Source organism: Lactuca sativa, chromosome 5, assembly GCF_002870075.4.
Source record: "Lactuca sativa cultivar Salinas chromosome 5, Lsat_Salinas_v11, whole genome shotgun sequence".
Taxonomy (NCBI): domain Eukaryota; kingdom Viridiplantae; phylum Streptophyta; class Magnoliopsida; order Asterales; family Asteraceae; genus Lactuca; species Lactuca sativa.
This window is the reverse complement of record NC_056627.2, coordinates 315,615,441-315,687,529: the sequence shown is the minus strand read 5'-3', so window position 1 is coordinate 315,687,529 and position 72,089 is coordinate 315,615,441. Positions and strand designations below refer to the sequence as shown.

Genomic DNA, 72,089 nt, shown 5'->3' with positions numbered 1-72,089 from the left:
CTATCACTCATCCTCTCTGCATGAGGATCGCTCCCAGTCATATGATGGATGCATCACAGAATACCACAAAATCCTCAACTCCTTCCGGGAGAGTCAAGACTGGAGCCTCGCATAGTCGCTGTCCGAGGGTCTCAAACACCCTCTGCTGCTCGGGGCCCCACTGTAAATCCACCCCCTTCCTCGTCAGATGAGTGAGGGATACTGCAATCTTGGAGAAATCCTGTATGAATATTTGGTAGTACCCTACCAATCCCAAGAAGCTCCTGATATCCGAGGGAGATTTCGGAACCTCCCACTGCATTACAGCCTCGATTTTGGCTGGATCGACCAAAATCCCCTCCTGGTTAACGAGGTGTCCAAGGAACTGAACCTTTCGTAACCAAAACTTGCACTTTGAGAACTTGGCATAAAGCCGCTCTCGTCTCAAAACTCCCAATAGCTCCTGTAGATGCTCATCATGCTGCTCTCGGATCTTGGAGTACACCAAGATGTTGTCTATGAACACGATGACCGAACGATCGAACATCGATCTGCAGACTCGATTCAATAGATCAATAAATACTGCCGGCGCATTGGTGGGCCCAAAAGGCATCACCGCGAACTCGTAATGTCCATAACGAGTCTGGAACGCGGTCTTCTCCACGTCCTCCTTTCTACCCTTGACCTGATGGTACCCGGACCTCAGGTCTATCTTGGAGAACCAAGATGCTCCCTGCAACTGATCAAAAAGATCATCTATCATCGTGAGAGGATAAACGGTTCTTCACCGTCAACTTGTTCAACTCCCAGTAGTCAATGCACATCCGATGTGAACCATCATTTGTCTTGAAGAAGTGAATCGGCGCTCCCCACGGAGAACTACTCGGACGAATGAACTGCTTGCCTAGTAGTCCCTACAGTTGTGATGACGACTCATGCATCTCTGGTGGTGCCAACCTGTACGGCGCCTTGGCGATAGTGGCCGCACTTGGCACTAGGTCGATCCTAAACTCGACATGTCTCTACGGAGGCACTCCAGGTAACTCCTCCGGGAACACGTCAGCAAACTCCCTGACCACTGGAACCTCTGATACTGAAACCCGATCCGTGACCCACGTATCCACCACATACGCTAGATAACCCGCACACCCGTGATGAATGTACTGCCGAGCTGTGACACTCCCGAACCAAACGATGGAAACATTCGGGGGCTTTATGTAACTTCATTCTCATGGTATCATCACAGTGTATATAATTGAAACATAACATCATCATCACCACACATAGAATATTACAGCTGTCATTGGTTTACATCGAGTATTGTATTTCAATATTACATTCCAAAATATGATGAAACAAAACATAATAAAATATCCCTAAATTCCTTTCTCCTAACCTGCTCAACGGTTTCTTGAGAGTACAAGTTAATTTAAAAGGTCAACATAAAAATGTTGGTGAGTTCATAAGCATTTTTGAGAAAATGATTTGTATTACTTTGTAAACACTAGAAAATCTGATATTTTTTGAAAAAAAAAACCATTTGATATGTTTGTGTCTAATCTTGTATTAATGCATGTGTGTTAATGTTTGCTAGAATGTAAAAAAAAAGGTATGAAGGGAATAACCAAGAGAATATAAAGAGAATGACCCCAGACAACCTGATGATGTCTGCGAAAGAGAATGTTGGTATCTCAAACTTCGAGGTTGAGTACCAGCGTGAGTATGTTACCGAGTAACCATAAGAGAAAAGAGAATGGTTCCCTGTAAAATTTATAACGTTAATTTCTCTAAGTGATTCGTTATAACCATACTAGATAATGACAATTTCGCCTTTCATGGCATTGTTGGACGTCGACGGAATAGAAGAAGGTTTTTGTCACCCTAGACTGGTCTAGTTAGCTGTAGCGAACAACTCAGGTGTTGGGTGTCATCCCTGTATAGATCTATACACAAACCCCCACTCTCCCTCCAAGAGACTCTGGTTATAACTACAGGCTATGATCGTACACTCAATAGGTGTCAACCGACACGTCTCACTAGATCCTTAATCGAATTTACGCGAAAAGAAACATATAAGGTACATTTTATGTCCGATGGACATGTAAGTGGACAACTAAGGCCCACTAAGCATGTAATTTACCTCTATGCTCAAAAGGAATGGGATTATATATGTTCCAGGCCTAATATATGTGTAAAAGGACAACTAAGGCCCACTTAACATGTATATTGTTTATAGGCCCAATAAGCACGCAAGGAGCATCCAAGGTCCGCCGCACCGGCCAACAGTCCACCTGGTCCACCCTCCGAGTCTAGCCATATACATCGAGTCTGCAGTGTGATTGGTCCGCCCGCACCGGGCCTTCAATCCACCTGGTCCACTCTCTAAGTCTACAGTATGACTGGTCCGCCCGCACCGGGCCTTCAGTCGGCCTAGTCCACTCTCCGAGCCTCGGCACGTCTGGTCCGCCCTCATGGGGCCTACAGCCTATCCGGACCGCTCGCTGGGCCTTCGGGACAACCGGTGCGCCCTGGGTATCTTGGCCTATAGCACAAAGCGAGACCGGCCTCAACTCAACTCCAGTCCAAACAACCATGTGCACATAAACATACAATCATATAACAATTCACAATCAACAAACCGATCAAACAGATCACATAGCATATCATCATCCTAACCAGGATACCGACCTAACCGATCACTAGCATAGCACCACCCTACATAACAGGATACCGACCTCAACCAGGTGTCTAACACATACCATCCTAACTACCAGGATGCAAACATATCAAAGCAATAACATAACAAAAAATACCCGGATCTCAATCCGAAAAAGGGCCGGCCTTGGTACCTTAGACCCCGTTGATATAGTGAGGATAACTCACCTCGCAACTGCCGACCGAATAGATAAACCCGAGCTGCTCCGACCACTGATAAGATCTCCACCACTCGCCAACCACCGAAACACTGAGCTCAAAACAATAACCAACAATTACCAAAATGCCATTGGAATCAACTGGTCAACCCTTGGTCAAAGTCAAAGTCAACCCCTGACTGACTCTACTCGCCGAGTCAACCCGATGACTCACCGAGTCCCCATGCACAGCACTTCCCCAATCCGCGACTCAACTCACCGAGTCACCCCGAGACTCGTCGAGTCCACAACTCTGAGTCCTTTCACACTTGACTCACCGAGTCATCCCTCGACTCACCAATTCACAACTCAACCAAAAGAGAGGTTAGGGCCTCACAACCAGACTCGCCGAGTCCAAGAACAGACTCGCCGAGTCCAAGGCTATCTGCAACCAACTCGCCGAGTTGTTCTTCCAACTCGCCGAGTTCCTGCCCATATTCAACCAACTCGCCGAGTTGTTCTTCCAACTCGCCGAGTTCCAGCCTATCTTCAAGCAACTCGCCGAGTACACCCTTGTGACTCGCCGAGTACCCCTAGATCTGAAACCACACAGAGGCTTTCCAAGCCATGCAGAAGCTTTAAACCATAGATCTACTCTTTTACAATCCATCCATCACGTAAAGTGGCAAACTTTACGTGAATCCAAAGAGATCTAGGCATTTAACACTCTAGGGCTAGGGTTTGGGACAAGGTAGCTTCACCAATCACTCATCAATAGGGACTTTATGACATATAAGACCATCCGAAGCTTAGATCTGAAGTAGCATCCTCAGATCCAATCTTCTATCTCAAATTAGATGTCATATCAACCACCACACATGAACCCATGAAGAAAATAGCTTAAGGAAATGGTTCCTTACCCCTAGAATGATCCCAACCAACTATAGATTCCTGATCTCCCCAAGCTTCCTGATACAAGCCTCCAATCTTCAAGCTTAAAGCACCAAATATCCTTCTCCAAGCTCTAATTCACTCAACAATGGGGTCTCCTCATGAATTTAGGGCTTCTGGAACTCAAGGAATGATAAGGAGGCTGGGGAGAAGATATGATGTTCTTTATATAGGGCTCAACCTTTGAAATTAGGGTTTTCTCCACTCAGCACCAACTCGCTGAGTCCTCCCATGCTACTCGCCGAGTTGGTCACTTAACATGCGACTAGAGTTGCGACCCTACTCGCCGAGTCCATTCGTGGACTCGCCGAGTTGCCTTTTCCCATTCACTCTTTTAGCCCTTCAACTCTACTCTTGATATTCCGGGATGTTACAATTCTCCCCCACTTACATTAGGCTTTGTCCTCGAAGCCTGCGGCAATTCAACTCCAGAACTACTCCCGTAATGCACCACCTGCCATTAACCAGACCAGGCTCCTTAACGCACAACCATCGAAACCAAAAACTCACTTTCTCCTTTCTTGCGGTGTCCTAACCACCGAATTCCCGATTCGAGTCCAACTTTATCCACTCCATGCTGATAGAATGACACATTCTTCAGTCTCAGAGCAACTCCCATGAGTTCTCCTCTTGCAATCGCATGCACATGTTGATCTAGCTCTAGCACCCTCGGGTTGGGAAAACCCGTCACACAGACGACATCTCCAAACACCCCCCGGATGAATTACCACTACATACACAATTCCTTGATCAAATCAAACTGGAATCCAAGACTCCATCCCTGCATCCCTTCCGAGCCTCTTGGTTCTACACCCTCGGAATTCCTTCCGCGACTTCGGCAGACATCCAATCTAGATGCGATTCCATACCACTGCCGCAACACGCTACTCAATGACCATAATTGGATCACTCCAATCATAACTCTGCACTGCTGCTTTCACTTCCATGAATTTACACTCCCCCCCTTTGGAGCTACATTCCTTTCTCTTTCCTTACCAAGGAAATCCACTTGGCCGCCCTGTCACTACGACAAGTGCCACAGTGCTCGCCCAACGCTACACCATTCCCTTATAGCATAACCACTATCCATGCAACACACATGCTCTGAATCTGATCGCAAGGACTCTCGAGCCCATGCGCCATCTCCACTAATCAAGATCAATACCCGGGGCTAGACCTTCTAATGCTAACACAACGCAACATACTCAAACCATTTCCTCGCACCGATCTAACAATACCTGCAGAGTCTTCAGCATGACTGGACCGCCTTACCAGGCCTTCAGCCAATCTGGACCACTCTCAGAACCTTCAGCCAATCTGGACCGCCCTCTAGGGCCTTCTGTCTGGTTGGACCGTTCTCCGAGCCTTCAGCCTGAATGGTACGCCTACCGGCCTTCAGTCTATCCGGACCGCTCAACTAGCATCCATCATTCCGAGTTACCTCTCCGGGAATTCCTCCCATGCATACTGTTCTAGCCCTCAAAGGGCTCCGAACTCTATCTCCATCATACATACTCAATCCCGGCCTAATCCCAGGCCCTCCTCAATCACATTCCCTAGGTCTGTATCCCGCCCCGCACGACTGCCACTTACTCATATCGGCCTATACTCTTGACTGACAGAACCACTGCTGAATCCCAAGCAGTTAAATAACCTCTCATGCTCATCGATCTTCCGGAGAATTTTCCAATTCTCCCCCACTTAGGGCACTGACTATCAACCACCGGTCGCCATCACCGACCTCCCTCAATAACCCTACACAACACAAACACTCACACGTGAACTGCGTACCGCAAGCACAAACAACCTTCACAAAATCACACATCAACACTGATCATCCCGAATTTGAAAGAAACTCGACCTGCAGCTAACCACTCCTCAGAATGCAGATGCTACCTAGCCTTCAAACCAGACGCCAGATTTCCACTTAAAACCCCCATGAATGATAACCAACGAAATTCCCAATGCTAACCCAACCATACTATGAGACCAACAGATAAACAATACTCCACAATAATCACAAGATAAACAATACATCAAGAAAGAAACATACCCCGCAGCTGCATCCGGCACTGCTCTGGCCTCCTCTGCTGCAAGCTGAAAAGCACGACCCCGAGCCCTTGGGGGCTCCGCTCCACCCTGACCTCCACCTATGATCCTCAAAGTGGCCGGTGCTGGAGCCTGCACCGGTCCTGCAGCAAGCTGCGGACAGTTGACCCTCAAGTGCCCAACCTAATGACAATGATAACAAATCCTCAAATCCCGAACCGGCGCTGACTGTCGACAATCCCTCGCATAGTGCCCCTCCTTTCCGCACTTGCGGCATGCACCACCGGACCTACAAACTCCGGTGTGACCCCTCCCACACTTTCCACAAGTGTGGCTGCTCTGATCTCCCACCCTAGAATCAACGGTCTTGGACCCTTTCGGCGCTGGCTGCGACTGCACCGGAGCCTGCCTCAGCTCACGCAACTGCAACTCAATCTCTAACTCGCGCCGCCTGGCGGCCTCCTGCAACTCCAACAAAGTCTCGCACCTCTGTGTAGACACGAACTATTTGATATCCCTCTTGAGCATACTCAGGTATCGGGACATCTGAGCCTGCTACGAAGCAAACATAGGGCAAAACACTGCCCTCTCAGTGAACATCCTGGTGATTTCAGTCACCGACTCCGAACCCTGCTTCATCTCCAGGAACTCCTGAGCCAATCTCTCTCTCTCTCAACCCGAGGAACATAACAAGTGCTGAACATCTCTCTGAACTGATCCCATGAAACTGCAGCCCTCTACGCATCCGAATACGACCCCGTGGTCAATCTCCACCAATCCTTCGCCCCGAGCCTCAAAAGGTTCAGAGCACATCTCACCCTCTGATCGGCAGGGCATGAACACGTGAAGAAACATCCCTCCACGTCCGATAACCATCTCATAGCAACAATCGGATCCTGAACTCCATCAAAGGTGGGAGGCTTCGTATTATCGAAGTCCCGATACTGAAAACCCCGACCAAATCCTCCCATTGCCGCTGCTACAGCCGCGGTAGCTGCCGCGGTAGCCGTCTCTGTGAGAGTTGCATAGCGCTCATCAAAATACTCAATCATGGCGGTCTTGATCGACCCAAACAGTTCCGACAACTCAGCCCGGAACAACGCATCAACCTCATCATGCAGGATCTCGTGAATCCTCGCATCCAACTCGCACGAGCTCATCTGACCAATAACCTCGGGCGGTACTGACCCACCCAGAACTCCCTCTCCTTCTCCCGATCCTGACCCGGATCCACTCCCAGCATGCCTCGGAATCTCCATACTGAAAAACACCACAAAATCTCAGACACTTCCCACAACCCGGGAACCAACTCTCAACCCAACCCTAGAGGTCATGGTTTCCCTGATACGCGTATGGGTCCTATGCTTTCAGTAGAACGGGCCCATACTACCTTCCACACCTACCCATGTTTGTATGAAGTACTACCACAACAACCTAGTGAAAGACATACAAAACAAGCGCTCAACCCTCACTACTAGAGGAACACTAGAAATCTCCCACAAGGAAACCCTAGGCTAACAGGCATCATAAATCAGGCAACATATCATGAAATCATGAAGATCCCTAGCCTAGCACTAGCATGCTGTTCTATCAAAGCTTAAAAACAAATATCATGTATGGTATTTTGGGGTTACTTACTGGCTCCGGCTGATCGTACCTCCGCGTCCTCCTTCACTTATTTTGAAAACCATTTTAAATTCTCTTTTGAAAACCCTCCTCAATTTGAGACTGGAGTCACACGAGTGTTCCTCCAATTCACTCAAACCAAGGCTCTGATACCAACTTGTAACGACCGAAAAATTCCAACCAATTTAAACTTTTCAAAAATACCTCGATTTCATTAGATTATTACAAAAAGGTTTTCAATACAGTTTATTTAGAGTATTCCCAGAATCACATCACATATAAACATGAGGAGCGGTGTAACACTCGTGTTTCTAGCCTAGGCATTTATATTGATTTGATAGTCTAGGTTAACATTTGTAACTCATTTTGAAGAAATGAAAAGGAGTTATGTGAATATTATGTGAATTATGTGTTTTATGCTTAATTATTAGGGCTTAATTAATTAAGAATAAAAATAAGCGTCAAAATTAAAGTGTGAGATAAGCCCGATATCTTTACATAAAGTTGTAGTGGTCGAAACAAGGATTTCGGGGATATAAAGAATACCAAAATCCGAGTTATAACGAAGAAGTTATGACCTGTCGAAGTTTCGCGACAAAACCGGCACGGTGCTGAATGTCGTAAAAAGTGAGTTTTTGATAAACTACTTTTTAGCCTTAGTAATCTAAATGAAAGTCGTAGTATTCGTTAAACCGAGAAGTTCGATAAAAAGAACGCCTAAATCTGACTTCGTATGAGGAAGTTATGATTTTTCGAAGTTTCAGCGTAGCAGTAGACAGCTAAAAACTCGGATTTTAGATCGAGCGATTTTTAGCCAACACAACCTAAACGAGAATTGAAGGTCTCGTCATTAGGAGCACAACGGTAAAAAGTCTGACGAAAACGGACGTCGGATGAAGAAGTTATGAATTTTTAACGGATTTCCTGTCCCGGTCTATTAAAAATAATAATATAAAATTTAAAGTCAAAATTAGCCAACGAAGTCTAAACGGAAGTTGTAGATCGTAATTTTAGCTACACGTGCATATAAAGAACGTCAAAAACGGAGCTCGTATGCGAAAGTTATGGAATTTAGAAGTTTTGGCGAGAAAACCGAGAAATTTCGCATAGTCACACTTTGCCACGTCACCCTCACCTCGCATGTGACACGTGTCCTGCTGAGTCACCAAAGCTGCTGAGTCACCAGGCTGCTGAGTCACGAAGCCACCTGGCGAGGCGTGTCATGTCCTTCCGAGTCCGAGCTGCGGTCCAATCTGCTGACTACACGTAGAAGCCTCGGTGGCGAGCCTCGCATCCGACGCGTGTGTAGTGACTCATGAGTCCGAACCCTCGCAGGCGCCACGAACCCCCTACTTCGGACCCTAGACCTCGGTCCAATCACAAGCCGCCAGAGAGCCCTTCGCACGCGCAGCCCTCATGCGAGCCTCCCCCTCTGCGAGCCTTCTCAGCCGTCGGATCAGAAGCCTCCTGGCCGTCCGATCAGAAGCTTCCCCCTATAAATAGGAGGGTGCGAGACCTCCCGGGTATTTTTGGAATTTTGCCATATTTAGCCCCTAAACCCATATTTTCTTCATATTAACATCCCGCAAAGCCCCGATATCGATTGTAAATCCCGGAATACCCCACGAACTGCCCTAGAAGCCCGAAAAATTTATCTTTTCGGTTTCGAAGCCCGACTTTTACAAAACCCGGTTTCTCAATAAAACTCCCGGTTTTATTAGAAACGATCGTTTTAGGAAACGAATTGCTGCCCGATTATCATCAAATCATGTTAGTGTATAGTCACTTTCATTTTACACATAGATATGAAGTATTTACCTTATAATACGTGCTATGTGTAAATATATTAATTATTTATTTGAGGTGATTGTTGTGTTGATGTTTTATACAAGTTTTAAACTGTATAAGTATTTTTATCTACAAATATGTTGGGTAGAACATGGGTAGATTGTGATGTGTGATAAAATAAAATTGATGAAAGGCCTCGATGTGTTTTGAGATCCAGTCATCTAGCGGAGTTTGGATGACGACCACGAACTTTGTAGACAGTCCAGTGGGAAACATTAGCAGGTCCACAACATGTATGTGTTAATGAACTAAGAGTGTTCATTCACTGTACTCCATCCCCCTCATGGTTGCCTTTAGGACATGTATGGCTGAGGAAACCCCTTGGCAGTAGTGTCCATCCCGATGATATTCTTTAGGCTAGGTCCCTTGTGACAAGTGTTTAGGGACATAAAGTGAGGATAACGGGAACGGGTAATCAGGGTTATTGTTGATTGATGAACTTAGTAAGTTTAATATTATTGTGGGTTGAAAACCCTATATGCTCACCAGGCTCCCAAGCCTGACCCACTCAACTTTTTATGTTACAGGTAGTGGACCCCGAGTATAGTCGGAGGACAACGAGAGATTTTTGGATTATAGGCCAGTAGTTGTAAATAACTGTTAAAAGGCTTATAATGTCTTGTTTATGCTTTTGGATCTGTATCGGAACATGACATCCCGAGGTTTTGATATATATATGGAAAACATATACCTTCTTAATGAAGGGTTTTGATAAACTTTTATCATATTTTGTTTGGGGACCAATTCCGCAACATCTTTTAAAAAGATTTCTCTGATTTTATTTTAAAAAGCATAAAGTAAATCGCTCTTTTCTGGCCGAGAAATTAGGGGATGTCACAGTTGGTATCAGAGCATTAGTTTAAGCGAACTAAGAAATTGTAGAATTTCTAAGACTTGAACTTAGAATGCTAAGTGATGATTGTGAGATGAGTGTCTACCATATTTTAGACACGAGCACTAGTTTATTTTAGGGAAGATGCCTAAAATGCCCTTATGTGCTAAATGCTATGTGTTTGCCATGTGTGCCATTATTTGTTCGGATCTATGGTCTGTTGCCAACCGGATCTGGAAACCTTATGTGTGTAGGATTCTAAGCGTATGAATACGAGATTAGAACTAACATGTAAACGTTTTGGAGTGATAAGGGAATTGACATGTCTAACAAGGATAAAGACCTAAATTCGCCTTATTCGTTATATAGATTGTAATGGCCATAACTCGTAGTGGAGCTGCAAATGCAAATGGAAACAGGGATCAACAGCCTCAACCTCAAGTAGTTAAGCAAGTACCTGTTGCAGGAGCTGCACCTGAGCCAATGACGATGGCTGGGGTACAAGCAATGATGCAAATGATGTTAGATCGCCAAATGGAGGAGACAAGGCGATTACTACAACAACATAGGGAAGAGACTACGATGCCTGTTGAACAGCTCGTATTGAATGAAGGGCAATCAGTAGGAGGGAACTACAGTGGGACTCTTGGTCAAGCCAATCCACCGATAGTTAGACAAAACAACCAGGATGGAGGAGTTGATGGACGCGGATGCAAATACAAAGATTTCATGGCATCCAAACCGTCGTGTCTATCTGGGAGTCCGACACCGGTGGAAGTCATGAATTGGATCTCCGAAATGGAGACGATGTTTGAAAGTTGTGAGTGCAGCAACAAACAAAAGACCGCACTTTCAATTCCTCTGTTAAAGTCTGGTGTGTTGAGCTGGTGGAAGTTACTAGCTGATTCGATGCCCAAGGGTGAAGCTAGTAAGATGTCTTAGGAAGAATTTGTGGTCCAACTGAAATTGCAGTACTGTTCTGAGCAGGATCTTCTGGAAATCAACAATGAGTTTCAGAATTTAAAGAAAGGAAAGATGAGCGTTACTGAATACGCTGCTAGTTTTATGGAAAAGATGAAGCTAGTTCCTCATCTAGTTCCAACTGAACTCTCTAAGGTCAACAAGTTTGCCCTCGGATTACCAGCGGACTTTGGTCCGATGGTTAAGCAAGCAACCACTTTGAAAGCCGCCATCTGGGCTGCTAAGAATGTCGAGGTTCAGATCAAGGAGAAGGGTCTGGAGAGGCAGAAGTTGGTGAAAAGAGAAAATTTGAAGGAACTTCGGGTTCCAACAAGAAAAGCAAATTTTCTAAGTCCAAGAAGTTTGGAGGAGGAGGAGGTGAAGTGAAATGGTGTGAGAAGTGCAAGAGAAAGCACTCTGGGAGATGTAGTGAGGAGGTGACTTGCTTCAAATGTGGAAATACTGGGCATTATGCCAATGTGTGTCCGTCCGACAAGAGGGTATGTTTTGAGTGCCATGAAGTAGGGCATGTTCTTAAAGACTGTCCAAAGAGGAAGGATGCCGCAAAGCCCAATCTACCACCAAAGCCGAAGGCGAGAGCCTTTCAGATGACCCTCGAAGCTGCAAAAGAAGAAGTCGATGTCGCTTCAGGTACCTTTCTCGTAAACGAATTGCTTGCCCAAATTTTGTTTGATTCTGGAGCCAATTACTCCTTTATATCGCATGAATTTGGTAGAAAGCTAGCTTTGCCTGTAGATAGGCTAGTTAATGCCTTATTAGTTGAGATTGATAGTGGCAAGTTTGTACCTGTTAGCCATCGTATGAAAAACATCCTCATTGACTTGGATGGGAATAAGTTCCAAGAGGAATTATTGCCTATCGAGTTAAATGGATTCGACATAGTTTTAGGAATGGATTGGCTTAGCGCCAATGATGCAGAAATACTATGTAGAAATAAGATAGTAAAAGTAAACCCGCCAGGGAAAGAGTCGTTTATGGTGTACGGAGACAAACGCAGAGTAAACTCTGGAATCATTTCCCTAATGAAAGCCAGAAAGTGTTTGGCCAAGGGATGTACATCATATCTAGCGTTCGTGATCGATGCCAAGATGGAAAAGAAGGAGGTGCAGAATATTCCGGTGGTGTGCGATTATCCGGAAGTCTTTCTCGAAGATCTTCCCGGATTGCCCCCTGATCGACAAGTAGAATTTCGTATCGACTTGTTACCAGGAACGACGCCGATAGCGAAAGCACCTTATCGATCAGCGCCAACCGAAATGAAAGAACTTATGACACAACTTCAGGAGTTATTGGACAAAGGTTTCATTCGACCTAGTTCATCACCCTGGGGAGCCCCTGTGTTATTTGTAAAGAAGAAAGACGGAAGCATGAGAATGTGCATCGATTACAGAGAGCTGAACAAAGTGACGATAAAGAACAAGTACCCGTTGCCAAGGATCGATGACTTGTTCGACCAGTTGCAGGGTTCGAGCTATTTTTCGAAGATCGATCTTAGGTCGGGATACCATCAACTAAAGGTGAGAGAGCAAGTTATCAAAAAGACTGCTTTTAGAACGAGATATGGACACTATGAATTTTTGGTTATGTCGTTCGGACTAACCAATGCCCCAGCAGCTTTCATGGATTTGATGAATAGGGTTTGTAAACCATTCTTAGATAAATCCGTGATAGTATTCATAGACGATATCTTGATTTATTCAAAAAGCAAGCAGGAGCATGAAAAGCATCTGCGTGAAGTGCTTGAAGTCCTGAAAAAGGAGAAGCTGTATGCAAAGTTCTCCAAGTGTGAATTTTGGATTCAAGAAGTCCAATTTTTAGGTCATGTGGTTAACCAAGAAGGAATAATGGTTGACCCAGCAAAGATTGCAGCTGTAATGAAGTGGGAACAACCAAAAAGTCCTACGGAGATTCGAAGCTTTTTAGGATTAGCTGGATATTACCGAAGGTTTATCCAAGGCTTTTCTTCGATTGCTACTCCATTAACAGCTTTGACCCACAAAGGAGCCAATTATGCTTGGAATGAGAAGCATAAGGAAGCCTTTGAGAAGTTGAAGAAGAGATTGTGTGAAGCACCGATTCTTTCATTGTCTGAAGGAGTTGATGACTTTGCAGTTTATAGCGATGCATCCGGAGTTGAGTTAGGTTGTGTTCTGACCCAAAGGGATAAAGTGATCGCGTATGCATCGAGGCAACTGAAGGAACATGAAAAGAACTACCCCACTCATGATTTGGAGTTGGCAGTGGTAGTATTTGCCTTGAAGATATGGAGGCATTATCTTTATGGCACCAAGTGTAAACTTTTCACTGATCATAAGAGTCTCCAATATCTCTTTAATCAGAAGGAATTGAATATGAGGCAACGACGCTGGCTAGAGTTACTCAAGGACTACGACTGTGAGATACTTTACCACCCTGGTAAAGCAAATGTTGTTGCCGATGCTCTCAGTCGGAAGGTAAACCTTGAAAAGAAAAGGCCAAGAGTGTTGAGAATTGAAGTTGTCTCGACAATTGTGGAAAGTATAAAGAAAGCAGAGGAAGCTTTAGAGAAAAATGACCGAAAGGAAGAACGTTTAGGCAAAAAGTTAGTGTTCGGTACAAACAACCAAGGGTTGAAGGTATTTCAAGATAGAACTTGGGTACCTAAGACGGGCGGAATAAGAGATCTTCTGATGGAAGAAGCTCACAAGACCATGTGCTCGATTCATCCCGACAGTACGAAAATGTATAAGGATCTAAAACCCTATTATTGGTGGCCGACGATGAAGCTCGATGTTGCTAAGTACGTGGCCGAGTGTGTAACTTGTGCTAGGGTTAAGGCACAACATCAGAAACCGTATGGGAGTTTAGAACCTTTACCCGTACCCATGGGTAAATGGGAAGACATCACCATGGATTTTGTGACTAAACTGCCTAGAACAAGGAACGGTCACGACATGATTTGGGTGGTCGTTGATCGCTTCACTAAGAGTGCGCATTTCATAGTAGCCAAAGAGAAGTGGTCTATGGATAAACTTGCGAATTCTTATGTGAAGGAAATTGTGAGGCTTCATGGTGTTCCGTTAACGATTATGTCCGATCGTGACAGCCGTTTTACCTCAAGGTTTTGGAGGAGTCTACAAGAGGAATTGGGTACCAAGTTGTGTTTGAGTACAGCTTACCATCCGCAAACCGATGGTCAGAGCGAGCGAACGATTCAAACATTGGAGGATATGCTGAGAGCATGTACCCTAGAATTCCAAGGTAACTGGGATGAACACTTACCTTTAGTAGAATTCTCCTATAATAATATTTTCCACTCAAGCATTAAGATGGCACCTTATCATGCTTTGTATGGGGAGAAGTGTCGAACGCCATCATGTTGGCTGGAAGTTGGGGAAAAGCATTTTATGGGACCTGAAATAGTCCATGAGACTGCTGAAAAGTTGAAAGTGATAAGGGAAAGGATGTTAGCTGCTCAAGATCGACAAAAGAGTTATGCTGACAAGAAAAGACAACCGATATCCTTCGATGTTGGAGATTCGGTTTTACTTAAAGTCTCGCCGTGGAAGGGACTTATAAGATTTGGTAAGAGAGGGAAGTTGAGTCCAAGGTTTATTGGACCATTTAAAGTTCTTCAGAGAATCGGGAATCAAGCTTACAAGCTAGAGTTACCGGAAGAACTAGAGGGTATTCATAACACCTTTCATGTGTGTTATTTGAAAAAGTTCACAGGAGATGTGCCCGACATAATTCCGATTTCTGAGTTGAGGTTGGATGAAAACAAGAGGTTGATCGAAGAACCTGAGGCAATCGTTGACCGTAAGACTATGAAGTTACGACGCAAGATGGTCGATTTAGTGCTTGTGCGCTGGAAACATACGAATGGACCAAATCTCACTTGGGAAACGGAGAGTGACATGATGAGTCGCTAGCCGCATTTGTTTGGTTATATATGATTCCGGGGACGGAATCATCCTAAGGGGGAGAGAATTGTAACACTCGTGTTTCTAGCCTAGGCATTTATATTGAGTTGATAGTCTAGGTTAACCTTTGTAACTCATTTTGAAGAAATGAAAAGGAGTTATGTGAATATTATGTGAATTATGTGTTTTATGCTTAATTATTAGGGCTTAATTAATTAAGAATAAAAATAAGCGTCAAAATTAAAGTGTGAGATAAGCCCGATATCTTTACATAAAGTTGTATTGGTCGAAACAAGGATTTCGGGGATATAAAGAATACCAAAATCCGAGTTATAACGAAGAAGTTATGACCTGTCGAAGTTTCGCGACAAAACCGGCACGGTGCTGAATGTCGTAAAAAGTGAGTTTTTGATAAACTACTTTTTAGCCTTAGTAATCTAAACGAAAGTCGTAGTATTCGTTAAACCGAGAAGTTCGATAAAAAGAACGCCCAAATCTGACTTCGTATGAGGAAGTTATGATTTTTCGAAGTTTCAGCGTAGCAGTAGACAGCTAAAAACTCGAATTTTAGATCGAGCGATTTTTAGCCAACACAACCTAAACGAGAATTGAAGGTCTCGTCATTAGGAGCACAACGGTAAAAAGTCTGACGAAAACGGACGTCGGATGAAGAAGTTATGAATTTTTAACGGATTTCCTGTCCCGGTCTGTTAAAAATAATAATATAAAATTTAAAGTCAAAATTAGCCAACGAAGTCTAAACGGAAGTTGTAGATCGTAATTTTAGCTACACGTGCATATAAAGAACGTCAAAAACGGAGCTCGTATGCGAAAGTTATGGAATTTAGAAGTTTTGGCGAGAAAACCGAGAAATTTCGCATAGTCACACTTTGCCACGTCACCCTCGCCTCGCATGTGACACGTGTCCTGCTGAGTCACCAGGCTGCTGAGTCACGAAGCCACCTGGCGAGGCGTGTCATGTCCTTCCGAGTCCGAGCTGCGGTCCAATCTGCTGACTACACGTAGAAGCCTCGGTGGCGAGCCTCGCATCCGACGCGTGTGTAGTGACTCATGAGTCCGAACCCTCACAGGCGCCACGAACCCCCTACTTCGGACCCTAGACCTCGGTCCAATCACAAGCCGCCAGAGAGCCCTTCGCACGCGCAACCCTCATGCGAGCCTCCCCCTCTGCGAGCCTTCTCAGCCGTCGGATCAGAAGCCTCCTGGCCGTCCGATCAGAAGCTTCCCCCTATAAATAGGAGGGTGCGAGACCTCCCGGGTATTTTTGGAATTTTGTCATATTTAGCCCCTAAACCCATATTTTCTTCATATTAACATCCCGCAAAGCCCCGATATCGATTGTAAAGCCCGAAATACCCCACGAAGTGCCCGAGAAGCCCGAAAAATTTATCTTTTCGGTTTCGAAGCCCGACTTTTACAAAGCCCGGTTTCTCAATAAAACTCCCGGTTTTATTAGAAATGATCGTTTTAGGAAACGAATTGCTGCCCGATTATCATCAAATCATGTGAGTGTATAGTCACTTTCATTTTACACATAGATATGAAGTATTTACCTTATAATACGTGCTATGTGTAAATATATTAATTATTTATTTGAGGTGATTGTTGTGCTGATGTTTTATACAAGTTTTAAACTGTATAAGTATTTTTATCTACAAATATGTTGGGTAGAACATGGGTAGATTGTGATGTGTGATAAAATAAAATTGATGAAAGGCCTCGATGTGTTTTGAGATCCAGTCATCTAGCGGAGTTTGGATGACGACCACGGACTTTCTAGACAGTCCAGTGGGAAACATTAGCAGGTCCACAACCTGTATGTGTTAATGAACTAAGAGTGTTCATTCACTGTACTCCATCCCCCTCATGGTTGCCTTTAGGACATGTATGGCTGAGGAAACCCCTTGGCAGTAGTGTCCATCCCGATGGTATTCTTTAGGCTAGGTCCCTTGTGACAAGTGTTTAGGGACATAAAGTGAGGATAACGGGAACGGGTAATCAGGGTTATTGTTGATTGATGAACTTAGTAAGTTTAATATTATTGTGGGTTGAAAACCCTATATGCTCACCAGGCTCCCAAGCCTGACCCACTCAACTTTTTATGTTACAGGTAGTGGACCCCGAGCATAGTCGGAGGACAACGAGAGATTTTTGGATTATAGGCCAGTAGTTGTAAATAACTGTTAAAAGGCTTATAATGTCTTGTTTATGCTTTTGGATCTGTATCGACCACTAATAAGATCTCCACCACTCGCCAACCACCGAAACACTGAACTCAAAACAATAACCAACAATTACCAAAATGCCCCTGGAATCAACTGGTCAGCCCTTGGTCAAAGTCAAAGTCAACCCCTGACTGACTCTACTCGCCGAGTCAACCCGATGACTCGCCGAGTCCTCATGCACAGCACTTCCCCAATCCGTGACTCAACTCGCCGAGTCTACAACTCTGAGTCCTTTCACACTTGACTCACCTAGTCATCCCTCGACTCACCGATTCACAGCTCAACCAGAAGAGAGGTTAGGGCCTCACGACCAGACTCGCCGAGTCCAAGGCTATCTGCAACCAACTCACTGAGTTGTTCTTCCAACTCGCCGAGTTCCTGCCCATATTCAACCAACTCGCCGAGTTCCAGCCTATCTTCAAGCAACTCGCCGAGTACACCCTTGTGACTCGCCGAGTACCCCTAGATCTGAAACCACACAGAGGCTTTCCAAGCCATGCAGAAGCTCTAAACCATATATCTACTCTTTAACAATCCATCCATCATGTAAAGTAGCAAACTTTACGTGAATCCAAAGAGATCTAGGCATTTAACACCCTAGGGCTAGGGTTTGGGACAAGGTAGCTTCACCAATCACTCATCAATAGGGACTTTATGACATATAAGACCATCCCAAGCTTAGATCTGAAGCAGCATCCTCATATCCATGCTTCTATCTCAAATTAGATGTCATATCAACCACCACACATGAACCCATGAAGAAAATAGCTTAAGGAAATGGTTCCTTACCCCTAGAATGAGCCTAACCAACTGTAGATTTCGGATCTCCCCAAGCTTCCTGGTACAAGCCTCCAATCTTCAAGCTTAAAGCACCAAATATCCTTCTCCAAGCGCTAATTCACTCAACAATGGGGTCTCCTCACAAATTTAGGGCTTCTGGAACTCAAGGAATGATAAGGAGGCTGGGGAGAAGATATGATGTTCTTTATATAGGGCTCAAGTGCTCAACCTTCGAAATTAGGGTTTTCTCCACTCAGCACCAACTCGCCGAGTCCACCCATGCTACTCGCCGAGTTGATCACTTAACACGCGACTAGAGTCGCGACCCTACTCGCCGAGTCCACTCGTGGACTCGCCGAGTTGCCCTTTCCCATTTACTCTTTTAGCCCTTCAACTCTACTCTTGATATTTCGGGATGTTACACCATTTTAGGCCCCTTTTAAGGACAAAACTTGCATTTAAGGCTAGTTTTTGTAAAAGTAACAATTTTAACTCCCTTTTGTCAAAAAATCATTTTTGGCTTGATTTTTATGAAAATGTGCATTCGTGGCCCATTTGTAAATAATTTTATCTTCTTGGCCCAAGTTATAACAAATTTATATTTTTAGTTTTTCTCAGCAAAAATTTACATTTTTGACACAACTATGTTGAAAATGACACTTAAGCCCACAAGAGCCCAAAAAGTTACAAATTTTGGCCCAAGGCCGTGAGAAGCCCAAATAAGGCCCAATTATGAAATTTTTTACATTTTTATTCCTTTTAGGGTCTCAAATGTTGTAACTAACCATGTTTATCAAAAATAATCTTTTTTTTTAACCCCTACTAACCGTGAGTTGCATAAATATACCCATTTTTGGTCATTTTGTCACTTTTGGCCCTCTTATGCAATTTTTCTTAGTTTTAGGTAACTTGTAAGTATTTTAAAACCATTTCCTCGTAAGATAAGTTGAAATGAGTGTTATGTTATACAAATAGCATCATCTTTTAGTAGATCTTTAAGTTCATGGAGTTTATAACACGTAATCACATATATGACATGAAAAACACACAAAATCATGCATATATACATAGATCTACATGAAACAACTTGTATTCCTCCCCAAAACATAGTAAAAACCGAAAATATGGGTATGAACTCACTTTGGGTTGTTGTTTTCGGTCTTGGATGAAGATTGAGAAGGATCTCGGCCCTAGAAGTCTTCTTGAGAGGAGATCTTCGAGTTCTAAGAAGTTTTTAAGAGTATGATCATGAAAACATGTGTTCATGAGGATGGATCTATCATAAAATGAAATAAATCACTTTGAGTTTACATGATCTTACCTAAGTATGAAGCTTGAAGAGATTTTCCTTGAGACACACACAAGTCCACACGAATTCTAGGAAGTATAGAGGAGGTTTCTTTGAGTGTTCTTAGAGAGAAATGTTTGAGTGGATTTGAGATTAAAATGAAGGTGGTGGTGGGTTGTTTGCGTCAAGAATGTAACACCGTAAATTTCAAAACAATTTTTCACATTTTTTTTAAAACATATTTCCATTTATCAATATGCTAGATTAGTCCATGCCCACAATGACGCAGACATCTCCCATCGCAATCGGGACCAGGTCAATCAGAAACTCAACGCCGAAGATCTCGAGTACACATCCTCGGATCACATCAATGGCATACACCGCTCTCTCGTCAACTATGGAAACTCGCAAAGGTCGACTCAACGCCTCTCGACCGATACTAATATGCTGACTAAAGGCTAACGACATAAAAGACCGACTCGCACCCGAGTCAAATAACACCAAAGTAGGTACAGAACTCACAAGAAATGTACCTACACATATCATAATATAATCATAACACCACAAATTCAAAATAAATAAATGAAAGAATACATACCAGCCACAACATCTGGCGTTGCGCGGACCTCCTCCGCTATCAACTAGAAGGCTCTCCCGCGAGCCTTTGGCGCCTCGGCCTTCACTGGCCGACTCTCTGCAGCTCGAACGGCAGCAAGGGCAGATCCCTGCGATGCCCCCTGGGATGACCCCCGCAACTGTGGACACTCGGACTTCCAGTGTCCGGTCTGGTTGCAATGAAAATAGACTGCAAACCCCTTGGGGCAATCCTTGGCCATGTGCCCCTCCTTGCCACACTTGTAGCAATACCCTGCTCTGCAAACTCCCTCATGACCCTTTCCGCACTTGCCACAAGTGCGGCCCTTCTTGTTCCCTGATCTCGAATTGGTGGGCTTGGCCCGCTTGGCTGCTAGCTGGGATTGATCTGGTCGCCGATCCCTCCCCTGAGACTCCGCCTCCTCTCTAACCTGAGTCTCCAGCTCTATCTCCCTCTTTCGAGCATTTTCCTGGAGCTCGGCCAATGTCCGGTATGATGATTTCACCACGAACTCTCGTATATCCCTCCTCAGAATACTCAGATACCGACTCATACGTGCCTGCTCGGTAGACATGTGCTCAAGGCAGAACATCGCCCTCTCATGAAACATCTTGGTGATCACAGTAACAGACTCAGTACCCTGCTTAAGGGTCAGAAACTCCTGGGCCAATCGCTAGGGGTGTAAACGAGCCGAGCTAAGCCCGAGCCTGACCAAGCTCGAGCTCGGCTCGTTTAATTTTGAGGAAGCTCGAGCTTGAGCTCGATTTGAGCCTTAAAGTGAAGCGCGAGCTCTGAACAATTTAGTGGGCTCGCGAGCTTAATCGAGCCTAAACGACCCTCTATGTATATATATATATATATATATATATATATATATATGTGTATATATATATATATATATATATATATATATATATATAGGCTCGTTTAAGCTCGTTTAGGCTCGCGAGCACATTAATAGAAGCTCGGCTCGAGCTCGTTTAATAAACGAGCCTCATATTTAGGCTCGAGCTCGGCTCAGGCTCGTTTAATTTGATCTTGAGTCAAGCTTTTAACGACTCGATCTCGAGTAGCTCGGCTCACTTACACCCCTACCAATCGCTCCTTCTCCACCGGGGGAACGTACTCATCACAGAACATGGCGGTGAACCTCTCCCAGGTCACCGCAGCAAGATCAGCAGGCGAATAGTGCACTGTAACAAACTTCCACCAGTCCTTCGCTCCCAAGCGAAGCCGGTTCAGCGCGAACCGAACCCTCAGATGCTCCGGACATGAACACGTATAGAAGCATCCTTTAATATCAAAAACCCATCTCATCGCAGCAATTAGATCCTGCGTCCCATCAAACCCTGGTGGCTTCGTGTTGCTGAACTCTCAGAACAACAACACATCACTACCCTGAGGTCTGGCAGCAACAACAGCTGTGGTAGCTGCAGCGGCTACAGCCTTAGTAACCGCTGCGTATCTCTCATCAAAAGTCTCAATCAGCATGGTCTTAATATCCCGAACATCTCTGGAATCTCTATGCGGATGGCAACAGCCACCTCCTCATGAATCAACCTACGGATCTCCTCATCACTGACACCACTGCTCTCAGGTGTGTGGCGTGTCCCAACCATGATGTCTCTCTGAAATACAACACAAAATATCAGAGACTCGCTCGAGCGTATACACACTCGATATCCCATTCCTACTCGATCCCTGGTACCCTAAGGATTCTTACTTGGGCTGCGCACTGATCTGGTGTCTTTAGTAGTACGGGCCCAATACTACCGTCCACACTGCATCAATATTCACCCCAATTCCTCCTCTTTGGATCCCAAATCCCAAGTACTCTACTCTCACTATGCATAGTCTACTCTCTAGCAGATCCCTCATAGCTCCTCGCTGCAATCTACTCACTCTCAAGCATCTCCTAGCAGCAAAACCCCTAGGCTAAGGCATCACAAATCAGGCCACTCTAGTCCTAATAAGAATACCTAGCCTACTCTAGCATGCATAACATGTTATTTCATATCTCATAACACATAATATAAGGTTATTTGGGAAAATCACCGTTCGGGCGCTAGCTGATCGTACACACTGCTCTGCTCTGCTCTTTTTAAAACTTTACTCTTTGAGAAAAATTTTGTGATTTTTATTTGAAAATCTCTTAAATCCTCAGTTTGAGTCTAGATACACCCGAAGGTGCTCCCGAATCCCTCAAACCAAGGCTCTAATACCAATTTGTAACACCGTAAATTTCAAAGCAATTTTTCACATTTTTTTTTAAAAACATATTTCCATTTATCAATATTATAAAATTTCATTGTTTCACAAATCAATCCATAAAACACAGCCCAAGATCATAATGTATAAAAAAACTCCTCATGTGTGTACTGATCATGCCGGCGCCTTCCCGTGATCCTCGCTGGTACCTGAAACACATAACACCAGACACTATAAGCATAAATGCTTAGTGAGTTCCCCAAAATACCACATACAACATATATTAGCCACTCGAGGCTATAACTCTGTATGACCCTCTGGTCAGAATATCTCAGTGGGACCCTCCAGTCCCATAACTCTATGGAACCTATGGTCCTAACTCTGTGGACCATTCGGCCCTAACTCTGTAAACTCTGAATCACATGTAACACAGAATCACATAGATAACACATAGCATACAATATACTCTATCATATAACTCTAATTACCGCTCTAGGTAAAGTATAGTGAGAAGACTCACCTCGGGTAACGTGGTAAACCTCGAACTCTGAAATACTGCACTAGCCTCCGCCTAATCACATAAATAATTACTCTAATTAATACAACTTCTACAGACTAGGCCAACCCCTCTCTATAAGCTCTCTAAGAAGGGTAAAAGGCCATTCTACCCCTCTAATGGCTCATAAGTCCAAACACGGACTAAACCCTAAAAGTCAACCAAAGTCAACGGTCAAACTTTGACCCGACTCGTCGAGTGCACTCGCGTGACTCGGTGAGTACATGCGTGTCTCTTCGTCCCTGGTCCTCACTCGACTCGCCGAGTCTACCCTTCAATCCCCGGGTCATCACAGGTCGCGAATCGCGGGGCAACCCGACTCGACTCGTGGAGTCCCTAATGGGCTCAGCGAGTTCCTTCCATGATAACACTCATCTAACCTCTTGAGGTCAGATCTGCTTCTCTAATCTATAGATATGACTTCCCCACGACCAATAACCACGTAAAGGTTGAATCTTGACCCCCATGCAACGTGTACAAGGCTTATTTTGGTGAAATTCCATCTAAATTGGCAACCTAGTCTCGTTTCCTCCATAAACCATCATAAAGCAGAATGGGGAAAGCTCTCTGGACCTCTATGGATCCAGATCTGAAGTCTAACATAGCAAGGGACCATAAACTCCATTTATCAAACCCAAAAAGGGCTATAGAAAACCCTAGATCATGGATCTTAACCCAAAACAGAAAGGGAGTTCAATTTGATACCTCAAACGTGTAGATCTGAACTTGAAAACCCTAGATCCACAGCTCCCTTGACCTATTCTTGGTGGAAATGACCTCTCCTTTGCTTAAACACACAAAAATCGATCAATATGGCCTTAACTCACTCTCAACTCGCTCAAGCTCTTAAGGCACACTCTTTCTGGACAGGTAGCCGCACAAGAGGGCTATAAGGTCCTTTAAATAGGGCTCAGGCCCGGGGAATTAGGGTTTCAGCTTAAAGCGCGGACTCGTCGAGTCCGCTCTTCCTAACTCTTCGAGTTTGTTCATCAATCCAGTTAGCTTTCGCGGTCCTACTCAACGAGTCTACGACTCAACTCGTCGAGTCCCTCTCTTTTCTTACAAACAAAATGAATAATAGTAATACCTGGAATACTGGATGTTACAGAGAATAAGAAGAAGAGGTAGGGAAGAGAGAGATGACAAGATTGTTGCATGGAAACATGAGATTTCCTAGAGACATGGTGTATAATTTGCTTAGTTATCCATTAAACAATAATTAGGTGGCAATACCCTAATTATCACCTTGTTATTTTTTTTGAAACTGGGCCGTGAATGGGGAAGGATAGGGTTCACGGCCCAATTGCAAACGAGAAGATGGTTCACGACCCAATTGAGGTGAGAAGGTGGGTTCACGGCCCATTATGGCCCATGATAAATAAGTGAGTTATTTTAGGCCCAACATGGCCCAATTGCTATGGTTTGACGAATGTGTATCCAACTAGAGCCCAAATGGGTTCATTGGCCCAAAATCATCAAATATAAGGTTTACTGGCCCATTAGGTCCAATAAGAGGATCATAGTCCATACTAAATTCAAACCGGGATATTTAGGGTTTCAGACCCATAGTTAAGTATATGAGATGCATTGTATTAGGTTTTGAACTTCACTCTGGAGTTTTGATTCAAATGGATGATTTTGATTGAGCATAGAATATGATATCCACTTAGTGTACAAGTTTTACGATAATTGATTTTTACATGAAAACATAATTTCCTAGCTAAAATGCTAGTTGTGACACGAGCCCTGGCAGCTGAACAAAACCCTGATCCCAATATGGTGCCCTCGCCATAGATAATCAGTTCTCCCGCACTTGGGGTTCGAACCACCACTCACTGACCCTCGTAGTGGATCATGACACCGAAGCGACTAAGCCAGTCCATACCCACAATCACACATACATCCCCCATAGGATTCAGAATCAGGTATATCGGGAAAGATACCCCGAAGATCTCCAATATGCAACCCTGATAGACCGTAGAAGCGGATATCCCTGTTCGTTAGCGATAGAGATTCACAACAGACACTCTAGCTCTCTTACTCGCAACCCGAACTCCCTACCGAATGACTGAGAAACAAATGGATGAATCGCCCCCGAGTCAAATAATACCAAAGCAGGTAAGGAGTTCACTAAAAACGTACCTAATCACATATGCAAACATATAAGCATAAACCATATATAATCAGTAAGTTAAGGGATAGAAACATACCAACAACCACGTCTGGTGCTGCCCTGGCCTTCTCTGTCATAAGCTGGAAGGCGTGTCCCTGGGCCCTCGAGGGCGCTGCTCGACCCTGACTCCTGTTAGTAATCCTAAGTGTAGCCGGCACTGGAGCCTGCGCCGGCCTGGCAATGAGTTGTGGATAGTTGGTCTTCACGTGACCAACCTAATGGCAGTGGTAGCAAATCCTCATATCCTAAACCGGGGTTGTCTGGCGACAATGCTTTGCATAGTGCTCCTCCCTGTCGCATTTGCGGCACGCACCGCTAAATTTGCAAACCCTCGAGTGACCCTTCTCTCACTTGCCACAAGTGCGGCCCTGCTGTCCCTCTGACTTGGAATCAGCAGTCTTAAACCGCTTTGGCGCCGACTGTGATTGTGTCGGGGCCTGTTGCTGCTCCTTCAACCGCAGCTCAATCTCTAACTCACGCCGCCTAACGGCCTCCTGTAACTCCAAAAGCGTATCACAATGCAGGGTCGCCATAAACTATCGAATGTCAGTCTTGAGCAAGCTCAGATAACGAGTCATCTGAACCTGCTCAGAAGCAAACTCCAGGCAGAAAATCGCCCTCTCCATGAACATACGGGTGATCTCCGTCACCGTCTCACCATCCTATCTCAACTTCAAGAACTCCTGAGCCAACCGTTCCCGCTCGACCCGTGGAATGTAGCTGGCGCGGAACATATCCCTGAACTACTCCCAAGTAACTGCAACTCTTTGGTCATCAGAATACGACCCAGTTATCAATCTCCACCAGTCCTTTGCCCCAGACCTCAGCAGGTTCAGGACACATCTGACATTCTGGTCAGTAGGACATGAACACGTGAAGAAACACCCCTCCACGTCAGATAGCCACCTCGTGGCTTTGATGGGGTCCTGAGTCCTATCAAAAGTAGGGGGCTTTGTGTTCATATATATATATATATATATATATATATATATATATATATATATATATATATATATATATATAAGAGTTTAGTTTATGTTAGTTTTTCATTTCTTCCGTAGTAGTTAAGTTGAGTCTTTGTAGATATTTGCTTGTTTTGTATATTTGTTGTTGCATATATTTCTTCTGCGCTTTTGTTATGGTGATGGATTTATCTCCTATTATGGATTGCCGAGAGTTGACACAGGTTTTGGAAGAAGATATGAAGATTGTGTAACCGCAAGCTATTGAAGAGCATGGAGTTCAGACTAAGAAGAATGGGATATGCCTTATCGACCCTGAGTGCCCTCCACCTTAAATAACGAGTGTAGAGTCTTCAACATGAGTGAGTTCACACATCTTGTGAAATGAGTGAACAGACGAGTTAAGTGCTTTAGTGAGCACGTCCTATAGATTGAGATGCACCTGCATTGTCGGTAAAAGTTATTAGGAGATGCCTTATACTATGGTTCCATGCATTTAAGCCGAGTAATTGGCAAATCTTTGTGTTCCATGTCTTGTACAGTCCTGATTTGGAATGCAGTACATTCGTATGTCTATGGGGTATAGGTTGACAACTCTTTAATCATGATTATGTTGTCGGGATAAATACCTTGAGGCATTCTTTCTTTTTCTTTCTATGTTTTCATTTACATTTGCATTTGAATTCATATTTTCCAAAATGATTCTTGTTTTGTTTTCTTGAGGACAAGAAAGGGTTAAAGCTTGGGGAGATTTGTTAGGTGTATAAAGTGCACCTTTTTACATGCTTATTTCATGTTTAATTCAAGTATTGCATAACATTTAGTGTAACTTTACATGCATTTTACATTTTCAGGACATAATCGAGGATCTATATTCTTTTCACCATTTTTTATGGATGTTCAAGGGAAGCTCTCGGTGAAGTTTCAGAATTTTCGGAGCTAAATTGAAGAAATTAAAAAATTGGAAAATGAGCATTTTCCAGGTTTTCACACGGATCGTGCTTTCACAAAGCATACATTATGCGTCTCGCGCTTTGGAGATCTTTCAGCATAATAACATGTTACACGGCCCGCACTTTCTCAAGGAAAAAATTACACGGGCTGTGTAATTCAGTCTGACAACTTTTGAATTTTGCAACTTCTGATTTATCTTGTCTTTTTAGGCATTTTTGAGACACTTCGACTTGGGACGTCAAGAGGGCGATTTTGGGAGATCATATCACCATTTAGCATTTTGGAAACACTTTGATTTGCATTTTATAAGTTTGTTTTAAGATCAAAACTTGTTGATTTTATGTTCTAAATTTGTCATGTTTGGCAATTTTTTTATTCATTTCCGGTTTTAGATCCGAAATTACTTGTTGTTAGACTATGATGTGAACTTAATTTTATGTTTTTATCTAGTAATCTTTGATCTGGTCTTCATTATATGTTTGATTTGTACTAATTTCACTTGATCAATAAAATTAGGGTTCGTATCACTCTTGTTCGTCAAATTGTGAAATTCGTATATGTTTTATGATTTGTAATTGGTAACAAGCACTTAATTGGTTTTAACAGAATGCAAATTAGTGTAATCAAAGATTGTATGTTCATATTCCTGAGTTTATGAGGAAGATTGGACATTGTTGGTAATAATTGTTTGAACTTAAAGTCTTTTGGTGATCTAATCTAAGAGCTCGTTTGGATTTTATCAACTAAATGAAGTTTTACTTAAAGATCCTGTTTTGAATAAAATACTTTTGTCAATTTAGAGATATTAGAGCATGTTAATGTCTTAATTACCAACCTAAATTGAACATAAATTGAAATCATGTCATATCTTACAACATAGTAATCAAATAGATCTTGGAATCGAAAATGTCATGCTAATTTCTGAATTTTAGCCTTTGATTTATCTTTTAGCGAAGTTTAATTTAAACAAAATTCCCCATTATTTTTTTAACAATTGGTAATAGTGTATCATGTGAAAATATGGTCATTCATTAAGTCCCGTATCTCTGTGGACCGACCCTATTTGCTTTATACTATCTTTTAGCATATTGGTACAGTGAATCGTGTTTAATTATTATTATTATATCCCTATATTTATTGGTTTGACACACCAAACACTGGTTTACTCCTTCGATTCTTTCATGATGACCAATTGGACCTGACAAAAATGACCTTATGCTCCCCATAAAAGCAACAAAAAAAAATGTTTAAAAAATATTTAGGCACTGATTAAACCAACTCCGGAAACAGTATCAGGATACAATGTCATTTTCCGATTAAATTATGTAAAGAGAAGTAAATAATCATAAGTCAGATTAAAATATTAAACAACTTATTCAGCTATTAGAGATTCAATTAGGGAAAAATAATTTATTTGTTGGAAATAGTGTCCAATGTCATTAGCTAATGGTAAAATTTTCTAATAATAACAGGGTCCTTTTAGTTTGCCCTCACAACCCAATTGAACAAAAAGAAGTAGGAGAAAATAAGTTTGTTAATTTATTATAGTTTAATAATTTAATTTGAAATTATTTTGCATTTTTTTAGAACGAAAGAGTAAGATTATGTTAGTGGTTCTAGTCGGCAGTGACATCCAAGTGGGCAGTATGCTTTTCCCGAACCTTCGCCCATGGGAGTTACCCCATTACCCCTTTTACCCGCTTCACTTATGGAAAAGCCTCCAAGAAGTATCGAACACGAGACCTCCCAAAGGAAAACCACCCAGGCAACCCTGGTGACCAATTGATCTAGACCAGTTGGTTAGAAATTATTTTGGAAATTAATTAAATAGTTTTATTTAATTAAATGGTTGAATATTAACAGGTTAAATGTTAACTAACTGGAATGTTCCTAAACACTTAAGGATAAGGGGAAATTCGAAAATCACTCCATCCCACATAGGATAGGAGATGAAACTCACAGTTCACTCCATCCAACATGGGATGGAGGATGAAACTAATGCAAGGATCCATGTTATAAATAAGATACTTGGGATTTTCATTCTCCTTGAACCTTGACTTGATTTTTTGTCGTCCTTCTTCCTCCCCTTTCTTAGTAGACGATTTCTTACCCTCTTAGGGTTTGTGAAATTGACCCTCATCCTAGTTTATTTTTTGGTACTCTCTTGGAGTCTTGGGTGTGAAACAAACAGGGATTCCTACTACCGGTCCTCTTCATCCAAGAAAATATGGTTGTGATCATATCTCAGTTAAGGAATATTCCAAAAGATCAAGAACATCAAGAGGTTAGTAATTCTTCTGTTATTTTTCATAAATAAGTTGCTATAATAGAATAAACCTAGATCATTTCTTTAGTTATTTCAACATAGTGATTGAATTTTTCGATATTTTTAAATATTTCAACATTTTCTTTTTTTTTTTAGTTATATATTATTTAGTTATATAATGGTATATATTTTAAAGATTATGAAACGAGAGACTTTTTAAATGTTCCGAGTTAAGGATGGACATCCTTTTAAAATATTTAAATGTTTCCACAATTCCAAAATTGTAAAACAAAGAAATTTGGATGGGACATAATATATCTTGCGGAAAATATAGTTTGTACAATAAGCATCCATAGTAGGATTATATTTAACTGTAATATAAAAATACTTTCCTTAAAAAGATTCTCTTTTGGTTTTTAAAAGCAAATATATCAAGAAAAAAAATCACAACTCCTACACGTTTTTATAACTATAGACACATGAAAACGAATATGTAAAAAATAGTAAATAAAATTTTAAAAATAATAACTATTTAAATATAGTTTTTTTAATACATGCATAAAAACGAAGATATAAATCTTTGTAAAATATAACTTTATAAAGAATACTAATTTCTTAAAAACAATTTGAAAAAAAAAACACAGATGTAGAAAATAATTTTTGTAGAATATAGAAAACGAATTAAAAAAATATAATTTATAAAATTAGAGAAATCTAAAAAAAACATATGTAAAACGTAAATAAAAGAATATTTGTAAAAAATCAAATTTTGTAAAGTTGTAACAAAAAAAACTTTTTTAAAAAGCCTAAATTTTAGAAAACATATAAAAAGAAAATTGTAAAAAAAACAAGTTTAGACCTAATTTGTAATAAAAATTAAAAAAAGACAGGTTAAAGCCTAGAATAAAAAATGTAAGGACCAGTTTTTAGTAAAAGATAAAAATGTGGTTTAAAAAAATAAAAAACAAAAGTTAAGGGGTTTAAGATAAATGGAAATGTTATTTTGTTAGTATGGTAATTTAGGAATGTTTTATAAAAAGAACCGTTAGAAATCGGAAGTCGAAAGGGTTGGGTCGGTGTATTCGCGCTTAAAATAACCTTCTTCACTCATCCCTCTCGCTTCTCTCCAAACACCATAGATACATGTTTCTTTGAAGAAGAGGGTTTTATTTGGAGGTTCTTTTTCTTCTATCGACACCACCGTTTCCTCGTTCTTTCATTCTCCGGCGTTCAACAATCCTCTGCGTTCCCCTCTTCCTCTGTTAGGTTAACGTTCTTGATTTTTTTGTGTGTGTATTTTATTGATTTCGTTTTTGTTTTTGTTAGGTATTTTAAATTCGGCTAAGATCTTCAGGCCTCCCTTCATCACTGGGGCTATTGGGTTGTACCTTTATTCTTTGTCGTTGTAGTATGACGTCTGGTTCCGATGTCAGTTTGGTTCACCGTCATCATCGATCAAGAAAAAGAGTCCGTCTTTCTCCTCTGATTTCTAGGTTGTGAGTTTAGTTGTCTCTTTTCTCCTCCGATTTCTGGGTTTCGTTTTTTCTTTCTATTTCTCGTCCATTTATTTTTTGTTTTGTTGGTTTTTTGAAGCAGGTCACCTAATAGAAAGCACCCATCAAATGAAGATGATTGGTCAAACAATAGTTAAGTTTAAATAGTCTTGAAACCCAAAAAAGTACTGTTTAGTTGTAGATTCTTCTTCTGTGCACTTTAGGTGTTTGATGAAATGTCTTAATGTTATTGGATTAAATTATTGAGCTATTAGAGATTCAATTAGGGAAAGAAAATTGATTGTTTGTAGTTTTAACTCAATTAGAAATAGAAGTGTATTTGGCTCTAACTAAGAGTTGCCTATAATTAATATAAGTTAGGCAGAAGTGTAAAATTTCCATATTTGAAACAGATTTTGATTGTCATTGCTACAAAAATATATGGACTTATGTTTGTAATTTTCTTACTGCAGGATTTTAGAGATTGAAAAGTGATTTTTGGGGGCATAAGGAAAGTAAGCTTGAATCTTAATCAAATGAGGATACTTCCAAGAGGTGTTGTGATTTTTTTTAACAATTTATATGCTGAGCTTTTTGTTTCAAGGCTACTACAAAGATACGCTTTTAGTTCCATTGAATCTCAAATAAGGGTGTTGGGTGATTTCCGTCTTCTATCCACTGAATTACAAAAGATATGAGTCTGTAACTCTGTTTGTTTATTTCCAGAAATACCCCTCTGTTCCTAAAACTTGTGCTTATATATATTATCTGCAGGATATGATGGGATTAACTTACTTCATGTTGAATCAATCAAAGCAAGATGCTGAATATTGCACAGAAACACCTTCAGTACTTATTTAGTATGCCTGGTAGATCTTTACATCAGGGAAGGAAATGCCTCATGGTGGATTGAAATGTTAAAATCAAGTGGTCAATTAATATAAAGAGGTGCTGATGTATACTTTCGTATCTCTGATGAGGTAATAATCAATTCCCTTTTGTGAATAAAAAGTATTATATATGGGATTTTTGTTAAAAAACTTCAGTTTTTTTTGTAGGAACCTCTTCATTCAGCTGTGATTATTGTTGTTGTTACCTTTTTTTTAGCCAAACGAATTATGTTAAGAAAGTATGGATTTCATCTCATTCTTTCTGGTGGTGATCTGTACAAGAAATGGGATCAGGTATTGCAATTTTTGTTACCTTATCATATATCTTAATACTTTAATAGAAGATAATTTTGTTTTCCAATTAGTACTTACTAGATAATTTTCATTATCGAATATATGAATGATTTATCCATCTTTTTAGAGTAATGGTGCAATGGATCCAAAGGCTCCAAAAGAATTTGTTTTAGTCCACAAAGAGGTTTTCACTCCTTATATATATAAATATATATATATATATATATATATGTATGTATGTATGTATATATATGTGTGTGTGTGTGTGTAAAGTTCATAAGTGCATGTGATACAAAGCAAGAGAAACACACTTGCATTTGATCATGAATCAAATCTATGGGCATTTTATGTAAGTGTTTTATAGCATCCTAGTTTCATTTTCTTTCTACTACATTATTGTACATTCAACTTTTTCTTATTAAGACATTCTACTTTGAAATTTGACCCAATTTACACATTTACCCTTTTGACAAATTTTAACTAAATCTGCTATCGACATGTAATTCCAGGTTTGGGCAATTTTAGTAGGATCTTCTTCATACAATTCAACATATGCACAGAGGCAGTATGTTGTCTCAGTTAAAACATCAGAATACATGTATGTCAAAAACCAATGGGAGGTAAATGACTATTTTGCCCTCCAACTTCTGTCACCCACGTATTATATTTATTGCAATTTCATGTTGCAGAGTATTTCTCCGGAACAGGCTAAAAGGTTTACAAAAAATTAGAGAAAGGGAGGGTTTGATCGAGAAAGATGTGGTATGAAAAGAACCATACATTTAAAATGTGGTTTTTTATTTTAAGTATTTTGTTTTTGTTTTTAAGGTAAAGGACTTGACTGCTCAATCTCCATCTTAAACTCTAATCAAACCAAAATCCAAAAATTAAACTAAAACAAAAATAAGATCCAGGGTACCAACAAACTGATGAAAAAAACAGAAAACTAAAGGTTGTTAGGTTGGATTAATTTTATTTTTTGATCTTGATTTTGTTTTAATTCTTGGGTGCTGATTGAATTTAGTTAGGTTTTTATAATTTAAGATGAAGGAGATTGAGAAGATGAAGATAAGGGAAAAAAAGCCTACTTAAAACTAATGAGTCATTTTACTAAAACAATATTTTGCTACTATTTGTAAGAAACATTTTTTTTTCCTCACAGGGCTTGAGTGATCTCTCTCCATGCTAATTCATCACGAAAGATGAATCACAAGCTTTCTGGTGTTCTTTATTTTATTTTATTGGAAAGGTTAGGTCCAAATTTCAACCGTGATCAAGGGTATTTTGGTCATTTAATAAAAAAAAGAGTAATGAAATTGAAACCACCTGTCCTCATGAATGGTTGAAATCCATCAAATTTGAAATTTGAGGAATTTGACAGAGTTGAATTCTGTCTGAATGGAATCTCGAATTCCAATTCCCTTGGAATCCACAATTCCAATTCTTGGCTGCGAAGCGATCACTGAAAATGGTATTTCAAGAAAATCCACCAGAACTAAATTCTGTCCCTATTGTCAACCAAACACGTTATGAAATGGAATCTTGAATTCCAATTCTGTCAGAATCCGTGATTCCGTTTCTTAGCTGCAGTTTCTAACATGTCTATTATTACTGTTTTGATATGGCAGCTGGTGGAACAACTACTTCAAACAAAACGACTACTTCTGTTTCCACTGGATTCTGATCCAATTCAAAAACTGGCAAGTAAATTTACTCTTTTACCCTCACAAACTACACTACTAATTTGACAATTTAGAGAGTTTTTTGGGAAAAAGATGGGTCTTCTCTTTGAGAAGAATCCTCAATATCTACACTCAATACACATGCTAATTATCAGCCAGAATTACAGATTCTTAGCCTATAAATCAGCTTGCTAGAGTTATATACAGTTATTGACAATAAAAGCATGTGATAGGAAATATATTTTGCTGAAAAATCTGAAGCATAAAATCAGTATTGAATATATATATATATATATATATATATATATATATATATATATGTGTGTGTGTGTGTGTGTGTGTGTGGATTTGATAATTGCATGTGATACAGAGAAACTAAGGTATTGGCAGAAATGAAAACACACTTGCAAGATGTAGTAAACAGCAGTTAGCGCCCAATGCTTCTTCACAAGCCATACTTTGTGTGCCACAGACATTGCATATTGTAGGTTTCACCCAATTAATAAATACTTTGAAATGGTTAAAATTGTGATCATTTGCTAATCACTTTGACATTTCATTTTAAAATTCTTTATTTACTTGTGGTGGAGAAAAGGGAAAGAAGATGCTCCCGAGAATCAAAGTGTTATAACATATGACTGTAAAACACTTGATGGTTTTTTATGGTACAGATTTAGTTCCTTTGAATCTGAAAAAAGGGTGTTGTGCTTGTGTTTATTTATTATCTCTATGCATTGGAGTGGAAGCAAAAGTTTTGTGTGAATAAAAGGCAAAAGCTAATTAGAAACTAATCACATTATCACATTTGGTTTGAAATTCCTATCAAAATTTGTATAAAATTGTAAAACAAAGAAAATTCGATGGGACAGAATATATGTTAAAAACACACATAAAAAATATTTGTAAAAAACCCAGTTTTACAAATGATTTCATATAAAAGAAATTTATTAGAAGATAATTTTCTAAAAAAAAAAAAATTAAAAAACCAAGTTTTAGAATATATATATAAAAAGAAAGTTGTAGATCTTTCTCATCTGATTTCTTTTTTTTTTCTAAGAATTGCATCATCATCACTAAAAGGTAAATTAATGACATGATTTTACTTAATTGCAGCCTTAACTAACGCTACAACCTCCCTGGGTTTCTTTTTGTTTCTCCTCCATTTATTTTTTGTTTTGTTGGTTTTTTGAATTAGGTCACCTAATCCAAAGCATTCCATCAAGCAAAGATGATCGGTCAAGCAAGTGGTGATGTGGGTAAAATTTTAATATTTTTGAAACCCCAAAAAGTATTGTTTAGTTGTAGATCTTTCTACTATGCACTTTAGGTGTTTGATGAAATGTCTTAATTAAAGACTCAATTAGGTAAAGATAATTTATTATTTGTATTTTTACTCAATTAGATATAGACGTGTATCTTGAATCTTAATCAAATGAGGATACTTCCAAGAGGTTTTGTGGGCCTGTTTATGTCATCGTCTCTCTTCTTATTTCTGAGATTCCAAGAATAAAGAACACAAAGTCTTTGTTACGTTAAAATGTTTTTGTATATGTGTAATGTTCTCTGTTTCTAAATCTCTTTGTGTGATGTATAGATGATACAAAAAAAAGAAGCCAGTTTTGCATTTAGCTTGAATCAAAAGGTATGATCATGGCATTCATGTACTTTCTTCTTCTTTTATTTTTCACCATGTAGTTTTAGATGTTTCTGAGAAATGTTTTTATTTATTTATTTATTTTCAAGCAGGCTACAAATGAGTGGTTAAAACAGGTTAGTACTGATGCATAGAGCCATAACCTATAGAAACTATACCCATCGGTATGTTTTTTCAGCTAATTATATACCTAGTGAAAGTTGCACATAGTTCTAAGAGTTTAAAATTTATCATTTTAAAACTATTTATTTATTGCCCTTGCAGCTTCTCATAAGATACAAATTGGTTTTGTATCTGATTTTATACTATGTCTTAAAAGTTCAATTGTATAACATTGCAACATGGATCCTGTATTGGAGGAGTATATGTGAAGTTCATAATTGCATGTGATACAGAGCAAGTGAATCACTCTTCTGCACAAGCCATATTTTGTGTGCCACAGACATTACATATTGTAAGTTTCTCCAGTTGATATTTTTAAATGGTTAATGTTGTCATCAGTTGCTGAGCTTTTGTTCAAAGATTCCTTCTGATACTGGTATGATGGTTAATCATTTTCTTATCAGTTGCACTGATAAGATTCTTTATTGAAATCATGCTACAACCTTCAAGAACTCATATTCACTGGGTTAAAAGGTTGTCTCATTTTCAAAAATTGTTACAATTTAGTGTAACTTCAAATCCTTTTGTTCAATCACAATGTAATGTGTTTGACTTTGCTGAACTTTTCGCTAACTCTGTCTTGTTATCATAAATTCATAATAACAGACATAAACATCTATCTTTAAGAACATGCGTTTATTATTATTATTATTATTTTTTATTTGAGTTTTTAATCTTTTTGTCAGTAAGGCTTATTGATGCCCAATTTTGTGTGTGGTTATTGCAGTGTAGGTTATTTTTTAAGGCTAAATGCAATAAATAACAACTTACTTTCATTTATTTGTCCTTTTTAGCATCCTTGTTTCATTTCTTCTACTACAAATATACACTTTAAGTTCCATCGAATCTCAATGATTACAAAAGATTATATGAGCCTATGACCCTGTTTGTGTATTTCCATAAATACCCCTCTGTTCCTAAAACTTGTGCTCTTCAGGAAATGATGGGATTAACATACTTCATGTCGAGTCAATCAAAAAAAGATGTGCTTTTAATTTAGCGAATTGGGACATTAGGGAAGGAAATTCCACAAGGTGTGGCTGTGGTCTTTGGTGGGTTGAAATGTTTATCTTCTTATCTCTGATGAGGTAATATTCAATTCTTGTTGGTGAATAAAATTATTATATATGAGTATTTTGTTAAAAAAAAAATTCCATTTTTGCAGGACCTCTTCATTCAGCTGTGGTGCTTGAACAGTCCAATTTAACAACTTTGAATACATTGAAGTTGCTTGTAATTGAAATAAGTCTCCCTATAGATGCTGGGATGGGGCCCATATATGAAAGGTCTAACCAGATAAATTTATGTACTATAATTTGATCATGTTTATTTGTTATTAACATTCTCTGAGGTTTTAAAGTGCATTTGTGTATTCCTTAAGGCAAAATATGTTTATCATTTTTTTAAAATGTGTTCTACTGATTTCAGGTATATCATTCCCTTCTCTTTACTTATATAGTGGAGGATTCTGGGAGTGTCTTGTCTTGTTACAGTTCAACAATATGTCCTTATCGTCAAAAGGGAATATTTTTGCAATTTTGGTCCTTATTTCATGGTTTCATAACACTTTGGTAACTGGGTCGTCACCTATATGTTAAATCTCTTTCATTTCCATTTTCACGGATCATGATGAAATTTCAACAAAAAATGTGGTACTCATTTCATTGTGTGATAATGTGTATTGTTTGGTCTTTGGGTCTCAACTTCAAACAGCCCATATGTTAAATTTATGAAAATGACTATTTTGCCTATGTCTTCTTCATCTCTTCCATTTCCATGTTCAAGGAGCATAATTTAACCTCAAAAAGCTTCATTAAAAAATTATGTCATACATTTAAGGAGCATAACTATACCCTAATCCCCAAAAAGATTCTCTAAAAAATAAATAAAGTACATTACAGGTTGAAAATATAATTTCAAGTATGCTGCAAATATGGATAAAGAATAAAGTACATTGCTAAAAAAAATGTAAGTACGTTGCTATTATGGGTAAAAAAAGTACGTTGCTATGGGTAAAAACTAATGAACATTGCCTATATTGGAAAAAAGAATAAAGTATGTTGCTTTTCCAAGAAAGCTGCCTTTTTGTATACTCGTATAAAAATTAAGAGAAAAATAAATTAAATAATGCTATTTATGTTATACAGTGGTCAAGCTTTTTGGATTATGAAGGCTGAGTCATGGATCCAGATGCTTTAAAACAGAGAATATTCTATAGGGGCAAAAAGAGGTTTTTATATTTTGGTGAAATTTACCTTTTGGCTAATTTTAACTAAATCTGTTCATGACATGTAGTTCCAGGTTTATGCATTCTTGGTGGGATCTTATTCATACCATTCAACATATACAGCGAGTCAGTATATTGTCTAAGTTAAAACATCAGAGTACATGATTGACTATCAAAACCCAATAGCAGGTAAATGACTATTTTGCCCTCCAAGTTCTATCACTCAATTATTGTATTTATTGCAATTTCATGTTGCAGAGTATAAAAGGTTTACAAAAATTAGAGGAAGGAAGGGTTTGATTGAGAAAGATGTGGTATGAAAATAACCATACATTTCAAATTATTTAAAATGTGGTTTTTTATTTAAGTATTTTATTTTTGTTTTTAAGGTAAAGGACTGACAGCTCATTGTTGACTTACTCATCCTACAATTTTGATCTCGGTTATTGCCAGGTAACATGCCACTATTATTATTTATAGTGTAAATTACAATTTCGTCCTTGTGATATTTCAAAAGTTATGGTTTTCATCTAGATATTTCATTTGTTGCACAATTGGTCAATAAAGTATAGTTTTGTTGAAAGTTTTCTCACTGGTGGTACTGTTGGTGTTGCAAAATGTTCGTGAAGTCCAAGTGAAATATGACTATTTTGTCCCTCTCTTTTTATCCTTCATCCTGTAAACCAAAAATTCCTCAACTATAATCTTAAACTCTAATCAAACCAATACCCAAAAATTAAGCTAAAACTAAAACAAAATTAAGATCCAAGGTACCAACAACTTTTAAAAAAAAAAAAAAAAACAATACCATGATTTTTCTTTAATTTTTGGGCGTTGCTTGAATTTGGTTTGATTTTTATGATTTAAGATGAAGAAGATTGAGAAGATGAAGATAAGGGCAAAAAAAGTCATTTTACTTTATCTAATTAGTCATTTTACTTTGTGTTATTTATTTATTTATTATACACACAATATTTTGCTAATAATTGAAATAAAGAGTTTTTATCTCACAGAGCATGAGTGATCTCTCTATTTCTCGTCCATTTATTTTTTGTTTTGTTGGTTTTTTGAAGCAGGTCACCTAATAGAAAGCACCCATCAAATGAAGATGATTGGTCAAACAACAGTTAAGTTTAAATAGTCTTGAAACCCAAAAAAGTATTGTTTAGTTGTAGATTCTTCTTCTGTGCACTTTAGGTGTTTAATGTTATTAGAGATTCAATCAGGGAAAGAAAATTTATTGTTTGTAGTATTAACTCAATTAGAAATAGAAGTATATTTTGCTTCTAACTAAAAGTTGCATATAAAATTGTGTGTTTCTGTTTAATTAAGTTAGGTTTTCTTTCTAATTAATATACGTTAGGCTGAAGTGTAAAATTTTCATATTTGAAACAGATTTTGATCATCATTGCTACAAAAATATGTGGACTTATGTTTGTAATTTTCTTACTGCAGGATTTTTAGAGATTGAAAATTGTATTTTGGGGGCATGAGGAAAGTAAGCTTGAATCTTAATCAAATGAGGATACTTCCAAGAAGTGTTGTGATTTTTTTAACAATTTATATGCTGAGCTTTTTGTTCCGAGGCTACTACAAAGTTATATTTTTAATCAAAAAGGTGATTTCCGTCTTCTATCCACTGAACTACAAAAGATATGAGTCTATAACTCTGTTTGGTTATTTCCATAAATACCCATCCGTTCCTAAAATTTATCTGCAGGAAATGATGGGATTAACATACTTCATGTTGAATCAATCTAAAAAGATGCTTAGGTTGCGTTTAGTTGCGGAAAAATGGGCCATTTTTCGGAAAAAATTTCCAATAAAAATGAAAATTTTGAAAACGCATTTAGTTCGTCTATTTTTCTAAATTTTTCATGGAAAATGAAAATTTTCCGTTTTCTAAAATTACAAAGAAGTTGGAAATTTTTGGAAAACCGATAATCATTGTTTTCCACATTTTTCTAATTCCAAAATTTTTCTAAAATATAAACACACCCACACCCACACCCACCCTATCCACTTCTTTCTATTACATTATCGTACTTTCAACTCTTTCTTATTAAGACATTGCACTTTGAAAATTTTACCCAATTCACACATTTACCCTTTTGGCAAATTTTAAATAAATCTGCTATCGACATGTAATTCCAGGTTTGGGCAATTTTAGTAGGATCTTCTTCATACAATTCAACATATGCAAATATGCAGTATGTTGTCTCAGTTAAAACATCAGAATACATATCTGTCAAAAACCAATGGAAGGTAAATGACTATTTTGCCCTCCAACTTCTGTCACCCACGTATTATATTTATTGCAATTTATGTTGCAGAGTATTTCTCCGGAACAGGCTAAAAGGTTTACAAAAGTTAGAGAAAGGGAGGGTTTGATCGAGAATGATGTGGTATGAAAATAACCATGCATTTCAAATTATTTAAAATGTTGATTTTTATTTTAAGTATTTTATTTTTGTTTTTAAGGTAAGGACTTGACAGCTCATTGTTGTTCTATGAGGGTGATGATAATCCAAATATATGCATTTTGCATGATATACTGTTGACTTACTCGTTCTACAACTTTGATCTTCGTTATTGCCAGGTAACATGCCACTATTATTATTTATAGAGTAAATTACAATTTCGTCCTTGTGATATTTCAAAACTTATGGTTTTCATCTAGATATTTCGTTTGTTGCACAACAGGTCGATAAAGTATGACTATTTTGTTGAAACTTTTCTCCCTGGTGGTACCGATGGTGTTGCAAAATGCCATTGAAGCCCAAGTGAAATATGACTATTTTGCCCCCGTCTTTTTATCCTTCATCCTATATACCTAAAATTCCTCGATCTCTATCTTAAACTCTAATCAAACCAAAATCCAAAAATTAAACTAAATCTAAAACAAAATTAAGATCCAGGGTACCAAAAAACTGAAGGAAAAAACAGAAAACTAAAGGTTGTTAGGCTAGATTTTTTTTTTCAATTTTTTTTATCTTGATTTTGTTTTAATTTTTGGGTGTTGATTTAATTTTGTTAGGTTTTTATGATTTAAGATGAAGGAGATTGAGAAGATGAAGATAGGGAAAAAAGCCATTTTACTTAAGACTAATGAGTCATTTTATTTAAACAATTTTTTACACCTTTAGTGCCAGGGATGAACATTGCAAAAAAACTAAATTTGATTGTTAACTATTTGTGGATTTTTAGTTATACACAATATTTTGCTAATATTTGTAAGAAACAATTTTTTTTTTCTCACAGGGCCTGAGTGATCTTTCTCCAATATCATTATTCATCACGAAAGATGAATCACAAGCTTTCTGGTAGTTTTTTTTTTTTAATGGAAAGATTAGGTCCAAATTAACCGTGATCAAGGTATTGCAGTTTTTGTATATCTGAATAATTAAATAGATAATTTTGTTTTACTATTATTCATTATCGAATATCAATGATTCTGGAAACAATAGATGAATGATTTATCAATCTTCTTAGAGTAATATTACTGAGTGTTGTGTAGCTGATTTTTTCAAAAATATTCTGTGAAGCACAAATTCCCTTACATTACTCTGATATTCTTAGTTCCAATTCCTTTGACAAATTGCATTCATTACTCTGCAACAAGAAAAGGTTTTAGAAATACATAACATTTTTATGGTGGAGAAAAGGAAAAGAAGATGCTTCTGCGAATCAAAGTTAACCTTAACACTATAAAACACTTGATGCTTTTTATGTTCTTATTTAGCTTTTCTGTGTTAATGTTTAAAGGTACATTATTGAATCTCAAAAAAGGGTGTTGGGTCTTCATGTTATGAACTTGCTTTATCAAATTGCCACTGATTACAACCTGACAAAGCATGGAAACAATATGTAAGTGAACAGGTAGCTCTATGACCCTGTTTGTGTATTTCCTGAAATACCCCTCTGTTCCTAAAACCTGTGCTTTATTTTTTATCTTCAGGAATTGATGTGCTTTTTTATCAAAAAAAAAAATGTTGAATATTGCATGAAAACGCCATCAGAGCTTATTTGGTACACCTGGTACAAATTATATTTGTTATTTAGTCAATTCTTTTTATTGAACAGCATTTTAATTGTTCCATGATTGTTTTTTTTTTTTTTATCAACTCTAGATTTCATATTCATATACACATATTCTTACATTGACTTTATTTAGAAGCCCACATCTTGTATCTTTATGTTGTACCTATTTTTAATATGTTCCATGGCTCATCAAATAGTTTGCCTCATGGATAATTTGACAATTCATTTTTGATGGAAAATGTCCTATTCCTCCAAAGTACTATTTTAGCGTATGTTGTTATAGTATAGTAGTAAGATAATATACACATATGATTTTGATGTCAGACAAAATTTTTTATACCATAACATAAAAGCAGTACCATTTTCTGATATTACATTCTTTTGTGCTATAATTTGATCTTGTTTAATTGATATTAAACATCTCTGAAATTTTCATGTGCCATAAGGGGAAATTTATTTCTCATTCTAGTCCCTCCTCTTTACTTCTGAAATTTATTTCTCATTCTTGATACAGTTAAACAACATGTTCTTATTGTCAGGTTGCTACCGTTTATCCTTCTCAGACCATGAAGCCTTTGATCATCCTGTTACATGTAAGTTTTTAAAGTCCATTGTTTCTCATTTTCACATTAAAATTACATGGTTTTGTTTATGTAAGTACATTTCCTGTGATACAATCTGTTTTTTAATTTTTTTTTATCAAGTAAAACTTGAATGACATGGAGTTTTTCATAAAGTACAGTTTTCTCCTCCATTTATTTTTTGTTTTGTTGGTTTTTTGAAGCAGGTCACCTAATAGAAAGCACCCATCAAATGAAGATGATTGGTCAAACAATAGTTAAGTTTAAATAGTCTTGAAACCCAAAAAAGTACTGTTTAGTTGTAGATTCTTCTTCTGTGCACTTTAGGTGTTTGATGAAATGTTTTAATGTTATTGGATTAAATTATTGAGCTATTAGAGATTCAATTGGGGAAAGAAAATTGATTGTTTGTAGTTTTAACTCAATTAGAAATAGAAGTGTATTGGGTTCTAATTAATATACGTTAGGCTGAAGTGTTAAATTTCCATATTTGAAACAGATTTTGATTGTCATTGCTACAAAAATATATGGACTTATGTTTGTAATTTTCTTACTGCAGGATTTTTAGAGATTGAAAATTGATTTTTGGGGGCATAAGGAAAGTAAGCTTGAATCTTAATCAAATGAGGATACTTCCAAGAGGTGTTGTGATTTTTTTAACAATTTATATGCTGAGCTTTTTGTTTCAAGGCCACTACAAAGATACGCTTTTAGTTCCATTGAATCTCAAATAAGGGTGTTGGGTGATTTCTGTCTTCTATCCACTGAATTACAAAAGATATGAGTCTGTAACTCTGTTTGTTTATTTCCAGAAATACCCCTCTGTTCCTAAAAACTTGTGCTTATCTGCAGGAAATGATGGGATTAACTTACTTCATGTTGAATCAATCAAAAAAGATGCTGAATATTGCACAGAAACACCTTCAGTACTTATTTAGTATGCCTGGTAGATCTTTACATCAGGGAAGGAAATGCCTCATGGTGGATTGAAATGTTAAAATCAAGTGGTCAATTAATATAAAGAGGTGCTGATGTATACTTTCGTATCTCTGATGAGGTAATAATCAATTCCCTTTTGTGAATAAAAAGTATTATATATGGGATTTTTGTTAAAAAACTTCAGTTTTTTTTGTAGGAACCTCTTCATTCAGCTGTGATTATTGTTGTTGTTACCTTTTATTTTAGCCAAACGAATTATGTTAAGAAAGTATGGATTTCATCTCATTCTTTCTGGTGGTGATCTGTTGACCGTAAGACTATGAAGTTACTAAAAATAGAATTTCAAGAAAATCCAACAGAACTGAATTCCCAAACATGTCATGAAATGGAATCTCGAATTCCAACTCTGTCGGAATCCGCGAATCCATTTCTTAGGTGTGGTTTCTAACATGTCTATTATTGTTTCAATATGGCAGCTCATTGCACAACTACTTCAAACAAAACGACTGCTTCTGTTTCCACTGGATTCTGATCCAATTCAAAAAGTGGCAAGTAAATTTACTCTTCTACCCTCACAAACTACACTTCTAATTTGACAATTTAGAGAGTTTTTTTTGGGAAAAAGATGGGTCTTCTCTTTGAGAAGAATCCTCAATATATACTCCATACACAAGCTAATTATCAGCCTAAATTACAGATTTCTAGCCTATACATCAGCTTACTACAGTTATATACAATTATTAATCATAAAAGCCTGTGAATTTGATAATTGCATGTGATACAGAGAAACTAAGGTATTGGCAGAAATGAAAACACACTTACAATATGAGGCACTTGTTCTATATCAGCATGTTGTTCTATTGTAATCCCAAGAACAACCTAGGGCATGTTTGGTTCATGGATTCCATAGAAATTTGAAGGAATTGGAATGGGAGATTCCTTGAGTTACACGTTTGGTTGACAAAATGGATGGAATTGGATCCCATCAGATTCCCCCAAAATTTGTATTCGAAGGATTTCATCATTCCTATTGTTTCTTCATTTAAAAAAAAAATTATAACTTTAGTTTTAAATCGTCTTTACTTATGCTGCAAATGTAGCAAACAGAAGTTAATGCCCAATGCTTCTTCACAAGCCATATTGCATATTGTAAGTTTCACCTGACAGTTAATACTTTGAAATGGTTAAAACTGTGATCAGTTGCTAATCAGTTTGACATTTCAGTTCAGTTGCTGAGCTTTTTGTCAGAGATTCATTTTAAATTATTTATTTACTTGTGGTGGAGAAAAGGGAAAGAAGATGCTCCCGAGAATCAAAGTGTTATATAACATGACTATAAAACACTTGATGGTTTTTTAAGGTACAAATTTAGTTCCCTTCAAATCTCAAAAAAGGGTGTTGGGTGATTATGACTTCATGTTACGAAATTATGAAACTCAGCCTTCTATCCACTGATTACAAAAGATATGAGTCTATGACCCTCTGTTTCTATATTCCCAGTAATACCCCTCAGTTTCTAAAACTTGTGCTTATTTATTATCTTCAGGAAATGATGAGCCATTTTTATTAAAAAAAAATGGTGAATAAAGCAGTTATTGCTATCTGTGTATCAGAAGGTGGATTGAAGTTACCTAATTTTCCCTTATACATACATACATACATACATGTTCATATCAGTTTATCTTTCTTATTTGTTAAACATACTGAGATTCTTCAGTTGCCAAAGCAGACAGATTAAGGAGAAGCACATCAAAATGGTAAATTCTTTTGGTAGCAATTAACAATTTTAAACAGTACAAAAATCAACTTCTTTCTTTATGATGTTTGGCAAGCCATAATATTAAAATAGAAAAGGCAGTAGGAAGTAACCAAGTTCATTTTATTCCATTGTTGTAAAGAAAATAAGCATTCTATCAGATTGGTTCATTAATTTTTAGTCCATTTTTTCCTTTATAGATTTCCTTCCAGGTTCTTGAATTTTGAAATCTGATATATTAGCATATCCAACTGCTTTTGGAAAAAAGCTTATGCCAGATGGTGTATTGTTCCTGATATAAGGCACATAACCTTTTTCTTTTTTCCTTTTCAATAAGTGTTGCACTGATAAATTGCTACTTGGATTTGTTGTGTCTATCTATGCTTAACTTGATAAAAAATGCTTTCACTTTCATTTAGCGAAGAATTCAATCTATTTTAATATGTTAAAAATTCTCTTAATTTGAAAGTTATTGATGGTAGATGATATGGTAGTATGTATTCTTTTTGGAGGTTCCCTTGCCTCCTATATGCATATATAATTGTGATTCGATAGTGAAAGTTCGTATGCTGTTCTTTTCAGTAACTGAAATTTATGGATACAAAAATGGAGATTATGGAGGAGGGAGCATGAAGTCCAAGTGAAATGACTATTTTGTCTCTCTCTTTTTTCTCCTTCATCCTCTAAAACTAAAATTCCTCAATCTCCATCTTAAACTCTAACTGAACCAAAACCCAAAAAATTAAACTAAAACTAAAACAAAATTAAGATGATGGGTACCAACAAACTGAAGAAAAAAAAAACAGAAAGCCAAAGGTTGTTAGGTTAGATTTTTTTTTTTTTTTTTTTTAAATCTTGTTTTTGTTTTAATTTTTGGGTGTTGATTGAATTTAGTTAGGTTTTCATGATTTAAGATGCAAGAGATTGAGAAGATGAAGATAAGGGAAAAAAATCCATTTTACTTGAAACTAATTAGTCATTTTATTTAAACAATTTTTTTACACTGTTAGTGCCAGGGACGAACGTTGCAAAAAAACTAAAATTTATTGTTAATTATTTGTGGTTTATTTTTGTTATACACAATATTTTGCTAATATTTGTAAGAAACAATTTTTTTTTTTCTCACAGGGCTTGAGTGATCTCTAAGCTTTCTGTTTTTCTTTTTTTTTTTTTAATGGAAAGATTAGGTCCAAATTTCAACCGTGATCAAGGGTATTTTGGTCATTTAATATAAAAAGCGTAATGAAATTGGAAACGCCTGCCCTCAAGAATGGTTGAAGTCCATCAAATTTGAAATTTGAAGGACAGTTAAATTCTGTCCAAATTTTCAACCAAATGCACCATTGAATGGAATCTCGAATTCCAATTCCCTTGAAATCCACAATTCCAATTTTTGGCTGCGAAGCAATAACTAAAAATGGAATTTCAAGAAAATCCAACATAACTGAATTTCGTCCCAATTGTCAACCAAACACGTCATGAAGTGGAATCTCGAATTCCAACTCTGTTGGAATCCACGATTCCATTTCTTAGCTGCGGTTTCTAACATGTCTATTATTGTTTTGATATGGCAGCTCATTACACAACTACTATAGAATGGAAAATATTCTGATTTGATTTCCTTTTTTTATTCCTAGATTAGTGCTTAGATTAGTGGCTTTTTTTCTTATGTTATGCCTATTTAGGCCTTTGTTTTTCAATTGTCAATAATGAAAAAAATAAAGAACAAAGTTTATTTGGTATCAAAGCGGGTTATATGAGCCGCTCACTCAAAAACCCTAAAATCAAAGAATCGTCATGATCAAGGATAAATCGACAATTGATCAAATAAGGGCAATGCGAGGTTTGTGGAAAACATGGTCACAAAAGTGATGATTGCTTCAAAATCATAGGCTATCCAGAGTGGTAGTCAGGAAGGGTAAGACAACAACAAAAGACAAAGATCAAGGCGACTAATGTGGAAACCAAAAGAAGTCCTATATCGGGCCTGAACAACGAACAGTATCAACAATTTCTAAATATTTTTGCACAAAAGAACAAGAAGTTGAAGAATGTGTACCAATAGTTGCCAACACGATACGGAAGGCCTAATGATTGGATCACAGACTCGGGTGCAACCGAGCACATCACCCACAGAGCCGATTGGTTTAAAAGCAAAATAGAGACCACACATGAGTTATTAGTTACTATACCAAATGGTGACTCAATTCCTATTGAAGGAAATGGTGTTTGCAACTTGCCTAACGGGTTGTGAATCAAGGGCACCCTACATGTTCCAAAGTTTACATGTAATTTGTTGTCAGTTAGCCGATTGGCAAGGGATCTTCGGTGTGCAATAACTTTCTTTGCGGACTTCTATGTTATGTAAAACATACATACAAATAAGCTAATTGGAGTAGGTAAATACATAAAGGGGCTTTATCAAATGGAGACTGTAGGAAGCGAGAGGATGGCTATAATAACCACCGTTGATGTGTGGCACAAACGATTAGAGGAAAGTATCGAACTCCATCCCTCACATGAGCGAACTATTTCTTAACCATTGTTGACAACTTCAATCGGTCTTTGTGGATGTTTCTTTTAAAACATAAATCATAAGCCAGTGATTACTTGATTTCTTTCCACAAGATGATCAAGACTCAATTTAAGAAAATTGTCAAAAGGGTTCAGTGTGATAATGGTGGAGAGTTTACATCAAATCGAATGGTCAGTTTCTACACCGAGCATAGAATTTTACTTGAGACCACTTGCCCACACACACCATAACAAAACGGTGTGGTTGAATGAAAACACCATCACCTTCTCGAAACCACTAAGGCGTTCAAGTTTGAAGCAAAGTTACCCTCGAAATAAGACATCGTATGAGATTATTTCAAGTTTGAATCAAAATTCTTCCATGTTATCATAGTAGTGAAACAGGAGGTGATAAGTTCAAGGACTGGGGAGACCAGGAGTGTTTTTGGGTTACCTTTCGGGGACGAAGGGCTATAAAGTTTATGATATGGAGCATGGCAAAATAATTGTGTCGAGGAATGGCAGGTTCTTTTAAAATATGTTTCCATACAACACTGATGCATCCCATGACAAAGATAACGAACACGAGATTTTTGACTTCCCAATATGGTATCATGATGATCATGCTGACAAAACCATAAAAGAGAAGTATATAGGGGTAACAACCCTAGAAGTGATGTGGTAGAAAACATACATGGGGATGAAATACCCATGAAAGTTGAACCTGATTATGATGAAGGTCAAGAACACGACACATAACAACCCACTATAACTGATCCTATCATCCAAACAGAAGACACGAGTGTGGTGAATGATGACACGTTAAGAGAAAAGAGAATTAGAAGGCAACCTGCTCGATTCAATGATTATGTCGTCAAGCTCCCACCATCAATTGCTCAAACTTCACTCGTCATAGATCAAGAATCCTGGACAATACACTATAGCTAATTTTGTTTCATATGAAAAATTATCTGATTCTTACAAAGCCTTCTTGGCTGCCATCAGTTTAATTGATGAGTTGAAGACTTTCAAACAAGCAACACAAGATGAGAATCGGAAAGAAGAAATGAAGAAGGAGATACACGCTCTTGAATCAAATGGCACGTGGATTCTTGAGAACTTACCTGAGGGAAAACATGCCATAGATTCCAAGTGGGTATACAAGATAAAGTACAAGCCGAAAGGGGAGATAGAGAGGTACAAAGCTAGATTGTAGCAATGGGCTTCACCCAAATGGAAGGAGTTGACTACCATTAAACATTTTCTCCGGTTGCAAAGCTTGTTACGGTTCAAACTATCTTGGTGGTTGCAGTAAAGATGAACTAGATGATACACCAGTTAGATGTTAATAACGCTTTTCTACATGGTGATTTGAACGAGGAGGTTTATATGAAAATTCCACAAGGCTTTGAAAAGGGACAAAGGTTTGTAAGCTAAGGAAGTCGTTATATAGGTTAAAGCAAACGTCCAGAAATTGGTACCAAAAGTTTACATCAACTTTAAACGAAGTGGGTTTTAAACAATCACATGTTGATCATTCCCTTTTCATATACAAAACCAACAATTCCTTTGTGGCAGCTCTCTTATATGTGGACGATGTTATTATCATAAGTGATGACTCTAAGAAAATTAAGGGAACAAATACATTTCTTGATGAGAAATTTAGCATCAAGGATCTTGGTGCACTAAAATATTTTCTAGGAATCGAAGTTGCCTGTACAAGAGAAGGACTAGTTCGTAGTCAAGAAAAATATGTGATGGATATTCTGAAGGATAGTGGAATGATGGGGTGCAAACTAAGTTCCTTTCCCATGGAACGAAATTCAAAACTTAAAAGGGATGATGAAGAAGTGTGTGTTGATGTTAGCAAATATCGAAGTTAGTAGGTAGACTCCTTTACCTACAAGCAACCAGACCAGACATCGCATATTCAGTCAACGTATTAAGTTAATTTGTGGCTAATCCACGACAATGTCATATGGAGGCAACTGAGTTTTGAGGTACTTGAAATCTACTTTAGGGCAAGGAATTTTACTCCCAAAGGAGGGTGGTACAAGCCTTGTTGCTTACATAGATTCATATTGGCTTGGCTGTCGAGAAGATCAAGAACTGGTTTTTTACTCCTTCTAGGAGGGGCACAAATATCTTGGAAATAAAAAAAGCAATCAGTCGTATCAAGATCTTTGGCAGAAGCCGAGTATCAGACGATGGAAACCACGATCAATGAGGTTCTTTGGATACTGTGGATTTTGAAGGAGTTGGATGTTGATCAGAATCATCCAACTCAATTATTTTTTGACAACCTAGCCGTGAAGCACAACTAATAACCCGATTTTTCATGAACGTACAAAACACGTTGAGATGGATTGCTACTTCATAAGAGAACGATTAGAGTCAAAGGAGGTTGAGCCATTATATGTTAATTCTAAAGACCAGATTGCAGATTTGTTCACAAAGGCCCTTGGTGGTAGTGGTGCTAGACAATTGAAGCTTCTACTTGACAAGTTGAGCGTTTGTAATCTACACGCTCCATCTTGAGGGGGAGTATAGAATGGAAAATATTTTCTGATTTGATTTCCTTGTTTTATTCCTAGATTAGTGCCTTTCCTTTCTTATGTTTTGCCTATTTAGGCCTTTGTTTTCTAATTGTCAACAATGAGAAAATACAGAACAAAGTTTATAACTACTTCAAACAAAACGACTGCTTGATTTACTTTTTCTGTTTCCTCTGGATTCTAATACAATTCAAAAAGGCAAGTAAATTTACTCTTCTACCCTCACAAACTACACTACTAATTTGACAATTTAGAGAGTTTTTTTTTTTTGGGAAAAGATGGGTCTTCTCTTTGAGAAGAATTCTCAATATATACTTATCAGCCTAAATTATAGATTTATAGCAAATATATTTTGCTGATTAATCTGAAGCATAAAATTAGTATTGAATATATATGTGAATTTGATAATTGCATGTGATATAGAGCAACTAAGGTAAGACAAAAATGAAAAACACTTGCAAGATATATTTAAAGGGTACAAATTTAGTTCCTTTGAATCTCAAAAAAAGGTGTTGGATGATTATGACTTCATGCTATGAAATTACTTACGAACATGCTTTATCAAATTAACGCCTTCTTTCCATTCCATTGATTACAAAAGATATGAGTCTATGACCTTCCTTGTGCTTATTTATTATTTTTAGGAAATGATGAGCTTTACATGATATTAGATAAATGTTATTATAAGTATTAGACATCAATTACATATTTATATTCTAGAGGGATCATAGTGTAAATATATATATTATTAATACCTTATGTAATCGACACATCTATCCTAATAAATAAAGATGATTTTTGCCAAATGTCAACTTCTCATTAAATTTGACACATGCCATTTTTTGAAAGTTTTAGAATTCTTTTTTTTCCACTTGTCATTTTTATATGTTTTTTATTCAAACTCCATCAATCAAATGCCGCATCATATTAATTAATTTTATTAATATATTAATTAATATGTATTAGTATACATAGTAACCTTCCATTTGTGATAAGTAACCTTCTATTTGTATATATTAGTTAAAGACAAAATTACATAAATGGTCATTGTAGTTTGCCAAACACACAAACTCAATGATTGCTAATTATTATTTTTGACGGACGAACATGGTGCTGGTGGTTTCCAAAACATGCATGAATCGTCTTTTTTGCTTATAGCGTTACTTTTGGTCGTTTTAGGTAGGAGGGGTTGAGTTTGTGACCATAGGTAAACCATAGAGATCTTTTATTCAATTTTGTCTATATTTTATGTTTATGTGTTTATGACTTTTCCACCCCTTTAATTTTTAAAATGTCACTTTGACCCATTTCATTCTGAACTTTGTAAAATATTACTTTCACCCTCAATTTTCTGAACTTCCGTGTTTATCCTTCATGGTATATATAATTTGTTTTCTTTAATAACTTTTGTCCATTAACCAAAAAACTATTTTTACGTGTTTATATATATATATATATATATATATATATATATATATATATATATATATATATATATATATATATATATATATATATGTGTGTGTGTGTGTGTGTGTATACATTCAAGGTAATCAATGTTTCAATGTTATTTTTGGACTTTCATTCGTTAATTTTAAAAAATAAACTTACTTGCTTTTTCTTTATGCACGTGCTGGTTTAAGTTCAAGTTTGTCTACGTTTTGACGTTATTTATTTATTTATATATTTATGTTTTCGTGCTTAATTTTATGTACTTTTTCTACGAATGAGTTGAGTCACATATAATAACATTCATTATGAACTTTAAAAAATGTATTATATTTCAATTTAATTCTATGTTTCGAAGCAATTTTTTTTTACGTTTTCATGCTTAATTTTATGTGTGTTTTCTAAATATGAATCGGGTCACATATAATAATTTTCATGCGTTAACTTAAAAAAAATTAATTTTTATGTATTTGTCGATATAAATTCAATGTGGTTAACGTTTCAACGTAAATGTAGTACTTTCGTTCATTAATTTTACAAAAAAAAATACTTGCCTTTTTATTTACATGTCAATATAAAATTGAGTTTGTCTACATTTCAATGTAATTTTTTTTATGTTTTCATGCTTATTTTTATGTACATGCCTATTTTTTCGTACATTGGCTTTTATATATTTCGATGTATTGGCTATTATATTGATAGAAGTTATGTCAAAACGTAAAAAAAATAAGCACAAACAAAAAAATAACGAGGCTACAGGTTATAACATTGGATAAGCGTGTTACAGAAGCTGAGATGATTTCCGAAACTAATATAGGAAACCATATGTTTATTCCAAAAATGTCTTTGAAGCCTTTCAGATAAAATGCTTCTTTTTACATTTCAAAGAAAACAATTTCCACTAGCTTTATGCTTTGAGATGATAATAAACAAGAGTTAAGAACAATCGCTATCGAAGGTGATGGTTGTGTTTTAGATAAACAATTTTCACTCATGGATAGTTGTATGTTGCATTATTCAGAATTAAAAACATAAATGAATTAAATATATTAATTTAAGACAGTAACGGTAAACTTAGCAATATGACATTTGATGTTGTATTAAAAGAAGTTTTGGAAATCAGTGATTCATAAGAATTATTTACATTATATCAATAGTTTTTTATCAGTATAAATTCAATTACCCATTTATTCATGTTTTTATTGTATTTATTTCAAAAGTACACTTTAAAAAATGTTTAATTTTTACACCTTGATATTCAGTACAATTATTTAAAACACGTCAATAGTTTTTTTTTATTAATATAAATTGAATTACTTACTTATTTATCATTTCGTTTGTATTTATATCAAAATTTACTTAAAAAATATTTAATGTTTTCACCTTATATTTAACCTTTTTTTAACCAACGCGTGTAGTACACGAGCCTCACACCTAGGTCAAGATACAATATACAATTCACGTTTACCAAGTTTAACTTGGTATCAGAGCTTCTATTCCCAAACCCTAAAATTGGCACCACATCAACTAATATGGTATATAGGATTAACCACCATTCTTATACCCTCGGAATAACCGAACTGTCGAGGCTTGCGTAACCCCCGAACTACGTGAAAACCTCAAATCACATTCGATACCTGACCAAGCCTAAAGAACCGAACTTAGGTGTAGGGATGATAGCTTTCACAAGACGTCTCTATAGTATGCAAAGTGCATAGGAATTCAAAGAAAAGAAACATGAACAGTTGTGCAGGAGATTACCGCCAAATTCACAGAAAGGGTTTTGTTGGTCCCGCGATACGCTGCATATGAGGAGATGAGAAAGATGATATACCATGACATATGGAGAGAGGATATTAGGTAGTTCGTGAGCTTTTCGATGTGCAAGACCCTATATATATATATATATATATATATATATATATATATATATATATATATATATATATATATATATATATATGTTCAGGTTCATTTGAGACCATTCTAATTTTGTGAGACCGTGAGACAAAATCTAAAAATAATTTTAAAATGCAAAATAAATGGAAAAATCCAAAAATTCTTTTTTTAAATATTATTTTCAGAACATGATTAACTAAAAAAAATAAAAATAAAAAATTCCGTTTTTTTTTTGAAAAAATATTACACTGTACATATTCTAAAAAATAACTTTAAAATGCAAAATAAATGGAAAAATCTAAAAATTCTTTTTTTAAATATTATTTTCGGAACTTGAATTAACTAAAAAAAATTAAAAAAAATCCAGTTTTTTTTTGAAAAATACGTAAAATATTCTAATAGAATATTACAGTGTACATATTTTAAAAAATAATTTTAAAATGCAAAATAAATGGAAAAATCCAAAAATTCTTTTTTTAAATATTATTTTCGGAACTTGAATTAACAAAAAAAATAAAAAAATGTGTCTCACGGTCTCACAAAATTAGGCCGTCTCACATGAAACTAACCATATATATATATATATATACACACACACACACTTGGCGAATGCCCGCACGTTGCGCATATACACATATATAGTTGAAATCTTTACAAATATATGTTTTTTAAAATATAATAATAACGTTGTTGTTATATTTGTTATAATAATTCGTATACTAAATTGATATAATATATTGATTATTTTGAATTATATGATAATATATACATCTATTATAATTGCATAATATCAACCGTTTGAATAACTTCTACCTGCAAGTTACTCATGATTAAAATTAAATATAATATATGGTTTAATGTTATTTATAGTTGCTGTTATTGTTAATTATTTTTTAAAAATTTATTTGTTTAACGTTTTAATTTCTATCATTATAATTATTTAAAACATCAAACATTGTTTTCTGATTTTAAATGTAACATTATAATCATTTATATAGAGTTATTTTTAACTATTGTTATTGTATGTTATTTTAAGCTACTTATTTGATAACGTTTAACGATTATACAAATATCTTTAGGAAACATTTTAGTTAAATTGAGATTATAATTTAGTTTTTGCATTTAACAATACAATTTATCACTTGTAATTATTCACAAAATATTCATTGGGTTTTTTAAGTGGAACTGAAATTTATATTTAAATTGATACTGTAATGTTATATTTAAATTAACAATTTAAGTATTTTGTCCAAACTGTTCAAAAGTTGTAACTTTAAATTTATAATGGTTTACATACAATAACATATTAAATCTAATAAATTAAGTATAATCTGTTAAAAGTTACAGACATAACTTTATAAGTAGAAGTAAAGATGTTATTTTAATGCTGAAATTTAGTTTATTTATGATTACACTTTAGGTTTGATATTTATTTAACCTTATTAACCAACTTATAGTCATCATTAGAAAGACACCACAATTTATCACTTTTAACTATTTACAAAATATTCTTTGGGTTGTTTAAGTTAAATTAAAATTTATATTTAAGTTGAATCTGTAATGTCATATTTAAATTTATAATTTAAGTAGTTTATACAATTTGTTCAAAAGTTGTAGCTTTAAAATGATAATGGTTTACACCAAACAATATATTAAAACTAATAAATTAAATATAATATGTTAAAAGTTAAAAACATAACTTTATTAGTAGAAGTAAAGATATATTCTTTTAATATTGAAATTTACTTTATATATGATTACATTTTAGGTTTGATATTTATTTGATCTTATTAACCAACTAATAATCATTATTAGAAAGAATTGAAAAGTCTTGAGAGTTTCAAATGAATGTGGTGAAAGGAAAAATGTTTCCTTTATAAGTGTGTGTGTGTGTATATATATATATATATATATATATATATATATATATATATATATATATAGCTAAAAGATCAAATGAATACCATAAAAGCTTAAGAACCCTAAGAAGTACTTATTTTTACCTTATCATTAACATTAATTTTGTCTTTTATAATATTTTGATTTTTTAAGTTTTTTATAAATAGAAATAACACAATAAGGGCATAATGGTCTTTGTGTAAAATCCATTCTATAACTTTTGACCTGATAAAATTCTTTCATAATTAGGCAAGAACAAAAAAAATCTCTCATTTTCTTCAACCATTTTCAACCATCTCTGATGAACACCACCATATCCACCACCGCTGACGGTGACCTTACCCCCACCGACACCCTCATCACCGCCGCCGACGGGATTGAACCGTCGATACCTCTTCTTTTTGCATCTTCGGTATACCGTTGCCATCGACCACCACAGGTGAACTACCATCATCAGTTGTACAAGTTCCAATCAGTTCCTGATCTGTGATTTCAACCTCAGATATACAATATTTGCGTCTAGATCTACAATTTTCTACTACAAATCTATGAAGTTCCGGTGAGAATCCACCACCGTCGCCTCCTTATAAATCTGCTTCCTCTCCACCTTCTTCCATATCTGTGGTTCATGCTTCGTCAAACTTTTCTGGTAGTCGACTTAAACATAGCAAGCTCTAAGATCTAAAGCCAAAAAGTTTGTTTTGTGGTCATATATGAAGAGAAATGATGAAAACTCGTCTTCTCCTAGTGGCTGGTGGTGGTTTTATCGTCGTCTCCTATGTCGACAACATCACCACTACCGACTCTTCCAACGACCACTGTAACATCCCAAAATATCAAGGTAAAAATTTCATTTTTAATACAATCAAAACACCCATTTATTATTTACTTAACCACTTAGAAGTATTTTATAATAAAACAATTATCAGAGTACAATCCCCAAATCACATAGTTGTGGAAAAACATAGGTGTATGCGCTGTAATCAAGTCGATTCCTTCCCTTTCGAACCCGAAGTACCTGAAACCATAAACAACAGCTGTAAGCACAAAGCTTATTGAGTTCCTCAAAATACCACATACCATACATAACATACATGTCATACAAATCATACATATCAAACATTCAATAAAAGGTGCTATGTGCCAACCATAGTCTTGCCATTATGCTACGAGCCGTATCATGGTCTTTCCTTGTCTGGTCGGGGGGCAAAACCCTAGGTCTTACAGACAAGTTATAGGAGCCACCTCCTGGTCTTCCATGCAAGCATCACAAATACAACTAGCATATAATCTACAACTAACTATCTACTTAATTGCTAGAGTTTGAATCCTGGTCTTGCAAACAGTTTTGCCAGGAGCCACCTTTGGGTCTTTCATACAAATTCCAAAGGCCACCCTCTGGTCTTCCAATAACATAAACCAAATGGGTTGAAATTGGTGCCTTCGACCCATAATACAGTGATGAGACTCACCTCAGACAGCTGAAACCCACAGACAAAACTCTAACTGCAGATCCGCTAAAATCCCCACGCTATCAAGTACCAAAATGAACACAAATTAATAACTGAGTCCCGACTCACACTAAGAGTCCAAAACCTTCTTACCTTTCCTCTAACTTGGCCCAATGCCGAGGCCCAATCTAAATGTCCAAAAGCCCAAAATCCAAAATAAGCACCTAAGACCCAAATATGGTCCAATTTTCCAAATTGGGCCCAATCCCTTTCATGGGTTGGGCCTTCTCTTAAGAAAATCCAAACAAAACTCAACAACCCAACCAATTAATTATGATGGCCCAAAATGGCCCAAGACAAACATGCCCACTCAAGCCCAAAAGAAATCCAACCTGCTGGGTACGTTGGGCGTACTCAGCCTGTACGCGCAACGTACAACTTAAAAGGCTTGTATATACAACGTACATGCTTGTATGCCCCGCATACTCATCAGCTTCGCCAACTTTCCCACTTCGGCTCTTAATCCAATAAGACTTCGATCCAAACTCCGATCTGACTTCCCTAAGGTGGTTAATCACGTAAAGTTGCCAACTTTATGTGCAATCATGGCTTAATGGGGCTATAGAGCTCAAAAGAGCTTAATAAACGACTTAATACATGCATGAAACCAAAACCACCATAAAGTTTGTACCTTTATGCCCAAGGAACCCTTAATATGTCCAGATCTATAAGGCTAAGCTCCAAAAACGGCCTGAACTCCCAATCACCAACCAAAAAGGACCAAAATGACCAAAAACATGCCAAGGAGTAGATCTAAGAAAAAAATGGCAATGTTTGAACTTTATACCTCACAAGCCACCAAAAGAAGGTGTTAAAGTTGGATCTCAAATCCCTCCTCCAAAGAATAAGTATTCAAACTTCTTCTTCTCTTTCTTCTTCTTCTTCTAGATACACAAAACCCTCCACAAAAATCTTCATACGAACTCAAAAGCACCCAAACAATGGCTAATGAACAAATTAGGGTTTTCAAGGGTGTGGAGGTTGGTTAAACAAGGAAAAAAGAGGCTATCTTATGGCTTATATAGGGCACAACCCTTAAATTTAGGGTTTTCCTTTCCTCCTCATACGTCATGCGTACTCCTCTTACACCCAGCGTACGAGGCCTCGGATCCGCAATCATCCACCATTAGTACGCTAAGCGTACACATGAGGTACCCCCCCTGCATACTAGGTTCTTAGCTAGTACGCTAAGCGTACTTTGTTGTATGCCCTAAGTACTATTTACAAGGGTCAAAATGCAATTCTTCCAATTCTGAAAGGGCAATAAGGAACATCTCCATTTCCATGCGTTACAACTTCTTCCACCACTTCTCTGATATCTTGTGAATCACTAGATCTGCATCAGATCTCACTAGATTTGCATAAGACCTTTTAGATCTACATCAGACCACACCTACATCAGATTACACCATATCTGGATCTTAAAACCACCACCACGAATCAGATATCGATCCAGAAGTCACCACCACTAAAAACAGTTGCTAATGTCGTCGGGAAACTGAAATCGGCCATTGTTGCTTTACCTTTACCGGATCTGGATTTGAAGTCGACCACCGTTGAAAATCATGTATGTTTTTGAGCTATTATGAATGAGAGTCATGAATTGTTTTATTACATTGTGAATGAGAGTCATAAAATGCTTTAATAAACTGTAAATTTGTATGTTGCACACAAAATGTTTGATGGAATGCTTCAACAAAAATCAAGTATGTTTTTAAGATGTGAATACCATGAATAAGAGTGATAAACTGTTTTATTAAAATATAAATGAATATCTCAAAATGTTTTATTAAACTATGAATTTATGTGATACATGTTTGATAAAATGTTTTAACAAAATCAAAATTATGAACAATATGAGCGAAAGTCTTAAACTACTTTATCTTTCTTCTATTTCATCGCATCCCATCCCATGGGAATGGAGGAATAAATTATAGAATAAACAATTATGAGTCTTGTTTTTCTCTCGATATCCATAGTGCAAAAGTATATGGTCATCGTCACAACTTTATGGTCATTGTCATGGCTTTATTGACTAATGTGACTATGTGGATATAATAAGCATTTAAATAATTATAAGTTGTTTTATTTATAGATTGTTTTATATTTTATTTATTTAGATGAGTATAATATAGGTATTTGTCTTTCTTCTAGGTTTAATTAATATTTGTAATGCGGTAATGCGGTAATAACTTTGTTAGCTCTAATTTAAATTTAAGATGGTTAATTTTAAAATTGTATGGATTGTTAAATTCTATATATTTATTCTAATTTAAATGGTAAATTAGTAAGTTTTGTTAATTTTATGGTGGTATATAATTAGGTTGTTGGTTTTTCTTGAAATTAAAAAGGATCTTTTAACTTCTTTTTTTGCATTGTGTGTTGGAATATTTATTCTAATTTAAATTGTAAATTAGTAAGTTTTGTTAATTTTATGGTGGTATATAATTAGGTTGTTGGTTTTGCTTGAAATTGAAAAAGATCATTTATTATATTTATTTATTCATTAGGTTTTTTTTTTTTTTTTTTTTTTTTTTTTTTTTTTTTTTTGCATTGTAAGTTGGAATAATTTCACAAAAATAAAAACTCGATCAAATAAAAATGATAACATGCAGTCTATTTGTCGCTAAAAACGATGATGTTTTTTTTAATTAATTTTCACAAATTAAATTATTACGATGTTTGACCTATTTTAAGGATATTCGTTGCATATTCTAGTTTTATTTTCTTGATCCGTTACTGATTGTATTAAATTATGAATTGACTGTATTAAACTATGAATTGACAGTATTAAGTTGTGATTATTATATTAATTTGTGAATTTACTATATTAATATGTGATTTTTTTTATGAATTTTATGTTCGCTTCTTAAATATGAGATGAAAAAAGTATTATAAATATATCTGATTTTATCTAATTTTGAATAAAGTATATAAAATTTAAATTGTGCATATTTGTGTAAATAAACTTTAAAAACCACTAGCTTTTATATATATATATATATATATATATATATATATATATATATATATATATATATATATATATATCTGATGGTATTAATATACGTTTCAAGTTGAGAATATCGATGTGAATATATAATTTTTGCGTACTAAATAGTGAATTTATTATATTAAGTCGTGAATTTTGTGTTTTAAAACTATGAATTAAGTATATTAAGTTGTGAACTAAATATATTAAGCTATTAATTTTTTATAAATTTTGTGTTAAAATAAGAATGATTTATGTATTAATGTATTAGCTTTTTTTTGTGAATATATTTAAATTGTGTGTTGTATAAATATATAAGAATGTATTAGTTTTTATAATTATTTTGCATTAAACTTTGAATTAGTGAATTAATTGGTTTATTAAACTCTGAATATAATATTTGAGTTGTCAATCTATGATTTTATATACAGATTTGATTTGGAATGAATGATGTTTGTGATGCTGGCACAAGTGCTTAGCGGCGGCGTGTGGTAGTAGTTGGTGGTAGTGGTAGTAAAGTTTGGGTTTGACTTCTTTTAATATGTGCATTAGTGTATAATGAATTTTGCTAAGTTGTGAATTTTACATATTAAACTAAAAATTGACTATGTTAAGTTGTATATTTTATCTAAATTTTATGTTAAAATATGAATGAATGTATACATGCAAATATTAAATTGTGTATTAGTGAATCAATATATTTATTAAACTGTTAATATTTCTTTTACACATTATATTTTTTAAGAAATCTACAATTTAGAGAAACTGGAAAAATTAAATTTGTCATGTCATAAATCTATTTTTTTTTATATATTTGACTGCAAAAAGATGGTATGTATTAAAAAGTATCACCAAAGAAATAAAAATTACAATGTTTATTTTATTAAGTTGTGAATACGACCAGAAAATGTCATTGACTTTGGTGTTAGTCCAACGTCGGTCCGATGAATGTCCAACAACAAGTTCGAACTAGTTGTAAACTAAAAAGTAGAAAGTTTGTTTAATATAATATTAATGTTTGATTTGTCCAAAATGTCCTTAATGAAAACATTTAAAAAATGGTTCTTAGGGTCACATTCTCATTCAATTTGCCAAATGTCATTTTGTGGTCATTTTGAATTAAATTTTTTTTCCACATGTCATTTTATGGGGTTTTCTATTTTAATAAATTTTACACAATACTTTAATGTAATAATTACAATAAATGTAGTAATAAATGAATAGTAATAAATGAATAGCAATTTCATTAATGGACTTACATTCTTATTTCAAAATTTCCAAATCAAAGCTCATTAGTTTATTTTGTTTTTTATTTAAATTTAAAGATAAAAAAATCAATTTTAATAATTCATTATTTTTCTTATTTTCTTATAAATCCAAAGTTTTTAAATATTTAGACCTTTATATATATTTTTTAATTAACCTATGTAATATATGGGTCTTACATCTTATATATATATATATATATATATATATATATATATATATATATATATATATATATATATATATATAGGAATGATCATTTGAGAACTCAAAGTTTCCCGAAAACCTGAGAATCAAACTAGGGCTGTTAGATCAAAATAATAAAAGGTTAGGATCCTTTGTGGCATTTTGGTAAATACTTGGGAAGAAAACAACATGGGGGCATGATAATTAAATGATTCAGGGGCATTTTTGTGATGAATTACCCTGATTCAACCCCCACCGTTCTCTCCCTTCTCTCATGTTTTTCCTCATCGTCGTTATCTTTAGTCGACGTTGATCTGGAAATTGGAATCGATTTCCTTTTTCTCCACCGCAAGCCGTGACAACTGCTCCTCCTTCTCCTTTTTCAGTGTCGATTGAATCTTCACCAAATCTAGAGTATTGGAGAAGATTGATGATCCTCAGTTCTGGAATATTTTATTAGAGAAGATGATCCTATGTCAATCGAGTATAATGACGCGTTCGATCGATCGGTTTTTTGACGGCTTCTTATCTCACCAAAAACGTACCCGGCCACATATCTCATACCGGCGGTAGCCACATATCTCTCTTTTCGACGGTAAACATCTCGTTTTCACGTTTTCTTCCCCGATTGATTAGTAGTAGGAGATTTCTTCCTGTAGTGCTAAATCATATTTTATTTTGTGTATATTTCTTTAATTAGTATCAAATTATACTATAGATGTCATCGTTAAATAGGTTTGCTCAATCTCAAAATGAAATCACAATATATGTTTCTTTTCTTTACCTAATGATCCAGCTGGAGCTGTGAAATCTTCTCACAAAGTATTCATGTTAACAATTTACATAATTAAGATCACCATATTATATAATTTTTTTTTTTTATATTTTATAGTGAGGAAGATGGAAAAAGTCGTACAAAACAACTCTTACAGCTTGAAATAAATCGATCACATTGTTTCTTCACCTCTTAATTACCAAATAAAAAGAGGATGTCATGTAGTTTATGAAATGCTTCTAAAATTTCATACTCTTTGTGTCACTGGCAACTCAAAGTCAAATGTTTCAAATTTATCATGTAAGTTTATCAACTAAACAATCTGTTTCCTTTAAATCATTTATGAATTATGATTTATTGATTTATGTAATTGCTTGTATATATGTACAATTGCTTTTCTTTTGCCAAATAGAGATGCATTGTGTTTGCGAGATAGAGTCATAATGTATCTTCCACGTTGCATATATATAAATTCAGAAGTTAGAAAAGTTTCTACTCAGGTAAAGCTTTTAGAAAATGCTTTTAAAGCTTAATAGTTAAAAAATTATGTTGACTTTATTTACTCCATGTAGATTTTAGACCAGTTTTTTGATATATCTCTGTCTATCACAAGACATGTAGCTTCTAATTACACCACACCTGTTGGATCATCCCATGCTACTTTGTCATCTCTCGAGGACATTATTGCCATTTTGAAAATAGTAAGCTTTACAATTAATGCCCTGAAAAAAGTTTTTTTTTTTTGAAAAAAAAAAGATCAATTGATTTAGTATATAACTGCTTACTTTAAAGTTGTTGTTTACAATTTGTTTAAATGGATACGTTGATTAACAATTCTTTTGGATGGAGATTTGATAAAATTATAGATATATTAATCCTAGAATGTTGTTCCTTGAAGTACAAAAGAATCATTCATATATGAATTGGGTTATTTTTTTTTTTTCATTCGTATGTGACTATATGCTGATTGCAAGTAATAAATATGTATTGTTTTTTTTGTTAAAATCTCATACTTATCCTAGAATGTGTTCAAATTTCTTAGTTTAATTATATATGTAAAGATGTAAAGATTTGTAATTTGTTTGAACTCTAAAGTTCTGGGAAGTCTAATTTGTTTTTTGATTCAGGAATCCAATTGTGTTGTATGTATGAGGCAGGCCAATACGCAGTGCTTTACATGTTTAATGGTTTAATGGCACTATGGAGAAGGTATTTTGGTTTGTTTGTTTGGAAATTTATTGTGACAAGTTATGATTACTTATATTTAAAAAAAATTGATAATTTTTTTCTTTTTCTTCATGAGTTAGTGGTTAATTAGCACTAATGAAATTAATTAGCTACCACTAGCATGGAGAATTCCATGTGTGGTGGAGTTTGTTTAGTTGCTTGCTTTTGATGGTGGTGGAATCTATCATTCTTTAGAGGATGACATGTTTCTTACTCACTTTGAAGTATAGGTTATAATGTGTGTTTTGAGTTAGGAGACCATGTATGTAGGCGACATGATGTTTTATTTATGCTAGTTAATTTTATATGTTACATAACTAATTAAAGTTAACAAATTATATTTTAATGATATTCTGTTCCACCTGATTCATGGTTTGGTGAGTGTATGCTGGAGGCTGGAACTTTAAAGTAAAGACTACATATAGCGAGTGATTCTATAAACTCTTATTTTTAATACCGAATGTCAATCCTCAAGAATATGTTCCGACATTGCCCTTTTTTCTTTATGTTTTAGGATACAGTCTCTGTACATCCACGGATCCACCTTCAGTTCATGTAACTTGAAGTGTACCAAAACTGATTATTTTTTTGCATAAACAGTCAAATAGACAGATGATACATATCTCATCTATTTGAATTACACGTGATTCACATGTAAATCACATGTGATTCACAAGTGAATAACATATGAATTACATGTGATTCACATGTAAATCACAAGTGAATTACATATGAATTACATGTGATTCTCATGTAAATTATATGTAATTAACATGTGATCACATGTAAATCATAAGTGAATCACATATGAATTACATGTGATTCACATGTAAATCACAGTGAATCAAATATGGATCATATGAATTACATGTGAGTCGCATGTAATTCACATGAAAATCACAAGTGAATCACATATAAATTATATGTGATTCACATGTAAATAACATGTTATTCACATATGAATTACATGTGATTTACATGTAATTCACATATGATTAATTTGTGATTCACATGTAAATTACAAGTGAATTACCTATGAGTTACATGTGATTCACAAGTTAATCACATATGAATTATATGTGATTCACAAGTTAATCACATATGAATTATATGTGATTCACATGTAATTCACATATTAATCACATGTAATTCACATGTAAATCACAAGTGAATCACATATCAATTACATGTGATTCACATGTAAATCACAAGTGAATTACATGTGATTCACATGTAAATCACAAGTGAATCACATATGAATTACGTCTATATGCACACATGCATTTTGTATAAGTGTTCTTCGTTAATTATTTTTTTAAAATTTTCTTGTGAATTTCACATTTAAATCTTAAAATATACAATCCCATGTGAATATCACATTATATAATCACATGTGAATCTTACATGATATATACATGTGTGTGTTCTTGCATTAATCAATTTTTTTTAATTTTCTTGTAGATTTCGAAGAATTTTTGGAAAATATTGAAGAGGTGAAAATGATAAATTGAAGAAAATATGGAAATCTTGATATTAAGAAATGATAACATTGTGAATCTTTGTAGTTTTTTTATATTTTATTTTATATCGAATAAAATACTTGTATTATATTTATAGAATGATTAATAAAAATAAATTTTTTTATAATTTACTTACCAATATTATAGTATAAGAAATATGTATATATGCATTTGAAAAAATATACATATATGTACCTAAAACGTTGATTTTTTTTTGTTAAAAAAATGCAATTTTGAAAAAAATTGCACTTTTTTTTTTATAAAAATTGCAGTTTTTATTTTTTTGAAAACAATTCAGTTTTTCTGAAAAAAAATGCAGCTTTTTTGAAAAAAAAAAATACATTTTTTTTTTCTAGAAAAAATGCAGTTTTTTTTGAAAAAAAATACAGTTTTTTTTGAAAAAAAATACAGTTTTTTTTGAAAAAAAGATGAGTTTTTAAAAAATATATTTTTTTATTTTTTAATTGAAAATTTCATATTTTTTGAAAAAAAATTAAAAAATCTCCATTGTTTAAAAAAATCGAAAATTATTTAAAAAAAAATAAATCCGAAATTTTGAGTTATTTTGTTAATTTTTAGAAATTTATATTAATATATTAAACAAGGTTGTAAAAACTGTTCAACGTTAGCTAGTCGATGGACTGGGGTTAAGGGATTAATCGGCTAGGCGGAGATTAATCGGGGACCATTAATTGCTAATTTATTAGATTTTAAAAAATTAAATGTGACTAATATCATATAAAAGTTCATAAATACCACTAATATCATAACAAAATAGGTTAATATGATAAATACAACACAAATCATACCTCAAATAGTTTCTATTGAGATATAACTTCTTCAAAGTGTTAAAATTTCATTGGGTTCTACTGTTTCAGTCATTTTGTATGCATGGATTAATCGTTAGGCGCTCTCTAATCGGTCGAGTAGCGCCTAGGGATTAATCGGGACCTAATCATGATTTTTACAACACTGATATTAAATAACACACAAAAAAAATAAACATTAAATTAAATTGGTAAGATGACGATCATGTACTTAACGAAATACTTTTGATCCAACGGTCCACTTTTAGTTCTCGGGTTCTCGGGAAACTTTGAGTTCTCAACCGATCTCAACCATATATATATATATATATATATATATATATATATATATATATATATATATATATATATATATATATATATATATATATATATAGGGTTGATTTCTTGTACTATTTTTGAAGTCAGAGAGCAAGCCTCGATCAGAATGACAACCAGTTATGCCAGTATAGAATCTATGTGCTTTTGTCGCACCAATGTTTTGTTTGGACATGTTGTGAATAAAACTTTCCTGTGCGTAATCAAGTTTTCTCTTGGCACGTGATTGGTGAATAGTTTCCTTAATAAACAAAGCGTAAGAAAGTTTCTCAGTAAAATCATGAACAACATACTTTACAGTGTCCGGTATTATCTTTAAAACATTCTTTGCCTTGTAATCCACCCTGAATGAATCTTTTCTTCTTTTAGGCTTGTTGTGTTGAATGTCCAAAGTATCCACTTTACCAGTGTTGGGCTTGCCTTCACGGTTACACAATAAATGTCTTTCCGTAATAACACGGAATGTTGATGTCTAAGAGTCCCAAGTCTAACATCAAATCCAGCTTCTAATGCATAGTTTCTATACATTCTAACAGCAACAACATATGAATCATATACTGATTTAATCTTTGGCTTAATATGATCAGATACTTCTGGAGTCCAATACAGTGACCCACCAGGGGAAATGTAATCATGATCATCAGCTGATTGTTCTGAAAGTAATTAATCATAAATATGAATACAGTAAAATTATTGGGTTAAAAAATATGTTACCACGTAGTAGATCAATATTTTGCGCCATATCATCGTCATCAGATGAGTAATTGTCGATTTCTGCATCTTCAAATTCTGCTAACAAAAGGAATGAAATTACAATATATAGAGTTAAATTGTGTTGGTATTAGGGACATTAAATAATTAAAAGAATCACCTTCATTAGATTTACTGCTTTCACCAATTGACAATCCATAACTATAGAGTGTGTCAGAACCAAGGTTGGCGTATGAATAACCGCCTTACAAAGAAACAAATTCATAAGTGAAATATAAATGTTTATTACAGAAAACATTATAAAAAATGAGATACTTCATACATAAAAATAAAGTCACAGTCATTGATGTTACTAGTATCAACAATCTGCAGGTTTACATTGTCGAGTGTATCATACTCAGAAAAATCAAACTCTTCTTGTTGTTCTTCATAATTTATAGGAATTACTTATTCATCAAGTGAAAGTAGTTGTTCATCCATTAGAATGAATATGATAACATAACCCGATCTGCAGAAAGAAAAAAAAAGAATATAATCGACTTGATCAATATGAATTTCAGTTAACAAACAATCCAATTCGGTGTAACGGATAACACGTGATATCAGGGGCTATTAAGGTGTTAATGATTTTATGATTTTAATTTATTTTTTTGAAGATATGATTTATTAATTGATAATATATTGTTTTCTGAGAACATCTTCGTAATTAGTATTAGATTTGGTAAGTCGGTTCCTTTCCATAAGGCTATAAAAACTGAAGATACTATCGAAAATTGAATTATGATATGAAATCAAGAATAATTTACTCACGAAAACCAATTATGATACCAATATTCAATGGGATTCAAATAGATTGTGTAATATTCGAATGGATTTTATAAGATTCGATCGGAATTCTGACAGAATGTCTATATTATTTTCATTTTACCAAGTAAATACCTAACTGTTATAAACAAACTACATAAAAAAGATTATAAAGAGAATTATACTAATGAAAATAGTATAATCTTGTCTCACTTTTCTTTCAGGTTAGTATTGAACTTATGGGTTATGTTATCCTTAAATTACCTATACGAATTCTATAAAGGATTTAAATTACAACAATTCTAAAACAGCAATATACAAAATGTAACATCAGAGTATAAATTCATACATATTAACATTGCATTACCACATTCACAATATTATTTACACATTTAATATTACATTGTTAAATAATTCAAAAACACGTGTGTAACATCCAAACAAAAACGATATTGCTCATTATATAGATTTAACAGACACCAATTAATATAATATAATCTAACCATACATCAAATGATGTATGAATTTATTTGAATTACATAATGAAAACCCCTAAAGTTTCATTGATAGAATCAACCCATACATATAACCGAAAACTCGTTTTTATTGAAAAATAAACTCCAAACAACTAGACTTCTAATTTGATTTCCCGGCAAATGGGCAATTTCGTATGTCATGATTCACCAACTTATTACAGATCGAACATCTTCTTTTTCGAATCATACTTGCATTCATCGGAGGAGGATCAATTTGTAAATTGAGATCGTTGTTTGGTTGTTGCTGAAAAAAAATATGATAACACATATTGTATCGAAATTGTTAATTAGATAAACACAAATTGTAAATCATTTGTACCTGATCTTGATTATTGTTCGGTTGCTCCATTGCAATTGCAAAGAAAAAAACCGGCTGATGATAAGTTTAGATGATCCAAATGAAGTCGACTACAGACGGATTATATATGGCTTAAAGGATAATGAATACAAATTAAAAATATATCTATAATTAAGCTAAAAATAAGGGATTTGATTGGGAATAATTGGGAATAAAATCTTATTTAAGTAATGAAAATACTTGGTCTAGAGTAATCCCTACATCCACACAATATCTGTGTATCCACATTTGAACATATATATATATATATATATATATATATATATATATATATATATATATATATATATATATATATATATATATATATATATATATATATATATATATATATATATATATATATATATCTGTATATTTGGTTTTTCAAGAAACCAAATCTTTTTTTCAATTTCTATAGCTTATTCTTTATCGAAAAAAAATCTAAAAATATCTAAATTCATATATTAACATTGTGAATGTGAAAAATATTTTTCGGATTCACATTGTGAATTTTCAAAAATCCACGTTGTGAATTTGACGTTAAAAAAATTTCGAATTTGATATCATTTGGAAAAATGATAAAAAGTTATGAATTTCTATATTTTTAGTTTTTTTTTTTTTTTATAAAAAATAGGTTTTAAAAGTTAAAAAAAGATTGGTTTTTTGGTATGGTTCTCTATTGAACCTCACCCTATATATATACATGGTTAGGTTCATGTGAGACGGCCTACTTTTGTGAGACCGTGGGACGCATTTTTTTATTTATTTATTTATTTATTTTTTTTTAGTTAATCAAGTTCCGAAAATAACATTTAAAAAAAGAATTTTTGGATTTCTCCATTTATTTTGCATTTTAAAATTATTTTTAGAATATGTACAGTGTAATATTCTATTAGAATATTTCACGTATTTTTCAAAAAAAAAACGTGATTTTTTTTATTTTTTTTATTTTTTTTAGTTAATTCAAGTTCTGAAAATAATATTTAAAAAAAGAATTTTTAGAATTTTCCATTTATTTTGCATTTTAAAATTGTTTTTTAGAATATATATATAGTGTAATGTTCTATTAGAATATTTCACGTATTTTTCAAAAAAAAAAAAAAAACGGGATTTTTTTTTTATTTTTTTAGTTAATTCAAGTTCCGAAAATAATATTTAAAAAAAGAATTTTTGGATTTTTCCATTTATTTTTCATTTTAAAATTATTTTAAGATTTGGTCTCACAAAATTAGAATGATCTCAAATGAACCTTAACAAATATATATATATATATATATATATATATATATATATATATATATATATATATATAGGGTTAGATTATATTGTTTCCGGTAACTATTGTGTGCCAGAATGCACAAATCTGGACCACCGAATGAATATAATCAACAATCATGATTTGAGGGTCTATGATATTACAATAGGGTAGCATGTATCTTATAATCACACAAATTTCAGCAAAATGGTATTTTGGTCAATTAACCTCTTGTAAAAAAGGTAATTTTCGGATTTTAAGGGATCATTAATTCCCTTATTTTTAAAAAATCTGATTTTTTTTTCAAATTAATTCTAGTTAAATTATAATATTACTTTTAATAATAACCGATTTTATTCTGCCAGAATAAAAAAAAGTCAACAATAAACTAATAAATATATTTGTGGTTTTATTCTTACATAATGTTTTTTCATTCAAGATACTTTTTATATTAAACATGCTTAAAGAATTATACAACATATTATCAAGAATAACATTTTCTAAAGAATACGGATTTTATTCTTTAAGAATCACTATTTACATTCACCCGTAAACAAAAAGAGTATAAACAATTATTACAATCATTCTAAAAAAATATGACTAATAATGGTTTAAGGATTACATTTACTCTTAAAGATTAAAACTAAAAATGGTTAAAAAAACATCAAAATCTAACAAAAACACTACTCTATTCCGAAAGAATATTATTCTTCTCCATATTTTCTTCATTTTCCATATTAATGGCAACCTCTTCAAAACATAAATTCACAAGGAAAACATAATCAACTTTCAAATATTAAAAATTTTAGTGCATTAAATAGAATAAAACAATAAATTCTAATAGAATGTGATATATATTCAAATAGAATATAACTATAATTTCTACAAACCAATATTAACAATCATCTCTAAACTTGCAATGTATATTATTCTGAAAGAATGTAATGTTTCATTATATAAAATGTTATTCCATAAGAATCGAGACCAATAACAAGATTATAAACCAATTTTATTTTGACAGAATTGGTTAGGGTAATTCATTGCTTAAGTTGACAAGGAATTCAAGATTCTATTCTAACAAAATTAGAATTCGATATTCCATTCTAGCAGAATGATCGACATCAAGATGCCTTAAAAAAACCTAGATTTCAACTATGCATTTTATCAAACACTTGGTGTGCTTCTTCAGTTTCTTCAAAAAAAAAAATTAGTGAAAGTCTTACCAATTCAGTTTCTTGGTGGTCGAGAACTGGAGATACAACTAAAAATACATGTTATATGATTAGTACAAGAGCATACCAATTCAGTTTCTTGGTGGTGTCGTTGACGACCTAAAATCCCCTGCTGCCTTCGTTTTCACCTCCTTTTGCAGACTCCACAACAGGCACCGAGCACCTCTTCACCACCATCTGCTGTTGTTGCTTTTCCCCAGATTTCTTGTTGCAGACCTAAAATCCCCTGCTGCCTTTGTTTTCACCTCCTTTTGCAGAGTCGATGGAGGGATCGCTAGAGAAAAAGACGATGTTCGATGCAGACGAAAGAGGGTCGTGAAAGAAGAAGAATCAGAGTAGAGAATTTTGTGAGGAGGCGAGATAGTTTTGTGAGCGGCGACTGAATGATAAAGGGATGGTGGTTTTCTAGGGTTTAACTAATTAAAGAGAGATTAATTGAATGTTTTTTTACCATAATTAAATATACTAAGTTTACCATTATACCCTTTTCTAATTTAATTAATGATTTATTGTTTCCTGAATTCTCATTGGTGCATTTAGGCACACACTATTTGCTAAAAACATTTGAACCTAGCTATATATATATATATATATATATATATATATATATATATATATATATATATATATATATATATATATATATATATATATATATATATATATATATATATATATATATATATATATAATGAAAAATAGAAAATGTGGCGTCTTATGGTCTCCTACAAAAATTTTGAAATTAGTTCCTTTTACTTTCTTGTCATCGGTTATGAACAAAGATCAACCGAATTCGGTATTTAGGTTACGTTTGTGATTTCGCCGGACATTTTAATCGTTGCCGGTAAACCTCAGATTCAGGTATCTCGTTCTGTTAATCCAATTATGTAAAGCTGTTGCTCGTCATAGGCAAAATTATCGTCTCAAATTTTCTCCTAATTCACGCGTCTATGAGGAATGCGATATAATTGGAATCTTTGACTCATTTTGAGCTAATTTTTAAGTTAAGTTGAGATTAATGGATGTTTATTAGGTCTTGGCAGTTCACGTTCATACTCTTACCTGTCTTTTATTTTTCGCTAGTTAAAAACCATATTTAATTTGTATATGTTCTGAGAATCTATGAGGTTTGAAGCATCTTGATCTATTGCTCTATGATACTTTAGTTTACTGCGGTTTCCATTTTAACACTAGATTTCTGATCTTCTGTATGCTTCTCTCCTCCTCTCCCCTGATACATTGATCTTAATTTGCTATTAATAACAGCTTAGATTTTAATACACCGAGTTTTAATTTGCATTGATAAACGTAGTTTGTTCTGCTAATATAGTTTTTTTTTGGTTTTCAGGGTAAACCCACTGCAATTACAGGTTTAAAATCTGAATGGGACTTTGCTTCTCTTCGGTGAGTTTATGTTGCTTCTCTTCGGTGAGTTTCCTTGTCAGTTGCAACAAATAACAGGACTTGTATACAATTTTTCTTAAACAGAGGAGCTCCTGTGGCCTC

The 72,089-nt window shown here is 35.2% G+C and overlaps 1 protein-coding gene, 1 long non-coding RNA gene and 1 pseudogene across 3 annotated transcripts in view; all 3 read left to right on the top strand.

Annotated features, from left to right (window-relative positions):
• The first annotated feature begins 30,107 nt into the window (after window positions 1-30,107).
• On the top strand, window positions 30,108-34,596 carry LOC122194510 (uncharacterized). The gene is made up of 8 exons (XR_008223235.1): window positions 30,108-30,541; window positions 30,645-30,694; window positions 31,015-31,521; window positions 31,600-31,725; window positions 32,235-32,345; window positions 32,415-32,487; window positions 32,888-32,974; window positions 33,354-34,596. It is a non-coding gene; the product is annotated as an uncharacterized LOC122194510 (long non-coding RNA).
• Window positions 34,597-34,673: 77 nt separating this feature from the next.
• LOC111887953 (uncharacterized) lies at window positions 34,674-47,251 on the top strand (annotated as a pseudogene).
• Window positions 47,252-71,304: 24,053 nt separating this feature from the next.
• LOC111887928 (thioredoxin H-type) overlaps window positions 71,305-72,089 on the top strand; it is a 1,752-nt gene continuing 967 nt past the window's right edge. The window contains exons 1-2 of one of the 2 annotated variants that reach the window (XM_023884064.3): window positions 71,305-71,444; window positions 71,932-71,987. In XM_023884064.3, coding sequence (XP_023739832.1) covers window positions 71,967-71,987 — 21 coding nt within the window. In that variant the 5' untranslated portion in view covers window positions 71,305-71,444; window positions 71,932-71,966. Of the gene's footprint in view, window positions 71,445-71,931; window positions 72,012-72,089 lie in introns of both variants that reach the window. The other variant, XM_023884062.3, reaches the window with a different exon arrangement.